We start from the raw sequence: 72,089 nt of genomic DNA on the forward strand, positions 1-72,089 counted from the left end.
GGTCAGAAGAAGCAATACAAGGACACTCGAGGTCTCTCTCAATAACTTTGGATTTGATTATATGACATGGGAGACACTAGCACAGGACCACTCAGCATGTTGTGCCCACATCAGAAAGGGTGCTGTGCTCTGTGAGCAAAGCAGGATTGAGACAGCACAAAAGAAACATAGGATGTGCAAATTTAGAGTACCCCAAATGTTCACACAGACTATCTGTGTCCAATCTATGGTAGAACATTCTGACCTCATATCCGTCTGATCAACCATAGTCCCACATAGTGAAACTTGACTTTTTCATGTTGACGTCATTTTGATCCTCTTCAAGAAAACAGGACAACAACCAACCAACCAACCAACTGGAAAAAAGCATTTGCTTCAGTCAAACAAAACAGTGTTCCAAACACTGTCCCAGGAAGGAATGTTGTACGTGAAGGGGACCACGTTATTTGGACAAATGGAAATAATTTATTTAGCGGTACACCTTTGTAACCTTCTAGAGTTTCTATATGTTTTTATAGAGACAGTTTGCATACCAACTGACACCTTAGAACAGGATAATGCACAGTTCTGCATTAAATATCAGCATTTGTGGCTACTCTAAAATTAGCTAAGGTTGGGTGTGACCTTTGGTGCTTCCCAGGGAACCAGCTTCACTGAAAGTGGATGACTTCAAAAATGAATAGGTTTTTTATCTCAGTCTCTTGAAGGACTACTATCCATTTGTGCTCTTCTACAAGAGTGAACCATTAGGCCTGATAAGACTTTTAAAAACTTCTTTTTGTTTTTTCACTTCTGTCTTTCATATGGATAAAGCTTAACAAGATGGTAAACAACAAAACTTTCCTTTACCTCTTCCCCACGAATTACAAAGCACCATATCTGGAAACTGTTAACAGTTGTCTTGGAATAGAAAAAGAAATGGAAGATGCATGTCCTCATCCATATAATTATAGAGTAGAGTTCCTTTCTGACCATTTCTACTTCTTTATCTTTTTCTGAACTCAATTCAGAGTCCAGGAACTTGAGAGTTGACTTTCCTGACCCAATATATGGCAGCCAAGTAGACAATCTTAAAATAAACTGGAGGATCACATAAAAACTAGTTGTGTTCCCCCACTGTGGCCCCAGGGAAGCAGCATAAACAATATATTATTATTTCTGAATTCTCAATAGATGAGAATAGCTGACTAGGCCATGGGAATCAGAGTCTCTCCTTTCTGCTATATAAGGAATATTTCTTTGGCCATCCTAAACTTAGGAGTTATCTTTTTGACTTCATTAATTTGACAGTCTGGAAAGAGGAGATGAGTTCCTTAGCAGCAAGATTTGTGGAGAAAGAAGAGGATCATTTACATGGCAGCCATTGAACTAATGAATCTTGCATCAGTTGTTTACTAGTTATTCAATCATAGACAAATCACTTAAGCTCTCACTGTCTCACTTTTCGCACTGTAAAAAGGTAATGATAGTGCCTACCTTACAGAATTATGTGGATCAAGTGAGACAGGGTATATGAAATACTTGACAAATTTTAAAGTACAGTGTGAATACTGCCTACTATTGTTCATGATTCTTTTTTCTTTGCATCTAGAGGATCAGTAAAAGTGAAAATGAATATAAGGTAGATCAGGAAACAATGAAAATCTGAGGAGAAGAAGGATATGTGATCTTGTCTTCTAGGGATACTCCATACGAGGTAGGTCTATGAATCTACAGGGTAAGAGGAACAAAGGACATCATATGACGGAGAGATTTAGCAGAATATCAGTAGATTGTTTCACCAGCAAACCAATGTTCATTGCTTCTTTGAGAGTATTCTTAAAAACAAATTTGGAGAAACAGAGCCAAGATGGCAGAGTAACACACAGACTTTCTACAGCCCTCTCCCCAAGGCCAGTCAAATACCTGCAAAAATGACTCTAAAGAAATTCTGGAGATGCAGAATCCACAGAATGGCAGAGTGAAGTGAATCTCCATCCCAAGACAGCCTTGAGGATAACTGGGAAATGTCGATGACATTTGTGGGTCACACAAATGTGTGTGACCTGAGCAGGCTTTAGGAGAACTGAGTCTCTCATACCTGTGGTGGTTTCCAGACTTCATGACCCAAAACACTTAGAACAGATTGGAAGGTCAGTGGAAAAACCCTGTGGATACTGTGTGAGAAAGTAGAGTGGTCTGGCTCCAACCCCAATGTGGCAGAAGGTGGAGGGGAAGGAAGAACCTGCAGCAGCCACAACAGCAGCAGGGGCAACTACAGCCACTGTTTCTGGAGCTCTATACCCACAGATTGTGGAGACTGAGCAGCTGACAGTACACCATTACCCTCAATGGAAGCAGAGAACAAGCTTGGCAAAGAGCTCAAAAGTCAAGTAAATGGCTAAGAAAATGAGCAAAAACCAGAAAAAGAATCAGATGACAGAATCTTACTTTGGTGACAGAGTAGACCAAAACATGAAAACAGAAGACAACAAAGACAAAGCTCTTTCATCAAAATCCTCCAAGGAACATGTGAATTTGTCTCAGACAATGGATGAGTTCCAAAAGGTTTTCAAAATCAAGTAAGAGAAGTAGACCAAAAATGGGGAAGAGAAATGAAAATGATGCAAGAAAATCATGAAAAATGAGTCAACTGCTTGCTAAAGGAGACCCAAAAAAATGCTGAAGAAAAATACCACTTTAAAAAATAGACTAGCCCAATTGACAAAAGACATATGAACAGTCAGTGAGGAGAAGAATGTCTTTAAAAGCAGAATTGGTGAAATGGAAAAGGAGATACAAAAGCTCACTGAAGAAAATAAATCCTCAAAGATTAGAAAGTAGCAGAAGGAAGTCAATGGCTTTATGAAAAATCAAGAAATTATAAAACAAGAAAAAAGGAATGAAACAATAGCAGACAATGTGAAATATCTCATTGGGAAAACAAATGATCTGTAAAATAGATACAGGAGAGAATTTAAAAATTACGGGACTACCTGAAAGACATGATAAAGAAAAGAGCCTAGATATCATCTTTCATGAAATTATCAAGGAAAACTGCCCTGATATTTTAGAACCAGAGGGTAAAATAAATATTGAAAGAATCCTCAATTTGCCTCCTGAAAGACATCCCAAAAGGAAAACTCCTAGGAATATTGCAGTCAAATTCCAGAGCTCCCAGGTCAAGGACAAAATATTGCCAGCAGTCAGAAAGAAGCAATTAAAGAACTGTGGAAATACAATAAGGATAACACAAGATCTAGCAACTTCTGCCTTAAAGAATCACAGGACTTGGAATATGATATTCCAAAGGGCATGGGAGCTATGATTAAAAGCAAGAATTATCTACCCAGAAAAACTGAGTACAATACTTGAGGGGGAAAATGGTAATTCAGTGAAACAGAAGACTTTCAGCATTCTTGATGAAAAGAACTGAGCTGACTAGAAAATTTGACTTTCAAACACAGGAATCATGAAAAGCATGAAAAAGTAAACAGGAAAGAGAAATCATAAGGGACTTACTAAAGTTGAACTATTTGCATTTCTGCATGGAAAGATAATATTTGTAATTCTTGAGACTTTTGTTAGTATAAGGGTACTTAGAAGGATTATGTACATATAGACAAAGGCCACAGGGTGAGTGGAATAGAAAGGGATGATATCTTAAAAATAAAATGAAGTGGTGAGAGAGGAATATATTGGGAAGAGAAAGTGAGAAATACAATGGGGTAAGTTTTCTCACATAAAAGAGCCAAGAAAAAGCTTTTTCAACGTAGAGGAAGAGTTAGGAGGTGAGAAGGAAAGAGGTAAACTTACTCTCATCACATTTGGCTTAAGGAGCAAATAACATGCATACTCAATTGGCTATGAAAATCTATCTTCCACTAAAAGAAAATAGGGGAGAAGGGGATAAGCAGAACGTGGTGTGGATTATAAGAGGGAGGAGAAAGGGGACAATGCAATGTAAATGCTTTTGAAGAGGGTTAGGGTCAAAAGAAAGAATAGAGTAAATAGGGGTAAGGATAGGATGGAGGTAAATATACTCTTTCACAACATGACATTTATGGAAGTATTTTCCATTACTACACATTTATAACATATATTGAATTGCTTCCCTTGAGGAATTGCTTCCTCTTGAGAGGGAGGAGGGAGGAAGGAAAAGAAAATGGAGCTCACAATCTAAAAAAAGAATTTTAAAAATTGTTTTTACATACAACTTGAAAATAAGATATGCAGGCAATGGGATATTGAAATCTATCTTGCTGTACAAGGAATCAAAGGAGATGGGTGTAAAGGAAAGTAGGGGTGTTATGGAAGGGAGGGTAGATTGGAGGAAAGGGTAATCAAAATGCATGCTGTCTTGGGGCTGTTGCAGGGGAGAGATGTGGAGAAAATTTGTAACTCCATCTTGTGGAAATGAATGCTGAAAACTAAAAATTAATAAATTAAAAAAAAAAACAAGGCTGGAAGGAATTTCTTACCCTCTTTGAAGAGTAGAAATCTGTAGAGAGGTAGATTATGATCACTGCTTTGCTTCTCATCAAACTTCTTTTGTGAAGTCCCCTATGAGGTGTAGTGGATAGAGCATGAGCCCTGGAGTCAGAAGGACCTCAGTTGAAATCTGGACTCAGACACTTATTGTGTGACTCTGGGTAAGTCACTTAACACTGTTTGCCTCAGTTTCTCATCTGTAAAATGACCTGAGGAAAGAAATAGTAAAGCACAACAGAACTTTGCCAAGAAAACCCCAAATGGAGCCATAGAATTGAAAAGAACTAAACTTATTCAACAAAAAAATATTCTTTAGGTGAATTTGTGGTCCAATTGAAGTCCTTTACATCTTTGATCTTTTATGGAGGCTAATGTAAAGGTTTTGTTTGCTTTTAGTTTTTACTTCATTACTGAATTTTATTTTACAGCATTATTAACTTTTATTTTAACTTATTTTAACTTTGTTTTTATTTCAAGTTTTCAAAGTATTTATTAGCAGTTTTTTTTAATTGAGTTTCAAATTCTTTACTTCCCTTGTACCTCCTCCCACAATCACTGAAAAGGCAAATAATATGATATCATTCATGTGAAATTTGGCAAAACGTATTTACATATTAGCCATATTTCAAAAAAAAGAAATAAAAAGTAAGAAAAGTGTGCTTTAATTTACACTCAGTTCATCACTGTTGTCTCTAGAAGTGAATAGTATTTTTTCATCACAAATATTTTGGAACTTTCTTAGATCATTGCCCTTATCAGAGTAGCCAAGTCTTTCACAGCTGATCATTATTACAACATTGCTGTTACTATGTGCAATGATCTCCTTTTTCTTCTCACTTTGCTTTACATCACTTCACATATGTCTTGACATATTTTTCTGAAACCACCCTATCTTCATTTTCCCCAGCATAATGATCCCCCATTACAATATCATATATCATAACTTATTCAGCTATTCTGCAATTGATGAGCATCCCCTCACTTTCCAATTCTTTGCCACCTTAGAAAGACTAGCTACAATTTTTTTATTATTATTATAGGTCCATTTCCTTTTTCTTTGGTCATTTTGTTATACAAACCTAAAAGTGATATTACTGAGTCAAAGGGTATGCACAGTTTTAGAGCCATTTTGGCCTTCTTCCATATTGTTCTCCAGAATGGTTGGATTAGTTCACTACTCTACTATTAGTTCATTAATTAACCTATTTTTACTTATTCCCTCTAGCATTTGTCTTTTCTGATACTTGTGATGTGGTACCTCAGAAGTATATGAATTTGCTTCTGTCTAATTAATAGAAATTTGGAACATTTTTTTTGGTCTATGGATAACTTTGCTTCTTTCTTTCCACTTAATAAAGAAGATTTCTTTATCCTTGCATCACAAAAGGCACATATGCAGTGAACATGTACGGGTTGGAAATTGGCATATACAATTGGCCAATAACAGTGTGGCATTTTAAAAAGGTTCGAGAGATATAATTTCTGGCTTACTTAATCATTTTATCAATAATGCCAGAACTTTAGTAAAAGGACAGTCGTAGGTTAATCTCTCTCAGACCAAAGACAATCATGGTGGTGACCTCACAACTTATATGCCCATTGGAAAAGCAGTGTTCCTGAGGGGTCAATCAACTCTGGTGAACAATTAAAGAGAGATGGGCTTTACAAAGACAATTGAGCTTAATCCAGTGAAGGGCTGAGGGTGGCATCTTATCACTCTTGTACAGAGACCATCTCTACACTGGACTACCCCCAGCCTCAGGCAATCTACACAAAATTATCTATCTCCACCTAAGCTTGATTGAAGGAAATTCACCTTAGACTAGAGATTCTTTGTTAGATCAGGTTGGATTGCATTGAGGAAAAGGTTAACTTGATCTTTGGAGATTGGAGGATAAAAGGAAAAGGGGGAAATCTGAATTTCCAAAAACATTGGTTATAAACAATGATTTCCCTCATCAGCAACTTCAGTAGCCAGTATATTAATTTTCATGGCATACACATCATAATAGTTCCACCTCAAACACATTACCAATGCTTACTTTTTTAAATACTTAATAGAAGTCCTAGCATAATTTCCATCCTAGTTTAATGATAAAATGAGTCAGACGAGGGTCCAAATAAAAATTTAGGTTTAGAATGAGCTTATACCCTCCTTTTCTGATGTTATGTTTCTTCAAAATTAACTTAACAACCGCTTCTGTCATCCATATAAGGAAGAAATCTCCAAGGTATCCTGGGACCATTTTTTTTTATCATACTTGGAGTCCCAGGTATAAAGCTGAGACATTAATTGTCCTTCCCCAGTCCCATACCATGGCCAAGATGATGAGATCACAAAGGCAAGAAATGCATTCCATTGAGGTTAATGAGAGCCCTTAGTCCCATAAGACTCTTTCTTCTACTTTGAGAAATCTATTGCTGAGTAATTTGCTACCATATAAAAATATGAAAAAAATTCCAAGCACAAAAAAAGAGACCATTTTCAGTCCCTTAAGATTAAAGATGATAAAGTTCCAGTAGCAGAAAAAGGTTAGTTCCCTAATCTTTGAAGTATTTCTCTTAGGGACAAGACAGAATGCTCATTGATCTATTTCAGAAGTTCCCAGTGACTTCTCTGCTTGAATATCCCACAGATTCTCATGTGACATTATTTTCTGGACTTCAAGGTGAGGAGAAATGATAGCTCTATTCATTCAAGGCACCACAGCAAGATTAGTTTGCAAATTAAGTAAGGAATCTGATCTAATTCTCATACTTCTCAGAATTTATTCTTTTCTTATTTATTAAGAATTAGTCTAGAGAAAATAGAGTATAATGACATTTTTTTCATTGCATATTTCTTCCCAAATGGTGAAGGGGATGGGATTAACTGACAAAAAGATTGTAAGAGATCATAAACTAGAGCAACAAGATGTGGTGGTCAGAGAGCAAGTTTTGTGGTCTGAATTACCTGGGTTCAAATCCCTGACATACTGGCTGGTGGCGCCTGAGCAGGTCATTTAATCTCTTAACACCTGAGGCAATTCTTGAAAACTCTAAAGTCCAGTAGGTTTGCAGATTTGCATTAGTGAAGGCATTCATCATCATCTGTTCCCAAAACTAATGAATCACGCTCAGAAAAAAGCACTTGAAGGAATGTTTCTTTCTTATGTGGGCATAACTTAAGGTAATTAAAACCATAAATATTAGATAGAGAAATGTCAGATACAATTCTAACATTTTTAATTCAAAATTTAAATTTTGTCACCAGAAAGCAGTGAAACCCTGGCTCCATAATGTAAACAATCCAGATATAATATTCTTTAAAGCAATAACATTTGAAAATCAGATTATGTAGACCGGAGCTAAAGGGGCTCCAGTGGCCTTTAGTCCTAGCTCCTACATTTTAAGAGTGAGGATTCTAAGGAATTACAGACAGTAGAAAAGAGTGAACTGAGACAATGGATCAATCCCCCCACCCCAGCTCAACCATCCTTATGAAAAGAAAATTGATTGATTGGTTCAATCAACCCTTTTAAAGTTAAAATAGAATAAAAATCTACACCTGGAAGGGATCTTAGAGGCTAATGACTCCATCTTCATATTGTAGATAAGGAAATTGAGACCCAAAGAGGCAAAATGAGCTCATAGAGGTAGTAAATATCAGAGATTAATTCTGATCTAAGTACTCTGGTTCCAAACAATTGAAACTCTTCTCATTTCACCATATTTCCCACAACAAGGAAAATGTTCATACTATGCCTATAACTGTTACTCTTAGTACTATTAAGTTGTGTACTAATAATAAACATTCCTGGTAATTTGTTTTTTCTTTACATTTCATTGATATATATTTTTATTTTTCATGTCTCTAAATGAAGATATTTCCAAATATAGCCCTTCTCTCTCCCTTTCCTTGAGAGCTATCTCTTGATACAAAGAAGGAAGAAGGAAGTGGGGAGGTAGCTAGAGAAAAGTTTGGGAGGAGACCAGTCTGCAAAAAAGTCAAATATCAATGTATTCTAGAACTGCAGGAAATGGTTCACATCCATCCATCTCACCTCTGCAAAGAGAGGAAGGTGTATTTTCTCCTACATTCTCTAGCCCCAAGGTTGATTTTTCCAGTTATAATATTCCTATTTTTTGTTACCATTCTTTCCATTTACATTATTGTAATGAATCAAGATGCATATTTTTTTTTCCAGAGGTGTACTGTCTGGGTCTGCTAAAAATGTCTCTTGGGAGGCATTTGGGGAATTTTCAGTGTGAGCCTTACCACCCTGGAAATCAGCAAATACCACAAACCAGGGCTTGGTCCATGGTTTTGTAATAAATATTCATTGACGAATTGAGTGCAACTTTCAAAGAACTGGAGAAAATCCTAATAACGCAAATTAAGCTTTCAAGTTTGTCATGAGTACTTTTTTTTCCAGAGGGGCAGTTTTGTTTTTTGTTTTTTTGTTTTTTTAACTAGCACATCCTGCTCTTTTTTTGGTTCTGCTTACATTACTTGTATCTTTTCATATAAGTCTTCCCATCAGTCATAGTCATCATTTCTTACAGCATTAACTGGTGCAATCCATTCATGTGCCATCATCAGTTCAAACACTCCCAATGCTGATGGGCATCTACAATATCTTTACTTCTTTGTTGCAACAGAAAAATGCTGTCCACAGTATTTTCTTGTTGATTGAACCTTTCTGCTTCTTACTGACCTCCTTTGAGATCTATACCTAGCAGGAGGAACTCATGGTCAGAGGGGATATCTACTAATTGCAAATTGCTTCCTGGAAGGTCAGGAATGCTTCACCCAGCTTTCTGAAATGAACTATTCTCATCTTTTTGAACTTTGCTATTTTCATGAGTATGTGGTAAACCTAAACATAATTTCCATGTAATTTTTAATGATGTGGAACAATATTCCTTCCTAAAGATTTTGCAATTCTTTTGTGATCTGTTAATGTCCTTTGACCATGCAACATTCATAAAGACTTCATGGTCTACTATATTTAAAGTTTAAAAAACACTTTCCATGCATTATCTCATTTGAATAGTATTTTCTGATATTATTATTTTCATGTGATGAATGGGGAAATGGAGGCTCAGAAAGATTATGTGCCTTTCTCTACATCAGGCAGCTATTGAGTGTCTGAGGCTAATTTGAAATTTGACTCTTCCTTCGTCTAAGTCAATGCTCAATCTATTAAGCAACAGTGCCTCTGTCATCTGACCTTTTCAGCACAAAGTTATGAAAATAAATATTTAGTAATGATGCTGGGGCATGCTTAAACTCAGCCTTGAGTCAAGTATATATGTCTCTGGGTCCTCTGAATGTCCATCTTGGTAAAATAATTATGACTGCAGTAACAAACAATTAATAACAGCTAGCATTTCTATAGCACTTGAGTTCCAAAACACATCACAGGCAATATCTCATTTAACCCTCACAACAACACTGGGAGCTAAATGCTAATATTGTCCCAATTTTTTGGATGAGGTGACTGAGACTGAGAGGGAGTAAATGACTTGCCAAGGGTTGCACAGCTAAACACACACACACACACACACACACACACACACACACACATACACACACTCTATGTACGTGTCATAGCTTGAACTCAAGTCATCCTTATTCTCATTACCCTTTATGCCAAGGTTTGTGAGGATTGGAAGCTCAATTCCGTGTGGACGGTCTCGGGCGGGTAAAAGTGGGACTTCTAAATCTTAGAGTCTTACGAGGCCCTCCATGAACAGCGGGGATTCGAGAAGGTCAGACTGAGCTAGCTCGGCTAGCTCGGGTATTTCCGCCTCTCCCCGGGAGATACGTGATGGGTGGAGTCTCCCTGCCCTCGAGGTCGTCCCGGATCTGGGCACACTATTGTTATCTAACAGCACGGTTTTTAGATGCAAACTGTGCGGCTGAAGGTTAAGTAGGATTGAGGAAGCCTGAAAGCTCTCTTAGCACATGAGGAGCCAAGAGGACAGTAGGCTCCGTTTCTCTTCTCTTCTCTCTCCCCTCCCCCTCTCTCCCCGCTTGTACTTCTACTTCCAATCCCTTAAGCTCAGCCTCCTTAGGAAATCTCCCCCTCTTCCTCCTAAGGAAGACCTCCCCCCTGCACTTGTAACTAGACCCTGTAATAAAGCTCAACCCTTGTTCGACTCTGGAACGTCCTTTCTCTCATATGTGCATCCGGCGTGGCCAGCCGAAGACCTCGGGAGGTGAAGTAAGAAAGACTCGGGTAGCCCACACAGGCCTCTAGGCCCTGCAGTTGGCGCCCAAACAGGGACTGGGAGCGCAGATAATCCTGGGTGCTGTTGGGGTACACCCGGAAGGGGCTGTGAAAGAAGCGAGTCCCGAATCCTAGATTCAGAAGGAGAGAAAGTGGAGAGAAGCTTCCCAAACCCCTGGGAAAAGGGCGGAGATGGGGAATCTATTGCCAGTAATAAAGCCAGAGGAACAGGAGGTCTGGGCTGAGAAACTTCACAGGGAATGCAGGAAGGCGGGGGTCACAATAGAGTTAGATGACCTCCGAGAATTTTGTAAAAGGATTTGGAAAGTTTCTCCTTGGCTCAAGCAGGCAGGAATATCAAGAGAAAAATGGGGAGCAGTCGGAGAGCAAATGACTGCTTATGAGCAAGAATACCCTGGGGAGCTGGAGGATTTAGATTTCCTGATATTCGGTGTAATTAAAAGCCTGCTGGAAGGGCCGGAGAGGCCAGGGCGGGATTGGAATGAGAGTGGAAGCGGAGAGAGGGGAGGGGAGAACACGGGAGGGACGGAGAGTCCAGGCAAGCAGAAAGTTAAGCGGAAAGTTAAGGAGCGTAAAGAAAAAATAGACTCGGAGCTCCATCTAGCGGATGGAAAAGGCGAGGCAGGGGAGAATACGCCGTGCCTTCCCTCCGCGCCTCCTTATAACCTGCTCCATTGGTCAGACAGTTCAGGGCCACAGTCCAGTTTGGAAAAAGGAATAAGAAAGGCTATAGAGAATGGAGAAGATGTAGGGACATTTCCTGTGCTAGAAATAGCGGACCCCAGTGTCCCCGGTGGCGTTCGAAGGAGCCACATACCCATAGAGTGGAAGAGAGTGGCGACTCTTAAAGAGGCTTGTAACAAGCATGGCACTAATTCACCCTTTGTCATAGCCGTGCTTGAAACTCTCAGTGGTCAGTTCGTTCTGACTCCTAATGAGTGGAAGAGCTTAGCTAGAGCCTGCCTTACCCCTGGGCAGAATGTGATTTGGGTATCAGAATTTTCTCAGAGGGTAAAGAGCACTACCGGTGGGCTAGGGGCTCAGGCCCCCCAGGCTTATCAGCAATTTACAGGAACAGGGCAGTTTGAGGCTACAGGAAATCAATTACAGTACTCAGCCTCCGATTATGTTTTGATTGCCAGAATGGCTATTAGCCGCCTCTGGATGAGGTTATCAAATTTTTAGTAAGGGCCATTGCTGTTGCTCTGGAGTCCCCACCCTTGAATTGGAAGTCAGACACCCCGATTTGGGTGGAGCAATGGTCCCTGACTCCAGAAAAACTCCAGGCATTACAAATACCGGTTAAGGAGCAATTAGCACCCTGGAATGCTCCTGTGTTTGTTATAAAGAAAAAATCCGGGAAATTCAGGTTCCTTACAGATGTTAATCAAGCATTTGTAAGTACCTGGCAGCAGCTATACCAAAATAAACAGCCACTATGCATTCTTATCAATCTTACCTTAAAGGCGATCCTCGCTAAACAAAGAAGGGGAAAAGGTCGCCTAATACAATCAGAGCTAAGTTCAAGAGGCCTAATACAATCAGAGCTTGATACAGCTATCTCAAAAAGCGCACATACTGCTCCAGCTATAAGACATTTTAAGATACTAATAGGGGGTCCAGGGTATGTTTGTGTCTCCACAGGAAAAGGTGATGCGTGGATTCCCATTAGAAGGATCCGTAGGTGGGAACCGAGGTCGGAGACGGTGGAGATGCAGGAGGCGGAGACCCTGGAGAGCCCGGAGACCCCGGAGAAGGATCATACACCACCTGAGCCTGCTGCTGACAGCTTTAACCTTGCTGCCCAGAGAGGAGGCAGCACTCATCACAACCGAAGACACTGCTGCTGACAGCTTCCCATCTAGGCATCTCTTTCCACAGGCTGAAGGAGGACTTTGATATCACAGACTCAGACACTTGGGGGGGGAGGAGGTGACCAGTTTTCCACCTGTATAGATCCATTTGCAAGATTAAGGGGGGTTGTGATGTGTAAGGCGCCAAAACCAGCTGCTCCTCTTAAAATATGCTTTGGGATTAGTTGATTGCACTTCCCCTGTTGTAACTCAGCCATTTAGTTTCATCTTTGTTTTATTTGATGCCTCCCTTTGTCAGTTGTGCTAGCTGCAGATTTCTGTGTGAATGAAGTCTTGTTGTAGGGTACTCATATGCTAAAGGCCTTCCTAATCCACTCAGCCTCCAGCCACTGTTTGCTCTAGAGCCAGGTGCGCTCCGCGCAAAACAAAGAAGGGGAATGTGAGGATTGGAAGCTCAATTCCGTGTGGACGGTCTCGGGCGGGTAAAAGTGGGACTTCTAAATCTTAGAGTCTTACGAGGCCCTCCATGAACAGCGGGGATTCGAGAAGGTCAGACTGAGCTAGCTCAGCTAGCTCGGGTATTTCCGCCTCTCCCCGGGAGATACATGATGGGTGGAGTCTCCCTGCCCTCGAGGTCGTCCCGGATCTGGGCACACTATTGTTATCTAACAGCACGGCATTTAGATGCAAACTGTGCGGCTGAAGATTAAGTAGGATTGAGGAAGCCTGAAAGCTCTCTTAGCACGTGAGGAGCCAAGAGGACAGTAGGCTCCGTTTCTCTTCTCTTCTCTCTCCCCTCCCCCTCTCTCCCCGCTTGTACTTCTACTTCCAATCCCTTAAGCTCAGCCTCCTTAGGAAATCTCCCCCTCTTCCTCCTAAGGAAGACCTCCCCCCTGCACTTGTAACTAGACCCTGTAATAAAGCTCAACCCTTGTTCGACTCTGGAACGTCCTTTCTCTCATATGTGCATCCGGCGTGGCCAGCCGAAGACCTCGGGAGGTGAAGTAAGAAAGACTCGGGTAGCCCACACAGGCCTCTAGGCCTGGCAAAGGTTCAGACTCAGTTGTCTCAAGTTAGCAGAGTAACAGGGAAAATGGGCATGATTTGTGGAAAATAATCCCTACTCCACCAATTCCTTCAAAGGACCAGATTCTATGACTATTTAATCTTTTGCTTTTCTTTTCATTTTTTTTTTTAATCCATAGACTTAATCTTTCTATGCATGTCTTAGACTCCTTGTGCAATCTGGCAAAACCTTTGGAGCTCTTCTTGCAATAATGTTTTTAAATTATTGAAGGAGATGTTAAATTTCTGTTAGAGGCTAGTGAAAATAAAGGTGTATATTTTTTCCTGTCTAAATTTGCGGACCCCATGACATAAATCAGTCATTCCTTTGAAGGTCCATGGGCCTTGGGTAAGAATCCTTGGCTTAATCATTGCTCATTTGAAGGAGCTGGGGATTTTAATCTTGGAGAAGAGAAGAGCTAGAGTGTGGCAGCAGAGGGAGACTGGAAATTAAATCAATGTTGAAATACTTGAAGGCATCTTAAGTTTATGAAGAATCAGACTTGTTCTCTTTGGTGCCAGAGGACAGAATGAAGAACAGTGAGGGACATTGCAAACAGACCCATGTCAGGAAGAAATTTCTAATAATCCAAACTCCCCAAAGTAGAGCATAGTGGTTCTAGAGATGTTGAGCATCCCCTCCATGGAGGCCTCCAAACAGAGTCTGGACAGCCACTTACGCGTTATGTTATGGTAGGAAGTCCTTTGGTGCATGTGTTGGACTGGATGAATGCTGAAGTTCCTTCCCACTCTCACATTCTGTGCTTTTGATTCTTCAGATAGGTTCCTATCAAATATATATGTTGATAGTTTTAACAGATTAAGTGGGTAAAACCTACACTTGAATTTGTTCAGCAAATTGGGTTTCTCTGTGGAACAAGGAACAAAGGAATTATAAAGGGGTGGACACCTAGGGGAAGAGGCTGTTGGATGGTGATTGGGCTGGAGGGAAGGTTCAGAAAGTGGATTTGGAGATCACCCTCCCTACATGATTCAGAATTCCGGAAAATCAGAACTGCATTAAGACTAAATGTCTTAGGGGACGTTTAACCAAGAATTCGTTTTCACCATGTCCCTAACAAGTGAGTATCCAGCCTAGCTTTGCTTGGAATCTTCTACTGAGGGAGAATCTGTGACAGCCTGAGCAAGCCCATTATATCTGTACGCAGCTCCATGTGATTAGTACAGAGATTTTGTTGGTGGTGCAGTGGCCATTGTGTGTTTTTTCTTTTATCAGGCCTAAACCTGCATCTTTCTAACTCCCACCTATTGTCCCTGGCTCTTCCAGTGAGGATGGAGAGGAATGAAAACAATCTTTCCAGTATAACATAACTGTGCAAGTACTTGAAGATGGTTAACGTCCTCTTCCTTCAACATGTCCCTGCCCCTCCCCAGGCTAAACTTGTCCAGCTGTTTCAGTTTTTCCTCCCATGAGCCCCCTCTGGATGCTCTCCATGTGATTATTATGCATTATTTCATGTTATTTTCAGAAGAGCCCTCCCCTGTGAGAGTGCTCCCTCCAAAGCAGAATATGGCAAGACAGTCCACTTGATGACCCAGTTGGTTCCCCTTGGGGAGGAAGTCATTGCGATGGCTTGTCCTTGCAGGGCCCAGGCCCATTCGAGAGCTATTTTATTAGTTGATGGATTTTTTAGCCTCACAATTGCTTGATAAAATTTTGTTTTCCATTGTTCCACTATATTATATTTTCCAGTTGCAGAAATATGTTGCATATTTCTTTCCATAGAAGTGAATTTGAGGAACAAAATAATGTTTATTGTGCTGTAAGGAAGTCATAGAGTTAACTACTCCCTCAACTGTCAAATATATCCCTTATAACCCATCCACACTGATTTAAAGCAAGTCAATGTTCTGTGATAGGCATGGTTTGTTTCCTTCCTGATGACTTCATCAGAACTTTTCTTTGTACTTGTGTGAACCTCTTCCTCACTCCTCTATTTTGTCTCTGCATTTTTTAAATAGGATAGCATCAGTACAAAAGTGTTTTGTTGATTAATGTGATATAGTACCTGGTATCCTTGCCCAAATAATAAGAGGAGAATCACTTGACAAGCATTTCTTAATCATTCTCACCTTTAACTGATAAATTAAATATAAAACCATTTCTTGACCCCTCCTTCCTTTCAAATAGCTAATGAATTGTTATGTATCTATGATTACTCTACCAAGTTACAGAATTTAATGTAAACTGAATCACTCCTTTTACAGCAGGAGTGAGTTCTTTTTTTTCTCCACTATAAGATTGATTCAAGTTCAGTTCAATTAAAGATAAATGAATTCAAGCATTAGAATCACATTAACAGAAATAAAATGTAATAATTATAGCAGTATAATATAAATTACAAGAGACTTCACAAACTCTGCTGTTGCATCTCTTCTGGAATTAGAATTATTCTTTCCATCACCCAGTCTCTAAATGAACCCCTTTAGGGAGGGGTCTTAGTCAGTACCTTCTGGGCTGCCATGTTGGACAGTTATTTACAATATAAAAATTCTCTGGGCTCTACTCTCAATATAATCAATGGTGGTGTTTTACATGCTAGAGGAGAGTTTTAATGGGCTCCCATACAGAGAATAGACCACTCTGCTGAAACAGAAATCACTAGTCACTGTGATTTGGCTTCTAGGTTCTTTCTTCCATGACATCCTCTATCCTGGTAAGACCACATCTGGACCTTCAGGTCCATTCCTGGGTACTCAAGTTTTAGAAAGAGATTAATTAACTGGAGAATTTACAAAGGAGTGAAATAAGGATGATAAAGGACTGAGTCAAAACCATAAGAAGATCAGTTGAAGAAATCAGTCTGGAGCAATATTATGTGAGATTTTCCTCTGATAAGTTTACTTGGGTTGGCATTTGGAAGGATATTACTTGCTCTTTTTTCTTTCACAGTGGAAAACTAGAAATAATGGGGTAGGGGAGGATTCAAAGGGTCACTTGACACCACAAAAAAAGTTTCTGAAAGTTAAAGCTATACAAAAGTGGAATAAGCTGCCCCTGGAGGTAGCAGGTTTCCCTTCAGTAGAATTGCTTAGATAGTTACTAGGTGACTTGGGTGATTTGGATTGGATATCTCCTGTTGTCCTTTCCAATTGTGAAATCCTATTATTTCTGTGAGTACTGGGCTTAGATTAAGATCAACCTGAATCCAAATCTTCTCTCTTACATTTTTTATCGATGTGAGTATGTGTGTAGCATAGTATAGTATGTAGTATGAGTATGTAGCTATGTGACTATGGGTAAGTCAATTAATTATGATGAGTCTCACTCCTCATCGGAATAGTGTCCATACCTAAATGTCCCTAAGTTGCCCATGGTAGTTTTTGAAGATAAAATGAGGTACTTTATAAAATGGCCTTCCCACACCCAGGGGCTTCCCAACCCTCAGTGAACTGGTCAGTCAGGAAGCCTGGGATGATTACTCATCTTGCTTTCACATTCCAGGAACACTAAAATATAATTCTTCTAGTGCAATGGAGGATCAGTGGGCCAAGCCATGGTTCCTGTCCCTGTGTCCTCTGCAAGCACCACCATCTTACCAGCTAATAATTCCTAAGGACTCCTATATCTTTGCCATTGGCTTCACTGTTGCACTCTTAGAATTTTCAGAACTTTCCTTTTGGCCTGAAGTAGAATTGTGCTCTATGAATGATCTCTCTCCTGGTTACTCTAGAAGGAACGAACTTCTTGAGATCAGGGACTGTATTGGTTTTTTTTATATTTATAATACTTAACTTTTAGTAGTGCTTAGAACAGAGTAAAAACCTGAGGCAGTGGGTGGTAACTGGGTCTGAAATCAGGAAGATCTGAATTTCAATTTGGCTTCAGTCACTTATCACCTTTGGGATGCTGACAAGTCACTTATATGCTATTTTTATCAGTATAGTCAATTGTAAAATGGTGAGAATATTTCCTAATTCTCAGAGTGATTCTAAGGAAGAAACAGTATTTGTAAAAAAAAAAAAAAAAAAAGGAGGGAGGAGAGAGAGACAGAGAGAGAAGGGGGTGGAGAGAGGGAGGAAGTGGGGGAAGGGAGGGGGAAGGGAGGGGGGAGGGAGAGGTCTGGGGAAGATGGAGAGGGAAATAGAGAGTGAGAGAGTGAGGAAGGAAAGAAGGAAGGAAGGAAGGAAGGAAGGAAGGAAGGAAGGAAGGAAGGAAGGAAGGAAGGAAGGAAGGGAGGAAGGAAGGAAGGAAGGAAGGAAAGAAGGAAGAAGGAAAGAAAGAAAGAAAGAAGAAAGATGTAAGAAAGAAAGAAAAAGAAAGTAAAACACTTTGTACAATACCTGTCACGTAATAGGCGCAATAGAAATGCTTATTCCTGTCCCTTAATATCTTCTCTTCCATTTATTCTACTTTCTAAATTTTAAAGTGCTATTTAAATTTCTATGTTTACTTACAAAGTAATTTTGAATTCATAGTAGTCTATCCCTAAGTACCCTCCAGTTTTCTCTAGCCTTTCTTATACAGTATTGTGCTGCTCATAGCTGAACAATATGCCGTGGAGGTGAACTCTTATCAAGATTGAAAATCTTTTTTTGGACACAGTATTCTTACTTGTGAGTCGTAATAATCTACAGAAATGTCCCATATTCTCCGGTATACAACATCTCTGCTATTCCATTCTCTTTCTTTTCCAGTAAAGATCTGACCTGACTGGCCCTTTGAATTACTCTCTGCAGCAATTCGCCATTTTACTTATTGCTCTCTTCTGCAAAGGGCATCTGACATGAGACTGACCTGGGCTGAGAGGAATGAGGCATGGCCACTCCAACACTGACTTGTAGTGGGCAGTACACATCTTCAGCTAGGGGTTGATTCAGAAGGTGATTGATTCCTGCAGGCAAAGAGAAGCTCATAAGAATGCAAAATGTCATCAAAGATGACCCAGGAGGGTGTTCTCCCTTCCAGTGCTTTGCATTAAAAAAGAAATTGCATGATTCCCATAGTACACAGAGTTATGTCTCAATATCTCCCTGATCCTTTCCTATTTTTGTTTCTGTCCCTAGGAAGGCAATGGACAATCACACAGTCATCACCAACTTCCTCCTCATGAGCCTCTCTGATGTCTGGGAGCTGCAGATCTTACATGCTGTGCTTTTCTCCTTGATTTATCTGGCAGCACTGATGGGAAATCTACTTGTTATCCTTGTCACTACTGTTGACCACCGACTTCAAACTCCCATGTACTTTTTCCTGAGGCATTTGTCTCTCATAGACCTTTGCTACATTTCTGTCACAGTACCTAAGTCCATCCTCATCTCTGTGACCCACAACAACTCCATCTCTATTCCTGAATGTGCTACCCAGACTTATTGTATTGTTTTGTTTGCCTGTGTTGAACTGATTCTGCTGACAGTGATGTCCTATGATCGATATGCAGCCATTTGCCACCCCCTGTACTATGAGAAACTCATGAGCAGAGGAGCCTGTGTGCAGATGGCAGCAACTTCTTGGGTCAGTGGGAGTCTCTCAGGAATCATGCACACAATCAGCACTTTCTCTGCACCCTTCTGTAAAGCCAATGTGCTTGGCCAGTTCTTCTGTGAAATCCCTCATTTGCTCAGACTCTCCTGTTCACAGCCAAATGTTGCTGAAATTGGAACCACTATTACAACTACAATTTTAGGACTTGGCTGTTTTTTCTATATCCTTATCTCCTATGTCTACATTTTTTCCACTGTTCTAAGGATGCCATCCACAGAAGTCAGGTCCAAGGCATTCTTCACATGCCTGCCCCACCTTATTGTGACCACTGTATTTTTTACAACTGCTTTTGTGGCTCATGTAAAACCCACCTCTGTTACCCCTCTGTGCTTGACCTGTTGGTGTCTGTCTTCTATGTTGTGGTGCCCCCTACTCTAAACCCTGCCATCTACAGTTTGAGGAACAAGGACATGAAGGGAGCTCTGGCTAGGTTGGTGAGGCAGGAGCTTTCTTGTTTATAGAAAATTTCTTCATCATAAAGCTCATTTTTTTTCTTTCTTTTTATCTCATTTTCCAATTTGTTATGGTGAAGATCAAATGAGATAACTGGCAAAGTACTTGACAATAGAGGTCAATTAATTGTTCACTGGGATATTCTCCATATTGTCCACTTGAACAGCATCAAGGCAACAACAATTTGCTAAATATTTAACACATACAACATACTGGGCCAAGCATCGGGAATACAAAAAATGAAAAAGAACTACTGCGTGCCCTCAGTAAGCTTACATTGTAATGGGAAAAGACAACACACCAATGGGAGCTACAAAGTTTACGTAGGATTGAAGGTATCCATTTAGGGTCATCGTTCAAAGTTTGGAAGGTTAGAAGCAAATTCGGGAGTTGAATAAATGGAGTCATAAGATTCCACTTGCTCAAATGCAAGCTTTAGGGAATTGTACCCCATACCTCTCCCAAATCATCCTGTTCTGGCAATTTTTTTTTTTCTATTTGGTGTTTTATTTGCTCCAATTACATTTGAAAACAATTTTCAACATTCACTTTAAAAACGGAGTTCCAAATTCTCTCCTTCCTTTCCCCCCACCTCATTGTGAAGACAAACAATTTGATATAGCCTATATATGTGTGGTCATGCAAAATATATTTCTAAGTTAGTCATGTTGTCAAAGAAAACAGAGCAAAATTTAAAAAAAATAAACAAAGCTAAAAATCAGTGTGCTTCATTGTGTATTCAGACCCCTCCGTTCTTTCTCTGATGATGGATAGGATTTCTCATCATAAGTCCTTTAGAGTTGGCTTGGATCATTGTATTGCTGAGAATTGCTGAGTCATTCACAAATGATCATCTTACAATATTACTTTTACTGAGCATAATTATCTCTTGGTTCTACTCATTTCACTTTGCGTCATTTCACGTAAGTCTTCTCAGGTTTTTTCTGAGAACTCATAATTTCTTATAGCACAATAGTATTCCCTCACAATCATATGCCCCAACTTGTTCAAGCATTCCCTAGTTAATTGACATTCCCTCAGTTTCCAATTCCCTGCCACCAGAAAAGAGCTGTTATCATTAGTTTTATACATATAGGTCCTTTACTTTTTTGTTTGTTTTTTAATCTCTTTTTTCACTTGGACATAGTAGTGGTATTGCTAGGTAAAAGGGTATTCCTGGTTTTAAATTCCTTTGAGTATAATCCAATTGCTCTACATAATGCTTGAATTATTTCACAAATGAACAGTGCATGTTCCCACATGACCTTCAGCATTTGTCATTTTACTTTTCTATCCTATTAGTCAATCTCGTAGTTGTGAGGTAGTACCTCAAATTGTTTTAACTTGCATTTCACCAATCAAAGGTGATTTTGAACATTTTATCAGGTACCATGAAAAGTTTTGATTACTTCATCTGAAAACCATTCTTATTTTCTGATCATTTATCAATTAAGAAATGGTTCATATTCCTATAGGTCTGACTCAGTTCTCTACATGTTTGAGGAATGAAGAGAAACTTATTTCAAATATATTATTCATGGTTATGATAGTTGTCTGTATTTCTCTTCATCCTATTTTTCTTCTATTTATTCTGTGTTTTGCTTCTGATTACTGACTCCCCCAATCCCTTCTATGAGTATATTCACTCCCTTTCTCTTACCTTCTTCCACTCCTACTTTTCCATAAGGTAATAAACATATTTCTATACCCAATTGAGTCTGTATATAATACCCTCTTTGTGTGATTTCCACTGCCAGTAAGGTTCTAGCATTCCCTGTCACTTCCCCCAACTACCCCTCCACTGAAAAAGTCCTTTTATGTCTCTTTTAAGTTAGATAATTTACCAGATTCTATTTCTCCCTTTCATTTTCTCCAAATGCATTCCACTTCTAACTCCTTTTTTTCAGATATCATCCCTTCACATTTAATTCATATTTTTACCGTTTGTCTATATGTACTCCTAACTGCCCTAATAGTTGGAAACCTTTTGTAAGAAATAAGTATCATCTTACCATGTAGGAATGGTTTAAACTTATTAAGTCTTGTATGGTTTTCCTTTCCAATTTGCCTTTTTATGCTTCTTTGTTATCTTTCATTTGAAAATAAAATTTTCTATCCAGGTCTTGTTTTTTCAAATTTATTTAGTTTCATTAAATATCCATACTTTCCCTGAAGAATTATACTCAGTTTTGAAGAGTAGGTGAATCTTTATTGTAATTCTATCTTGTTTGCCTTGCAGAATATCACATTCTAAGTTCTCTGATCGTTTAATGCAGAAGCTGCTAAATCTTATGTTATCCTGTGTCTCCAAGATACTTGAATATTTTCTTTCTCGCTGCTGGCAATATTTTCTCCTTAACCTAGAAGCTCTGGAATTTGGCTATAATATTCCTGGGAGTTTTCATTTGGGGATCTCTTCCAGTAGGTCATTGGTGGACTCTTTCAATTTCTATTTTACCTTCTGCTTCTTGAATATGAGGGAATTTTTTCTGTGATAATTTCTTGAAACGTAATATCTAGGCTTTGTTTTTGATAGTGGCTTTCAGGAACTCCCCAAATTTTTAAGTCATCTCTCCTGATATACTTTTCAGGTCAGTTTTTTTCCCATTGAAATAATTCACATTGTCTTCTAGTTTTTTTTAATTCTCTAGGTTTTGTTTTATTGTTTATTGATATTCTGGAATATAGTTAGCTTCCATTTGTTCGCATCTAATTTTTAAGGAATTATTATCTTCAGTGAGCTTGTATACCTCGTTATCCATTTGGCCAATTCTGCTTGTCAAAGTATTCTTCTCTTCATTGCATTTCTGTACCTTCTTTCCCCATTTGGTCTATTCTGTTTTTAAGGTGTCTTCTTTTTATTTTTAGAATTATTTGTGCTTCTTTAACAAGCTGTTGACTATGTTCACAATGTTCTTGTGTCACTCTTGTTTCTCTACCCATTTTTTACTTTACCTCTCCTATTTGATTTTTAAAATCATTTTTGAGCTCTTCCGAGGCCTGAAACTAATACATCTTTCTTTATTCGAGGCTTTAAATGAAGGAGTTTTGACTTGGATATCTTATTCTGAGTATGTGTTTTGTTGTTTTATCACCATGGAAGCTTTTTATAATCAGAATATTCTGTTGCTTGCTCATTTTTAAAGTCTATTTCTTGATTTTTAACTCATTGCTAAATTGGGGCTCTGCTTCCAACTGCACACTGTCCCAAGCTTCAGGGGTTTTATGCAGCTATTTTCAGAGATAATCCAAGGCAAAAGTAAATTTTCTCTTCTTCCAATGTAGTATGATTAATTGTTCATGAGTGGATAGGGACAACATAATAAAAATGACAATTTTGCATAAACAAATTAATATATTCAGTCCCATCCCAATTAAATTACCCAAATATTATTTTACTGAATTAAAATAATAACAACATTCATCTGGTAGAACAAAAAATCAAGAATAACAAGGGAACTAATAAAAAAAAAGATGTAAAGAAAGGAGATTTAGCAGTACCAGATCTGAAACTATATTACAAGTCAGTAAGAATTGAAATTATGTGAAACCAGCTAAGAAATAGAAAAGTATATCAATGGAACAGAATAAGTATGAAATTTGCAACAGCAAATAAATACTATAAACCCACATTTTACAAGTGAAAAGACTTAAGATTTGGAGATTAGAAATCTCTATTTGGTAAAAAAAGAAAAATGTAGGGAAAACCGGAAAAGAATCTGGTATAAATTGGGCATAGACCAATTCCAAACAGTATTTACCAAGATAAAATCAAAATTAATATATGACCTAGGTCTAGGGAGAGATATTACATGAAATTTTGAAGAACATTGAACATATTACTTATCAGAATTCTGTATATTCAAACAATGTATGAATAAACAAGAGACAGAGAAGAGAGTGATGTATAAAATTGGTAATTTTGATTACATTAAATTAAAAAGGATTTGTACACATAAAGCAAATATAGTCAAGGTCAGAAGGAAAGCAGAATTTTTTTGAGGGGGAGAGGGGGACTTATAGCCATTTTTTTTAGCAGAAAAAGGTCTAATATCTCAAATATATAAAGAATTTTGTGAAATCTATGAGTATGAGTCATTCCCCAATTGATAAACGGTCAAAGTATATATAGAATGATTTTTACGTATACGTAGACATGTACATATTTTTTTGTGTGTCTAATGGTAGCCATCTCTAGGGCAGGTAGAATGGGAAAAAAAGAGAAAACTAATAAATTTATGTGACAATGTTATTATGCAATTAAAATGAAATAAATTGTAAATAACAGATTTGCAGTTTCATGCGGAATAATCTTTTTTGTTATACTATTGTACTATATTATCTAAACAATTGTTTTTTTTCTATAAATTAAAAATAAACATGAATTGAAATAAATTAAAGAATAAAGTAACATGATAACTTAAATTAAAGAAATTAATTAAAATAGTTAAAATAAACTAACTAAATAAAAATACGTAGTTAAATAGATAAAATATAAAATAAAATAAAAAACAAAAAAGAAAGAAAAAAAATTACCCAGTATCAGATAAATTGAAAAGTGAATTCCACAAAATATCTGAAGAATAATTGATTCTATCTAATATTATATAAACTTTTTGAAAAATGAAAAAAGAATCCCCCCAAATGTGTTCTATGGCACAAATGTAGTGTTGATTTCTAAGCCAGGAAAAACAGAGAAAGAAAGCTATGCAGACCCATTTCTTTAACGAATATTGATGCGAAAATGAAATTTGACAAAATGCTAGCAAGGAGATTGTAATAGTTTATCATAAAGATTATATACTATTCTCTTTCAACAAAGAACTGCAATACTAGCTGTAATTATTCTTGTGTTCATTATTTTTATAAGGCTTCATTCCAGCAAGGAATATAGGATATGTATTAAGTTATATACTTTGGCTAAAGGGCTATCCACCTACATCATACAGCCCAGGCTAAAATAACGCTGTGTAAAATGTTTGTGGTGAAGGGAATCCTTCCCAAAATCATTATTAAATTCATAGTTTCTTTCCAGTATGAATTCTCTGGTTGTGAGTAAGCTTTATTTTCAGTCAAAAAGCATTTCTATACTCGTTACATTCATAACATGTCTCTCCAGTATCATTTTTTTTCCGTCAAGTACAGTGTGTGCTCAAATAGAAGGCATTCCCACATTCATTACACTCAGAAGGTGCCTCTCCAGTATGAATTCTCTGATGCATTTTAAGCTCTCAAATGTGACGAAAGTCTTTTGAACACTTATTACATTCAAAAGTTTCTGACTCATATTAATTCTATGATGTTGAGTAAGCTCTTTCCTCTGGTTGAAGGATTTCTCATAAATATCTCATTCTTTAGCTTTTTCACCAGTACTAGTTCTTTCATGTCAATTCAATCCAATCTTATCGTGGAAAGCTTTTTTACATTCATGTAGTTCATATGGTTTGTCACCACTATCAGTTGTCTGATGTTCAGTATGAGCAATTCTCTGTTGAAAGGCTTTCCCACATTTATTGCATTCATAAGATTTCTTTCTTATATGTGTTAGATGTTGTTGAGTAAGGCTTGATCTTTCACTCAAGGCTTTTCCACAGTCATTACACTCATAAGGTTTTTCACCAATATGAATTCTCTGATGAACCATTAAGTCCCATTCTCCAGCAGAAGACCTTACTATATTCATTATATTTAAAATGTTTCTCTCCACTATGAACTGCCTGATATTAAATAAGTTCCTACTTACAGTGAAAGACCTTTTTACATGTATCGCATTTGTAGTATCTTCCTCCTCTGTGAATTATCTGATGTGGAGTACATCCTGACCTCTGACTGAAGCTCTTTTCACATATATCACATTCACAAGTTTGGTTTTTTTTTTTTTCTCCCCGGTATGAGTTTTGTGATGTTGAGGAATGCAAGCCTGGTTCAATATTAGGGGAACTATCAGCATGATTTATCATATCATTATCCATAATATCAAAAATTATATAATGATACCAATAGATGGCTAAAAAACCTTTATCTAATAAAACACTAATTCCCAATGGAAACACTTGAAACATAAGAATCAATGGAATCTTTCTTAAAATAATAAGTACTATCTATCTAAATCCAAGAGCAAGCATTATCTATCATAGTGATAAACTCGGTGTCTTCCCAATGAGATCAGGAGTGAAGCATGGATTTCCATTTTAGCAAGTATTATTGAATTTTGTACTAAAAATGAAAACTGTACCAATAAGAAAAGAAGAAAATGAAGAGATAAAAGTAGGCAATGAGGAAACAAAGCTATAACTTTTTGCAGATCATATGATGGTATGTATACTTAGAAAACCCTAGAGAATCAGTTAACAGACTAGTTGAAACAATTAACAATTCAGCAAAATTCCAGGATAGAAAATAAACTCACATAAATCATCCACATTTCTGTATATTACCAATCAAAGCCAGGAGGAAGAGACAGAAAGAGAAATTTCATTTTAAATAACTGCAGTCAACATAAAATACTTGGGAGTCCTCTTGCCAAGTCAGATCCAGGGATTATGTAAAAACAATTACAAAGCATTTTTCACAAAGATCTAAACAAATGGAGAAATATTCTTTTCTCCTTGGGAGGCCAAGACAATATAATAAAAATGATGATTCTACCTAAGTTAATTTATTTATTCAGTGCCATTTCAAGGAAAGAATTTAGAATTCATTTTTTCCATCAACTGCTAATAAGTTAATAATTTGAAATATTAAAATAAAAGTTGGTAATGAAGTAAAATAAAAGTTAATAATGAAGTAGAAGGTAAAGTTTCTTCGTCTGTAAAATGAGCTGGAGAAGGAAATGTCAAACCACTCCAGCGTCTTTGCCAAGAAAACAACAACAGCAACAACAGAAACAACAACAGCAACAACAGAAACAACAACAGCAACAACAGAAACAACAACAGCAGCAGCACCAACAGCAACAGCAACAACAACAAATTCTTTCGAGGATAAAATAAAATAATGCTTAAAGGGTGATTTTCAAGCCTCAAAGTGCTCTGGAAATGTTGTGCATTGTTTTTAGTCTATACATGCTCACAATTTAAGAGGAAAGTTATAAGGAGCATATCAATTTAATGAAATCAACATTATTCACTTTGTCCTTTCATAACGTTCTCTCTCTTGTTTGGTCATAAATCCTTCCATTCTCGATATATCTGGCAGATAAACTGTTTGTTACTCCCCTAATTTGTTTATTGCATCAGTCTTTATATCTAAATTGTGTACCCACTTGGATTTTATTTTGGTATATATTGTCAGACGTTGATCCATGCCCAATTTATGCCACTGTGTGTGCTTTTTTCAAGTGTGTCTCCTGTAAACACGTCAGTAGATTCTAGTGTCTAATTCTTTCCACCATCTGCTTCAGTTTTATGAGTAAGCTCATCCATTTCCATTCACAATGATGGTTACTACCTAGGTATTTCCTTCCATCCTATTTTCTTCTCTTCCTCTCTCTCTTTCTCAGTTTTTACTCCACTGTAAGAGTTCTTTGGTATCTCTTTTCTGTGAGATAATTTACCCAATTCTACCTTTCACTTTCCCCTCCTTCCACTATGCTCTACTATAGTACAAATGAGGAGTTATGCAAATAAAATGGTATAGATGATGTCGTCAGAGATTCATATGATTAGAAAATACTTGGACTCATCATATCTGAGACATGAGTTTAAATACAGTCTTACTCACTTCATACCTGTGTAATCCTCTACATGCAACTCAACCTGTTTGCCTTCTTTTTCTCAATTGAAAAATTAGTATAATAAAAGCACCTGCCCCATGGGGTTGTTGTGGGAACAAAATGAGATAATATTCATAAAAAGTGCTCAGCAAAGTGTTTGGAACATTGTAGATATTATATAAATTCTTGTTTGCTGCATTCCCATTCCTTACAGACAATGTAATTCAGATCAATTGTCAAATGATTTTATTAGATAAATCTACAAATTAAAAAAGAAATTCTTTAGGAGGAAAAATTCTCAAGCCTCTTGTATGTATGAATTAAGCAGGAAGAAGGGTAAATTAGTTTTACAAGTTTTCAAGTAATATGATAGTAATTATTCAAAGAAAAAAACACCTGCTACTGGTCAACAATGGAAAATTGGTTGATTGGTGCAGATACAATGAATAAAACTAATGCTTAATAAAGCCAACACAAAGTCTTGGGGAAGAGATTATATTTTAGTCAAACAAGCATTGCTGAGAAAATTAGGAATCACTTTGGAAGAAATTAGGTTGAGGCCAGAATCTAATGCCATATACCACTATAAATTCCTTGTTAGTAAATGATCCAAACTAAATATAATAAGTTATGATATACTGTTGGTCAGTTGTTTCTGTCATGTCCGACTCTGTGACATTATTTGGGGTTTTCTTGGCAGAGAAACGGGAGTCATTCTCCATTTCCTTCCCCAGTTCACTTTATAGATGAGGAATTGAGGCAAACATGGTTAAGTGATTTGGCCAGCGTCAAGAAGTTGGCAAGTGTCTGAAGTGGGATTTGAACTCAGAAAGATGAATCTTTCTGATTCCAAGCCCAGTACATTATCCACTGAACCACTTAGCTGCTTCTAAATTACCGCGCGCGCGCACACACACACACACACACACACACACACACACACACACAGTCAATTATATAGTAATGGATATATAATGTTTCTATATGCACTGCTATGTGTATGTGCAATGTCTCTCTTGTGTAAAAGAAGAAAGACAAGCTCAACTATTGTCATTAAGAAATCAATAAGAAGTAACCAATACGGTTATTTTTGCCAGACAATCACGGGCCACAGCTGAATAAAATGAAAGTCTTTTCATCAAACAACATCTCCAATAAAATGAACAGAAATATTGTACCACTCTTATAGCAGGCAAAATCTCCCACAGGATACCACAATAAAAGTGGGGGAGACCACACACATGAGAAGGAAAAACACGTAGAGGATATACATGTTGGACAATCCTGTGTGACTTGAGATTCCTTATTCAAGACCATGTCAGAATCCATGTTGTCCAGGAACGTGAATGAAAGAGCATGCAAAGACATTTCTACCTAGAATACATGAGTGCTTTGGACAATTTATGTTGATACTCTATAACTGCTGCTGTTTATAATTGGAATTGGAATTCTCTTGCTCTCTGGGACTCCTTTCTGGGTGTCTCAACATCAATTTCTGTCCATGTGTTGCTACTGAGTGCCTCTGCTGATCTTGGTCAGTCAGCTGCATTCTACTACCATATGAGGGACCTCAGCTATTTATTCTCCCCAAGAATATTTGCTGTACCTTCTGACATTATATACGAAGATATGGTGTCTCAAAAACCTGTCCTAGCAAGGATATTGTCATACAAAGACCAGTGGAAGCTATTTTAAAGTGCTATAAACGAGTGACCTAAATTCACCACAAGGGATAAAAGAAAGTTTACTCAAGTTTTAAGGATAGTTTTAAGTTGTCAAACATAGGGCAAAAATGTACTTCTATTTCCCTGCTCTGTTCTGATTTTATTATTTTCTGTTTTGGTGAGCTCTCTTCTTCTTCTTTTGCCACTGCTCACAATCATGACAGTAGAAGTTCATACAAAATGGAGGATCAATTATGTCTGATAAAGATTGGGAGGACAGTGATCCTCCTTGAATATATTAGACATTTTTATTTCTTTGTGGCATTACCAATAAGGTCTAATGTCTTTCATTTTCCTTAAAACTAAGAAATCATGGGGATTCAGGTGCTTTTGTGACAGGGACATTGTTCAAAAGTTAACTCTAATGCTCTTTAATTTTTATTTTCAGTTCCAAAATCTCTCCATCCCTTCAGCCCTTTCCTCATCCACTGATAAGGCAAGAAATATGATTCCATTAAAGACATGAAGTCATGCCAAACGTATTTCCATATTAAACATGTTGCAGAAAAGCAAGAAAAATAAAGTGAAATACAATATGCTACAATCTGCACTCAAACTCCGTCAATCCTTTCCTTAGATATAGATAGTATTTCCCATTATGAGTCTTCTGAAATTCTCTAGATCATTATATTTATCAGAGTAAGTAAGTCTTCACAGTGGAAAATCTTTACAATATTGCTGTTACTGTTGTCAGTGTTCTCCTGGTTTTGCTCACTTCACTTTGCATTAGTTCATACAATATTTCCTGGGTTTTTCTGAAACTATCCCCTTCATCTTTTCCTAAAGCACATTATTATTTCATCACAGTCCTATAGCATAATTTGTTTGGTCATTTTTCAAATGTTGGGCATCACAAATGGGTCCTTTTTCTTTGATTTCTTTTGGCAAAAAATCTAGTGGTGGTACTTCTGGGTCAAAGGATATGCAGGATTTTATGGTCTTTTTATCATAGTTTCAAATTATTCCCCAGAATTATTGAACCAGTTAACAATTCCATCAACAAGGCATTAGTGTCCCAATTGTCCCACACCCCCTCCAGTGTTTCTCATTTTCCTTTTCTGTCATATTGACCAATGTGGTAGGTGTGAGGTGGGTGGTAGCTCAGGCAAACTCAAACCCTCTTCTGGCTTTATGCCATCTTCCACAGTCTAAGATCTTCTCTCTTAAGATTCCATCTGTTCTACAGGTCCCGCTACTTGTCTGATCATAATGCACCATATATCTATAGCTCTTTAGTGTATAATCAAAGACAGACAATCAATAAAATCCAATTGAGTTCCTTAGGCCAAGATTAAATCTACTTACTTGACATTAATTTTCTGGTGCCAAGTATAGAGGTCCTTGGTTCCAGACAACAATCTGACATGGGATTGGGAAATTCTCTCTAAGTTCTGTTAAATATCAAATTTTGAATCTATATTCCCAAATCCATCTTATGGCTTTCCCAAACCGTCTCCCACTACAAATCATAATCATTGGACTGAAGTGCATGTCTCTCTGAGATTCTCAAATCCTTTTTGATTCATATATACACATTAAATATAGAAGAAAGATAAAAAGACTAAAGGAAGCATACGAGACCATTAACCTCTGCCTTTGTATTGATCAGAATTGGTCAAGGGAGTTTTTTTTTTTTTTAGTAGAGAAATTGACCAGTTACCCACTACAATGAGTTATAAAACTTATAAAATCTTCATGTGTATGAAGCTCCATCTTAGACTCCAGGAGATCTTTACCCCCAAAACTCTATCAGTGTAAAACAGGAAACGTCTGGCATTCAGACAGTCAGCCTTTTTTTGATCTCATGGCCATAAATCTCTTACGTGTTTTTGACTGATAACAATAACTATTATTTATTATTAAGCACTTTAAAGTTTACAAAACATTTTACAAGTATTATCTCATATTTCCCATCACAACAACCCACGAATGTAGGTGCTCTTATTATTTACAAGGAAAAATGAGGCAGACAAAGATGAAATGATTTCCTTAGGATCACACAGCTAGTAAGTGTTGGACCCAGGTATTCCTGATTCCAGGTCTAGTATCCTATCTACTTCAGTACATAACTCCCTTAAATGTCACATTTAATATTTAAGTAAAGCAAGTTACTGTCTAGGGGGACTATTGTGTATGACAGGTGCTAGGAAAGATTCAATGAGGTGAGATTTGACTGTTATCCTCCCTTCCGTATATCAGAAACAGCTTCAATTTGATCAATAGAATGTTGTTTTTTTATCCCTAATGAAGACGCAAAACTATCCAGCACATGTTATGGGTTAATCTGACTTCAGTAATCTTCACCTTAATTTGCATGCCATTTCACTGACAGATAATGAAGAGATCTTCCTGGGGAAAGGGTGTGAAAGAGCACGAATATATTAAATGCTAAGAGCTAGAGGGATAGAGAAAGTCATGGGGATCAAAGGATTGACTTGAAATGGATCTAACAGTGACTGAACTGTTTCCTAATTGTGATGGTGACTGGTCATGCTTATAACTTCACACAGATATTATCCTGGGTACTTGAAATAAACTATCTGGGCAGATTGCCAGTCTCATCTTAGATCCAAAGGACATCTGGCTGGGGTCCAAATAGGAATCTGAACATTCTGTTCATTCCTTTTATGTTACTGGGTTTTCTTATAGTTCTCCTATTCATCATTGCCATCATCCCTATCAGTGACACTTGGTCAGGATATCCTGGGACCACACCTGGCTTGTGCTCTGGGTCCCAGGTGAAGCTAAGAAGTGATTGTAAGGGTAAGAACTGCAGTCTACTGAGGCTAATCCGAACACTAGTCCCCAAAGGCTCTTTAATTGCTTTAAGAAGCATTTTTCTTAATAATTTCCTACAATAAAAAGAAAGCTATTTCCCCAGTAAGAGGCCATTTTTAGTATCCAGGGGATACAGATAGTCAAGATCTAGTGACCCTACCTTCGGAGTATTTCTGTCTTGAGTGAAGGAGAGAGAAGGCACATTTCCTTACCTCAGAACTTTGTTGTTGTTTCTTCTTTGGGTTTTCTTCAAATTCTTTATGCTACCATCTTCTTTTCTGGACATGAAAGGTAAGGGGGGGGGGATAGCAGCTGTGTTTACCCAGGGAGTTATAGTAACATCAGAGTGATCAGGGTGCCTTTAAATTATTCCATTACTGAGAAACCTAAGCCAAATTCAATAGGTCAGATATTTTTTCTTAAAAAATAAGCTGGAAAAAGAGAAGTATATTATCAAAAAAAACTTAATGATTATATATCTGTAGTAGTTGAATTTTCTCCCTAACAAAGGATACATTATTAGTTGAAGAAAACAATTTAATGCTTCTTAAACTATAATTTAATATAGATTTTCATGTATATTGAACTTATTCAGGATTTAGCTCAGTAAAGGATATTAAAGATAGAAACATATCATTCTTAAATATCTAAATGAAATTGTCAAGTCACTGTAGAAAACAAACAAAGGTATTCATGCTTAAGATAGTCCTGTTTATGTCCAATCCCTCACATACTTTACAGATGAAGAAACAAAGGCCTAAAACAGATAACTAGCTTGTCTATGGTACCATAGATCGCCAGTAACGGAGCTGGGATTCAAGGAGGTCCATTGACTTACAAATCCAACCCTCTTTCCTCAGCACCATGCTGCTACTATGGTTAATGATGGTGGTAGCGGTGATGTTAATAATAATATCTAACTTTTATGTAGTGCTTTCAAATCTGAGGAGTTTCACATACATTATCCACTTGATGCTTACAACAAACTTGTGAAGGATGTGTTATTATTATCCCCATTTTATAGATGAGGAAATTAAGGCTGAGAGAAGCAAAATGGCTTACACAGATTCTGCTGACTACAAGTGATATTCTATGCACAGTAACGCCTTGCCTGAGTACCTATGTGAAACAAGTCTTCCTAGTTATGAGGAGAAGCTTTTGATGATAGTGACACTGGGAGTATCTAAGCCTATGGGAGGAGGGATCATTTTCATTTTTTGTGGGAAAAGTCAGGTGCCAATGAGATCAAATTTAAGGAAAGTTCCCCACACATATTACTTATGCCATCAGATGCCACCATGTCACCATTTTCACTATTAGAGATTCATTTTTTTGTGTGTTAAGCACTGATGCTTCAGGAACCCAAGTTTTTCTCCAAAAAATGCAAGTTCTGAGAAAGGTGAGACAGTGTCACAAAAAATGGTAGACATTTGTGAAATAGATTTTTCTTTTGTGAAAAGAGAGGCAGAGGAAGTTTAAAACATAATCACCTAGTGGGGTGGTAGATTTGGGCCAAAGAAGGGAACAGTTAGAAAGCTCTGAAGGGAGGGATGAAGAGAACTTATCACCCTTTACTTAGAATTCCAGAAAGTCAGAATTGAAAGAAATGGATGTCTGAGACCATGTAACCTTAACGCTCCCAGTATAAGAATGATTGTATTTACATCATCCCCAATAGCTGGCCATCTAGCCAAGGGAAGTAGAATTCACCACTTCCTGACTCACCCTGTTCAACATTTGGACAACTCTAACCAAGCTGACATCAAGCAACAATGGGCTTCTCCCTCACTTCTGCCTATTGCTCCTGGTTCTTCCCTCTGGAGTCAAGCCAAAAGAGATGAATCTATTTTATTTATGATAGTTCTTCAAGTGCTTAAAGACAATACTTACCTTCTCTCCCCATTTACCAGTCAATGACTACTGAGACCCTGTGAGTCTTCTCTTCCTAAGACTAAAGATGCCCAGTTCAGGTCCTCTGCTCTCCTAGTTACCCTTCTCTGCCTACTTTCCATTTCTACTTTCCATTTATTATGTTACTTCCTAAATTGTAGTACCTAGAATTGAACATAATAGCACAGAGAAGACAAGAGGAGAGCAGAAGACCACAGGAATATTCCTTCTATTTATGTCGAAAGAGTTTCCCCAGTGGGAAGGAAGTACTTAAACTGTTTTGTTTTTATAGGTCATGAGGATATTTTTGTGGGCTACTTCTACCAGTTCGTAGATTTTTCAGTATCTCCACAATCTGACATAGCTTTGTTTACCATTAGTTAGCTATCTTAGATGATAGTCTCAGCAACTTTGAGAATATGGCTGTCCTTTGTTCCTGAAGAGGACCAAAATGATATCGCTATGTTAGAGTCAAGTTTCAATGTGTCCGACTGTGGCTGATCAGATCAACACAAGCTCAGAATGTTCTACCACAGGTTGGGCACAAATATACCATATGAACTTTTGGGGTGGATTCTCTAAATTCGCACATCTCACATTTCTTTGAGCTACTTTGACTCTACTTTGTTCATAGAATATAGCACCTTTTCTGATGAGGGCACACCATGCTTGATGATCCTGTGCCGGTGTCTGCAACCAATTCCAAGGTTCTTCGGAGACACTTTGAGAGTGCCCTTGTATCCCTTTTCCAAACCACCATGTAAGCACTTGTTCTGTGTAAGTTCTCCATAAAAGATTTTTTTAGGCAAGTATATATTTGGCATTTGAACAATGTGGCCAGTCCATTGGAGCTGCATTCTGTGCAGTAGAGTTTGCAAGTTTGGCAGTTTAGTCAAAAAAGGACCTCTACCCTGTCAGGTGATCTTCAGAAAAACCACAGTTCTCTCTCTCTCTCTCTCTCTCTCTCTCTCTCTGTCTCTCTCTCTCTCTCTCTCTCTCTCTCTCTCTCTCTCTCTCTCTCTCTCTCTCTCTCTCTGTCAATATGCCTGAAAGTCAGTGTAAGCATTGCCACACTGCGTCTGTAGGTGTTGAATTCATAGCTAGGTGATGAATAATTCTCAGATTTTCTGTTTCTGGAATAATGTTCTTCACCTCTCCACAACTGAAGCAATGTTCATTATTATATCTGGTGTTGACATTCCCTCCTTGACAATTAAAAAAAAGGAAATTTACATTATTACCCTGCTGTATATTTAAAAGGAATAGCAAGCTGTACATAATGAATTCGCTATTTCATGTGGAATCATCTTTTTATTGTACTTTTATGGAAACATTTATTTTATTCCATAACTTTAAAAAATAATCAATTTTTGAAAGACAGTATTTTATTCTCCAATAATTTGAGAGATGTCAATAGCAACAGAAAAGAAGCCTCACTTCATTATAATGATCCAAATCATGCTAACTTTGCCTTAGGAAAGGATATAATTCATTCACAATTAAGTGCCCTTTGATTTTTTCCTCTCAGTCTTTGAGAGATGTAAAAGCAAAGTGCCAGAAAGAATGATGATATCAGTATTGACTAGATGCCTGAATGACTTCCCTAATCATATGACAAATTGTAGTTTAAGGGTATTCTACCTCAGGTTTTCAAATATCATGACCCAGATCCCCAGGCTAGATTTTGAAGTGATATTTCTTCCTCTATGGGCATCTATGTGGCACAGTGGGCAGAGCACCAGGCATGGAGTCAAGGAGACCTGAGTTCTAATCCAGTCTGATTCATTTGCTAGCTATGTCATATTAGGCAAGTTATTTACTCCTATTTGACTCAATTTCCTACTATGCAAAATGATCAAACCACTCCAGTGTCTTTGCCAAGAAAATTCCAAATACAGTCAAAATACAATTGAAATGACAGAGCAAAAAAATTGTTCCTTTCTGACTTGTAAATGATCTATGAGTTATTATGAATCAAATTTCTCTGAAATCCGGATTTTTTTTATTTTAAATTGAACCTATTTTATGACTGACACTGGGAATTCAATATGAGGAAAATCCCTTTACTAGTGGAGATTGGCTTCTATGTGGGAAGTTAAAACCTTGGAGACACTGAGAAGTGAGTTTTGCTTGTCCATGGTCCTAAATCCAGCATATGTCAAAGGCTTAACTGAAATCTATGTTTTCCTGACTAAAGGCCAGTTTTGTATCCACGATGCTATCTTAACTCTGAGTAAACAATATAAATTTAATTACTCTTATAGCAGGGTCAAAAAGCTATTTTTTCTCCTCCATCATAAAGTGAGTACAAGTTTTCTTGAGGAGGTTATACAAAAGAAAATGTTTTTAAGCTATAGCATGAATGAATCAGAAAATAAGATAACATAACTGTTGCCAGAGACTTCAAAAAGTATGCCATCTGTCTCCTTGCTTAATTGACGATGCTTTTTATAACATCCAGTTCTCGTTTAAAGACTTCCAGTGAGGTGGAACCCAGCAACCTCTGCAGTCTATCAACACATTTAGCCTGGGCACAGCTCCACTTCTCAGGAATTCTTCCCAATGATTGAGTCAAACCCTGCCTCTATAGCTTCCACAACTGACCTCAACTCTCCTCCCCAGAGTCTCTTTGTCCACTGCCCCAAAAAACTCTCATGGACATGAAGCAGTTGGGATACTGGAAACACTTCTAACATTTTCCCAGCATATTCTGTTCTTGAAGCCTGTGTGATTTAGTTTGACAAGGCAATCTTTAAAAAAAAAATTGGAATGACTACTACAAGTTGAGGGATATGTTTGGGGAAGAGAATAAATATTTATATAATACCTACTATGAGCCAGGTACTGTGTTAACCTCTTTACAGATGTTATTCTATTTGATTTTTATAACTACACTGTGATAGTGATGCTATTATTATTCCCAGTTTTGCATTCCCATTATTCCCAGTTGAGAAAACTAAGGTAGATAGATAATTGACTTGCCCAGGATCACACACCTGATAATTATCTGAGGCTACATTGGGACACAGGTCTTTCTATATCCAGACCATGCATTCTATCCTCATCACCACTAGCTACCTGTATCTGCCTCTCATTTGTTTTATCTGAATTTCCCTGATCATATGTGGAGTGCTATGCTCTAGACACCACCAATTAGGGAGGACATTGCTAAGCTGTAGAGTGTCTAAAGGAGGATGACAGGCATGGAGAAAGATCCTGAGTGTATGATACATTGCTGTATGTCAGAAGGAACTGAACTGGGCATATTGAGGGTCAGGAAGAGAAGTCTGGAAGGAGGAAGATGAAAGGCAATATTCATATATTTAAAGAACTGTTGTGTGGAAGGGTGATTAAAAGAGTTTCCTTCTTGGACACAGAGGGTAACACCAGGAAAAATGAAGGGAAGAGAAACAGTGAAAGATTTAGGCTGAATCTGGGAAAACAAAAAAACAAAACCCAATACTCTTTTAGAATTATACTCAAGTAGATTGAGAAGTCTTGGAAGTCTTGGGAAGTTGTTACTCATCCAGTGTCTTCAAATAAATGCTAGATGACCATTTGTCAGCTGAAGTGAATTGCACATTCGCTGTGAGGGATGGTTTAACTATCCAGCCCCTAAGATTCCTTTCACTCTGAACTCTGTGATTCTTTCAGGGATGGTCCTGGAATCAGAAAGACCCGAACTCACATTCCACCTCTGCCACTTATTAGCAGTGCAACCATAGGTAAGTCACATAGCTGCTCTGAACCTCTTTCTTTTCATCTATAAAATTGACATAATATTTTTAAGCATAGTTCTGTGGATCAATTAGGACAACGTATGAACAGATTCAAAACTGTAAATATCTAGACAGAGACATCGGCTATGATTATATGACTTGATTTTCAGTTTTCATTACCATCATTTTGGTTTTGCTTTGGGTATATCCCAGATTTCAAATGGCCTTTCTATATTTTATTGCTTTAGAACTAAACACAATATTCCAGATGGCTCCTCACAAAGAGTGAGCATCTTTGCTTTTGCCACTATTTCTGAAGTAATGGGCCTTAATAGAATAGATAGATCAATGTTGTGCTCTAGTTAAAAACACATTCCTTATATTCCAGTTGTTGTATTTCCTTTAAGGACCTGACTCAAAGACTCTTTGAAGTAATAGCTAAAAACTATGCTAGGTTTTTTTCATTTTGTGAATTGCTTCCATGGGTCAAGTCCATTTGCGCTGAATGTCACGTTGGGCTGGGAAGAGTGGAGAATGATTCCCCAAACACTGCCTCCTAGTGGCCACTCCAAACCTTCAGCCTTTCTGCTGGGACTTGGCTCCAGAATCATTGACCCCTACTATTCAATCCAATAAATCCAATACACTAAACATTTTTTTAAAGTAAGCCTACTATGTGTCAGGCACTGCATTAAGTGCTGGGGATACAATTAGTAATAAAAAGACAGGTTTTGCCCTCAAGGAGCTTATGATCTAAAGAGAGTGAATACACAGAAAGGTGAACAGAAAGTTTGGGGTGGAACAGGACAATCAGGGCTACTCAGTAAGGGGTGGGGCGGTAATATTTTTCCATGGAGTTGAAACCGGGTAGGACAATAGATGCCAAGGACAGTGGGATAAAAGTCCACTTCCTGCCTTCTATAAAGGAAGGCATTGGGAAGATTTTGGTAAGCTACCTTCCAGCCCTCCATTAAGAGGGGAGAGGGGGCAGCTAGGTGGTGCAGTGGATAGAGCATCACTGCAAGAGTCAGGAGGACCTGAGTTGAAATCTCACCTCAGACACTTGATGCTCACTAGCTGTGTGACCTTGGGTAGGTCACTTAACCCCAATTGCCTCATCCTGGGTCATCTCTAGTCATCCTCATGAATATTTGGTCACTGGATTCAGATGGCTGTAGAGGAGAAGTAAGGATGGCGACCTGCACAGCTCTCCCTCACTCAAAACAAAGTTAAGTGCAAGTCATGTCATTATTTCTCTGATGGCATGGTCTTTTTTGGCAACAAAGGATGAACATACACAAGAGGAGAGAGAAGGAGATGACAATCAAGAACTAGAAGAATGGTGGTGAGATTAGGAGTGATGAGTTGAACCTGGGAGGGGAATCTTCTTCCTTTTGGAGTTGGAACTAGGCAGGGTAGCAGTCAAAAATAGGGTTGATGCCAAATAAACACAGGTAGGGAAAAGGTTTGCAGAGGTGACCTAACATTATTCTCCTTTTCAGTGCTATGAATTGAAAAAGAAAACCCATGATCTCCAAAGTCCACAGAGCTATACCTCAATGTCTCCCTGATCCTTTCCTATTTTTTGTTTCTGTTTCTAGGAAGGCAATGGCAAATCACACAACCATCAGCAACTTCCTCCTCATGAGCTTCTCTAATGTCTGGGAGCTACAGATCTTACATGCGGTGCTTTTCTCCCTGGTATATCTGGCAGCCCTGATGGGGAATATTCTCATTATCCTTGTCACTACCACTGACCAGCACCTTCATACTCCCATGTACTTCTTTCTGAGACATTTGTCTTTCATAGATGTCTGCTACATCTCCGTTACAGTACCTAAGTCCATCCTCATCTCTCTGACCCACAACAACTCCATTTCTATCCCTGAATGTGCTATCCAGGTATGCTTTGTTCTTTTGTTTGTCTGTGCTGAGCTGGCTCTGCTCACAGTGATGTCCTATGACAGATATGCAGCCATTTGCCACCCCTTACACTATGAGACCCTCATGAGCAGAGGAGCCTGTACACAGATGGCAGCTGCTTCTTGGGTCAGTGGGACTGTCTCAGGAATCATGCACACAGTAAGCACTTTCTCTGCACCCTTTTGTATAGCTAATGAGCTTGGCCAGTTCTTCTGTGAGATCCCTCATTTGCTCAGACTCTCCTGTTCACAGCCAAATGTTGCTGAAATTGGAACCACTGTTACAACTACAATTTTGGGTCTTGGATGTTTTTTCTATATTGTTATCTCCTATGTCTACATCTTTTCCACCGTTGTAAGGATGCCATCCACAGAAGGCAGGTCCAAGGCATTCTTCACATGCCTGCCTCACCTCATTGTGACTACTGTATTTTTCACAACTGCTTTTGTGGCTCATGTAAAACCCACCTCTGAAGCACCTTCAGTGCTTGACCTGTTGGTGTCTGTCTTCTATGTTGTGGTTCCCCCCACCCTAAACCCTGCTATCTACAGTTTGAGGAACAAGAACATGAAGGCAGCTTTGTTGAGGTTGATGAAGCAAGGATATCCTTGTTTGTGATGTATTTATCACAACAATCTCCTTCCCTCCCATTTCTTTCTTTTATTTTTCTTTTCAAGTACGATGGCATAGGCAAAAGACATCATCGTGCTAGACTATATATCTGAGTTATTTTCCTAGTTTTGATATTATCTAACCATGTTATATTAAGTGTCACTTTCTTTTCTCAGTTTTAGGTTTCTTCTAAAAACAATGAAGGGGCTGGCCCAGTGATTTTTCTACCTTTAACTTTTTCATGACACATTCTCTCCTCTTTTCGTCCTTGTTTGTGCTTTTATTTTTCTTTTCCATTTGTTGAATTATAATTACATGCATTTTCCTGAACTGGTCACAAAAATTCAGAGCTATGCTCAGACAAATATATTAACATATCGACAAATGATGGATTAAGCTCCATGATTACTACTGTATATCAATAGTTAAACAGTAAAGGGAATGAACATCTGTTACTCTGATGATTTATGTTTTCAGTATTTTTTTTTCATTTTTAATAGGAACGACTGAATCTTGTGAGGAAGATTCCTCGATTAGTACAGATTGAGATCTACTCTTTAACTTATATAATAGACATTGAAAGCTTCTTTTTTATATCTATCCCAGTAGCCAATCAAATCAAATGCCACATTTTCTTGATTTGTATGACTAACATGACAAATTTAGATGATCATTTGATTAAATTGAAATCAGGCAGAAAATCAACATAATTATAGAGTAACTCACCTAAGTGTAGTTGATCCAACACTAGTACTGGAAAAATTGTAATAGAATGGCTTTTCTTATAGGTCCTCAATTCTTCATTCTGCCCAGGTACATTGAAAGTAATTAGAACATTGAGTTTTCCCTGACTGTGTGCCTCTGCTCATATGGATGATTACCAATTGAGTCAATTGCAATTATAGTAGCATTCCTTCACTGAGTTAGTTCTCCCAGATTTTTTTTACCTTGGTCGGGTTAGTGGGAGGGATGAGAAAATGGGTATTTGTGGATCAAAAGCTGAATTATATGACATTTTAGGAGGACCAAATGTCATCAAAGGTGGCACCTTCTGCAGAGGGCATGAAAACCACCATCACCATTACTACTGTTATAATAAGCACCATCACCATTTAGATCATCACATCATCTCCATCACCACCATTGGCATTATCAAGTAGAGGTATGTGTATACCCACACGTACATATACACACATATATACATACATATATGTGTATAGATAGATGTATGCATATGTATGTATACATGTGTGTATGTGTGTTTATATACATACATATATTTAGATATTTATGTGTATGTATATATGTGTGTGTGTATTTATTTTTAAATAATAGTTTTGAGCAGATGGAAGGAGATATTTTGAACTGTACTAAAAAAGAAGCTGAGGGTTCTCCAAATAAATGGGAGGATAGAGGCTGTAACAGCCCTTTTGCAAAGGCATGTGAATGAGGGAGGGGACAACTTCTAAGGAGAAGAATAAATTGACCTATTTGACAGGAAGTAGATTATGGGAAGAACATTAATTTGACATCAGTTGGGTAAGGTAGGTTGAATTCAAAATGCGAATGCCTCTGATTGCTAAAAACAGAAGTAGTATTTTCTCTGAGAGACAATGGGATATAATCACCATTATCCTGGCCCACCATCATTGCCAATGTTATCATCATGGTCAGCAGCAGCATCATTCCCACTATTGCTACTCTCAACACTACCATTGTCACAACTATCAAATGTATCATCCCCCTCATGACCCAGTGTCATTGTCTACAATACTACCAGTGTAAGGATTAGCCAGAGCAATAGAATGTATAATTACATGCAAGTCTTCACTGATACTCAGGGTTAAAAACATAGTGAGAATACAATAGATAATAGCCAATCTATCCATTTGCCTTCTTATTTTCACTTTTTATGTTTTTTTCATATTCACTGCTTTACTAATTACTTTCTTTTAGTAGTCCATAAATGAGTGCATCCAAAAGGTTTAAAGGCCCACCAAATGTCAGACATGATAATAAACACCGAGTACACTAAGAGAGTGGGAGAGGGGGAGCAATGGATAATGCTGAACATGAGAGAAGGCAAACCACTTCAATATCTTTGCCAAGAAAACCCCAGATGGGGTCACCAAGAGTTGGACTACAATGATTAAACAAAAAAAAAAAAAATGAAAAAAAAGTCAATCCTTGCCTCAAATAACTTGCTTTCTAATAAGGGATAATAGCACTTATACTGGAGTGATGGAATGGGTAGTCACAGGGATGGTGAGTTGATCCACAGAGCAATTAATTGTTCAGTCTTTTTCCAGAGGCAAATGTAATATTGATTTATTTATTGGTACTATATCAGAGAGTGGAAAGTAGTGGGGAGGATGAGGGCAGGACCTGCAGACAGGGTAAAATGGCATATATAGACGATAATGTATGGTCTGGCTTAGGACAGGCTAGATGCACTTGGATAAATTGGCACTCAGTACTAATTAGGTTAATTCAGTAGCAGGCCAAGAGTTTCAAACATGAATGGATTCACTTTCTTAGGTACAGGAGGGATAGATTCTGGAGCTCCAATGTTGAACATCCTAGTCCAGTTGGGTAGGGATGAGACATCTTTAATAAAACCTAGGTAATGTGATCTGGTCTGGAACTTCTTAGAGTGAGTGAATTGCTTTGCACTCAGTCATCTATGAAAACAGCTCAGGCCCTGAATGAGATTTCCGAATATAAGTCAGCCTCTATCCATGATTATCTTTTTAGAACTTTCAATATATTTAAATGTGACATTTATTAAGTGCCTGTTGTGTGCTGAGTGCAGTGATATGTCCTGGGATAAAGACAAAAATAAACTAGAAATGGTTCTTGCCCTCAAAGGCAGCTAGGTGCTGGGCCTGGAGTCAAAAAGACTTGACTTCATGAGTTCAAATCTGGTCTCAGATACCTACTAACTGTGTGACCCTGGGATTCTCAATTAATCATTTTAGCCTCAGCTTACCTATTTGTAAAATGAGTTAGAGAAAGAAATGGCAAGCCACTACAGAATTTCTTGCAAGAAATCCCCAAAAAGGATCACAAAGAGTCAAAAATGACTGAACAATGACAACTTGACCTTGTGGAGCATTTAATCTGTTTGGGTATAGGATATCAACCTAAATAATTACAATGCAAAGTGGATGGATGATATGGATGATGGATGGATCAAAAGAAGGGACAATTTGTGATGTGAACTTCCAGAAAGGAAAGTCATTACAGATGAAGCAAGTCTTCCTGACAGAAATCCCAATTTGAAGTTTGACTTACATGGTGCTGAAAAATTCAACAGTGTTTCCTAAGTACCCACTATATACAAATCTTTGCGCTAGGCACTGGAGATAAAAAGACAAAAAGGGAAGAGAAAACTTCTTCCATTCTTCAGGGAACTGAAATTTATTTAAGAGATATGATAGGAACACAGTAAAGTAAACACAAGGTAATTATAGAGGGCAATACCATGAAGTAACAGCTGGGGAGGTGAGGAAAGGAAAAGGAGGGGTCTGAGTTGAGCCTTGAAGGGAATACAAGGATTTGGAAAGGAAGAGGTAGTGAAGCATGTACTGCATACCTAAGCTATGGCTTATTTGACTACACGGAAGTGAAAGTCACAGAACAGAAGCCATAGAACAGTGAGTTATCCAATTTGGCTCAAGTGAATGAAAGAGTAAGAAAGGTGAAACAAAGTTGGGATACACAGTTGGGTGCTGGGGATGGAAGCTCAATTCCAGGTGGACAGTCTCAGGCGGGTAAAGGTGGGAACTTCTAAATCTTAGAGTTCTCACGAGACCCCCCAGGAAACGACTGGGAATCGAGGTGAACCGAGCTATCTCGTGTATTTCCGCCTCTTCCCGTGAGAAACGTGATGGGAGAGAGCTCTTCCCGCCCTCGAGATTGTCCCGGATCTGGGCACACTATTGTTATCTAACAGCACGGTATTCAGATGCAAACTATGCTGCTGGAGAGTTTAAGTAGGATCAGGAAAGCCTGAAAGTTCTCTTGGGCGGAGGGGCCACGTGTGAGGACAACAAGGCTCCGCTTTTCCTCTCTCCTCTCTCCCCTCCCCCTCTCTCCCCACTTATACTTCTACTTCCAATCTCTTATTGTAAGATCTTTGCCTCCTTGGGAGATTCTTCGCTCCCTCCTAAGGAAGAATTCCCCTGCACTTGTAACTAGACCCTGAAATAAAGCTCAACCCTTGTTCGACTCTGGAACGTCCTTTCTCTCATCCGAGCATCCAGTTTGGCCAACCGAAGACCTCTGATAGAGGTAAGGGAAGACTCGGGTAGCCCACAGGCCTCTAGGCGTGGCAGTTGGGAACCAGACTATAAAGGGGTTTAGATATCAAGCAGATGGGGCTGTGATTTATTCCAGGGGTTTCACAATATAACAAAGTTGGATAGCTGGAAGGAACTTTGTTCTTGTTGTTATTGTTTAGTAGTCATACCCAACTCTTTGTGACCCCATTTGGGGTGTTCTTGGCAAAGCTACTCAACTGATATGCTGTTTCATTCTCCAGTTCATATTACAGATGAGGAAACTGAGGCAGACAGGATTAAGTGACTTGCCCATGGTCACACAGCTAGTAAGTGTCTGAGGCCAGAGTTGAACTCAGTGCTTTCTCTCTTGCACCACCTAGTCACCCCTGGGAGAAACTTTAGGGGCCTCTAAATCCAACCTATACTTGAAAAAGAATTTTCACTCCCAGCACCTTTGTGAAATAACCATCCCATTTCCTGTTCCATTAGAGACATAACACTATATAATGGATAGACCATTAATTATACTTGAAACCAGGAAGATCCAGGTTTGAATACTGTCTCAAACAAGACTAGCTGTGCAACTCTGCACAAATCACCTGACCTCTCTGTGACACAATTTCCTCACCTGCAAGCGAGGGAGGTGAACTTGTCAAACAATTGTTTCCTCTCCCTCGAAATCTATCTCTTCCATCTCCACATAAGGGGATTTCAGCACCATTTAGGGATAGTCCACTTTGAGAATGTACTTTTTAAATTGGTGTTCAGTCCTTCAGACATGCCCCACTCTTCATAACTCCAAGGATGACAGCACACCAGGTCTTTCCAGTCTCTTCTATGTCTCACACTCTGTTCAAGTTCATGTTCATTGCTTCCATGACACTATCTACTCACTTTATCTTCTGCTGTTCCCTTCTCCTTTTGCCTGGTAATTAGTTATTTGTTTTGTTTTGCTTTTTGTTTTTTTCTTTTCACTTTTTTTCTTTTTTTTATTTTTAACACAGTTTATAACAGATAAAGCAATTCAAACTTTTGGTCAGGTGATACATCTTTTTAAAGCATTTACAATATGGACCACAAAAGAATTTTTTTTAAACATAAGCCAACTGAGACACAGATAATATTTACGTTGCTAACTTCACAATCTCTTGATCTAATTGTCTCCACAGTATTACTAAGAATAAAAGGACCCTAACTTAATGTTGTTGGTCTAAAGTCCTATGCCTAATAGCTTAATTTTAGACAGCCTTGGATATTCCTCTACCCATAATCTATAATTGAATAGATCTAGTATTAAGCTTACAAACCTTTTGACCATAGGAAATTGCCACCAAGAGTAGGGACATTGCAGGGAAACAATATCTCCCCAACTTCATGTCTATTCCAGGCAGGAGTAGATTGTCCACTTGCATTCAGTCAGGCTTAAAATCTGCCAGGTGTCAGTGGGGAAATTGAGTCTGGAGAATCCCACCTCAGCGCATGCTGAACAGCCATTCTCCCACTCTTCCCTTGAGATCACCTATGCAGTTCATACCAGCATCTCATGAGCATACTGGCATCATGTAATGGAGGCTCAGATCACCTTTTTTGCTTCCCATACCTGGAGTTAGACTCAGAAGAACAGTCACTTAGTAGTCCCACAGCATCTAAAAATGGCAAGTTCCTATAACCTGGTTTAAAATATGATTATAGTTTCACTTAGGCTAAGGCACATCTTTTAGGCAAGTCTTAAGTGGCTTACATGTCTTTCTATACATGTTCTAGTTCCTGATTAAATAGTAATCATAAAGTCTAATTTATCATTAAAACCTTGACTTTTCCATCAATGCCAAATTTTATCAGAGGTTACCTTCCTCTTTGAAAGTTAGATTGAAATTCTTTTCTCCAAACTAAAGACGTCACTGATTTGTTCTCAGTAATTAATTCAGTCTATTGTTTTAATACTAATTGCTTTTACCACACTTTGTGACATGACCAATTTTTCTCCTCATCACCCCCCTCCCCCCACTTCCTAATACCTTGCATTCTGGTTGCTCTTTCCCTCAATGTACCCTCCCCTCGATCACGTCCCACCCCTGTCCTATCCCCATCTTCTCTCTTTTCTTGCAGGGCAAGATAAATTTCCATACCCCTATCCCTGTAATCCTTATTTCCTGATTATATGCAGTAAAAATTCTCAATATTCATTTCCACTACTTTGGATTCCAACTTCTCTCCCTCCACCCCTCCCTCCCTAGCCCCACTAAGAAGGGAAGCAATTCAATACAGACTAAACATGTGTTGTTTTGCAAAAGACTTCCATAGTAATCATGTTGTGTAATACTAATTACATTGCCCTCTGACCTACCCCATCCCCCTTATTCCCTCCCCTACAATTGACCTTGTCCCTTCTCAAAAGTGTTTATTTCTAGTGACTCCCTTCTCCCATTTGCCCTCCCTCTTAACATTCCCTTTGCTCCACTTGTTGCCTCCTCTCCTACTTTCCTGTGGTGTGATATAAATTTTCATATCAAATTTAGTGAGCATGTTATTCCTTCCTTCAGCCACATGTGGGGAGAGTAGCTTTATTTCCCTCCCCTTCCCTTCTCCCTTATCTCCTCCATTGAATAAGGTTTTTCTTATCTCTCTTATGAGTTATAGCCTGCCCCATTCCATTACTCCCTTTCTCTTCCCGGAATTTTCCTCCTTCACCCCTTAATTTGTATTTTATTTTATTTTAGTGTGTGTGTGTGTGTGTGTGTGTGTATGGATATCATCTCTTCTGATAAAACACACCCTGTTCTCTCTATCTGTGTGTATGTGTGTGTGTGTGTGTGTGTGTGTATACAATCTCTCCAACTACCCAAATACTGAGAAAAGATTCAAGAGTCAAAAATATTTTCTTTCCATATAGTAATGTAAACAGTTCAGCTTTAGAGAGTCTTTTACGATTTTTCTTTTTTTCTTTCTCCCTTTTACCTTTTCATGCTTCTCTTGATTCTTGTCTTGGGAAGTCACATTTTTAAATACAGATCTGGTCTTTTCCTCAACATGAAATCGTCAAATTTGTCTCTGTCATTGAATGCCCATTTTTTCCCTTCAAGTTATATTCAGATATGCTGGGTAGGTGATTCTTGGCTTCAATCCCAGTTCCTTTGACTTCTGAAATATCCTACTCCAAGCCCTTCATTCATTTAACGTTGAAGCTGCCAGATCCTGTGTTATCCTGATTGTATTTCCACAGTACTTAAATTGTTTCTTTCTAGCTGCTTGCAGTATTTTCTCCTTGATCTGGGAACTCTGAAATTTGGCCACAATATTCCTAGGAGTTTCTCTGATCGGGTTTCTTTCAGGAGGTGATCGATGAATTTTTTCAATATCCATTTTGCCCTCTGATTTTATAACATCAGGGAAGTTTTCCTTGATAATTTCATGGAAGATAGTGTCTAGGCTCTTTTTTGGATCACGACTTTCAGGTAGTCCCATAATTTTTATACTATTTCTCCTGGATCTATTTTCCAGGTCAGTTGTTTTTCCAATGAGTTCTTTTACCTCATCTTTTATTTTTTTAAAGTTTTGGTTTTGTTTACTAACTTCTTGGTTTAACTCATAGTCATTCTTTTCTCTGGACTCAATTCTCTCTTTCATGGAATTATTTTGTTCAGTGAGCTTTTGAATCTTCTCTTCCATTTAGCTAACTTTGCTTTTTAAGAACTCATTCTCCTCTTTGGCTTTTTGGACCTCTTTTTCCAATTGAGTTAGCCTCTTTTTAAAGCTGTTATTTTCCTCAGCATTTTATTGGTTCTCCTTTAGTAACCTGTTAACTTGATTTTTAAGGTCTTCTATTGCCTGAGCCAAGTTTAAGTCCCCTTTGGAGGGAGAGCCTTTGACTTCCTCTGATAGTATGCCTTGTTCTTCCTCATCCAAAGAATGGGAGGAGACACCTGTTCCCCAAGAAAGTAACTTTCTATGGTCTTATTTTTTCCCCCTTTTCTGGGCATTTTCCCAGCCGGTTACTTGACTTCTGAGTTTCCTCTCCACGCCCACCTTGCCTCCAGTTCCACCCAGCCAGCACTTGGCGTCTGAGATTCAAATGCTGCTTCCCAGGCTCAGGGCTTTTGGTGGGGTCCAGGATGCTATTCAGTGTGAAATTAAATTCAGCTGCTCAGGTAGGGACGGGGCCACCACATGGGGCTCAATTCGCTCAGGGGAGTTACGCAGAGACCTTTAATAATGGATCCTGGCTCCTGCCTGCTTAGGGAGACCCTGTCCACTGCTGCTTCTGCTGCTGTCCCCCAGGGGGGCCTGAGTTATAGGGACACCCTGCTCCCCTCTCGGCTGGCCGAAAAGACCCTCTCACTGACCTTTGGGGCCTGAGGGTGGAGGGACCTGTGCTGCCACTGGAGATTCTGTCCCTGAAGCCTGCTTGGATCTGATCCCCTCAGGGCTATGCGCCAAGTCAAGGCTGGGCTCTACTCTAGGTCCGGTGTATGACACACTTTTCCCGTCAGTTTTTCAGGCCTCTCTGGAACAGAAATCTCCTCCACTCCGTTGTTCTGTGGCTTCTGCTGCTCCAGAATTTGTTGTGAGTTCTTCTTTGCAGGTATTTTATGGGCTGTGGGTTAGGAGCTAGCATATGTGTGTCTTTCTACTCCATCATCTTGGCTCCTCTTGCCTGGCAATTAGAAAAGCAAAATACTTTCAGTGAAGATCACATGTATCTATACAATGATATTCCGTGTTTTGCTCTTGGTTTTACTTTCTGGGGCAAAGCAGTATAAACCTAACCTTTCTTCCAGTGAAATTCCTTCCAATGCTTAAAGATCTTCTGGTCTTCAGTCCTAGGCAATATTAGGTTACATGCAATGCCTCCTTTGCTCTAAGAAATATCTTTCTGAGAATTTCCCTTTGCTGTTTGGGAAACAAACGGGTTCAACTTTTTGGTATGCTTCATTCATCTAGAGGATTTTAAAAATACTTTCTTTTATATTAATTGGATTGCTTGCAATGCTTTTTTAAACTTCACAGTAAAAAAAAAAAAATTAAGGCTATTTCCTTTACCTTCTTTTCTCATTTCTCCAACTGAGATATTTTGCTTTTAAGAATTTCCATGTGGGAAAAGATTCTGGGAAGATGATGGAGTAGGTCAGAAAAATTCCAAGCTCTCCAGATTTCCTTCAGAAACAAATCAAAATAGTTCCTCAGGGTCAATGTAGAGTGGTAAACATAAACAAGAGTTGGGGCAGAACAGTGGTCCTCCAAGAATAACTGGTGAAGATCTGAAAAATGGTCCCAAGATTGATGTTTGGACTGACTGAAATGAAAACACATCCAGACTAGGTGCAGAGAAACAGCAAGCAGTAAGCCTTGGAGATAGCTGAGTTGCCAGATATCCTTGACTTAAGCCACAGTAATTTTCACCTCCTTGACAGTGTGGGGAGTCAGGTGTCAAACCAGGTGCAGGGAGAGGTTGAAAGAGCCTCTTATGACAAGATCTGCCAGGTTGAGCTGTGCTACTGAGACATGGTGCTGGGTGAGAAGGAACCAGCACATGCTGAGTTAGTGCAGAAACAGTGGGGCAGGGGTGCAGCTGGCTGTGGCCACTTACAGGAGGGTGGAGTTCTAGGTGTCCTTTCTAGACCAGGTCATTGTCACTGGAGTGTTCTCAGGGAGCAAGAACATTTCCAGTATACTGTACCAGGGGTCATGTAACTGGCTACCACTTGAAGCAGGGAAAGAGTGCAGAGTTTGAATCCAAGAAATTATTAACAATAGCAATTAAAAGGACCTTGGGACAGAGACACTATCCTACACACAGAATTAGATATGATTAATATAATATATTGTAATATAATACAGTATAAGATAATAAAATATAATATAACATAACATAACATTAGTATAGTATAGTGTTATACAGTACAGTACAATAAAATACAATAGTTAACATAACAACTTAAAATGACCTAACTTAAGCTAATATCATATAATATCAATATAATATAACATAATATGTCATGATATGATATGATATAAATGGCTATAATATAACATAAATGAAATATAATATAACATAACATAAGGTAACATAACATAACATAACATAGTGTGATATAATGCAACATGGCATAACATAATGTAACATAACTTAATATAATATATTATAATACAATACAATGTAATACAATATAGCATAGCATAGCATTGTATAGTATAACATAGCATAATATAGCATAATTTAGTATCATGCAATACAGTATAATATATTAAGCCGCTAAAAAAAATCGAAGATCAAGCAAAGGAAAAAGAACCAAACTGTAGATAATAGTCTATGGGAATGAGAAAACCATGGTTCATCTTCAGAGGAAGACAATGAAACAAAAAAAGTCTCTCCTACAACAAAAATAGTATCAAATGGTGATCTGTCTTAAAGAAATTCACAGAAGAATTCAAGAAAGACCTCAAAAAATCAAATGAGAAAGAGTGAAGAAAATGATTTTTAAAGTAAGAACAATTCAAGAAAAAGCAGAAAATTATGAAAACAAAGTCAACCAACTGGAAAAGGGGATTCAGAAACTTAAGGAAGAAAATGACTCCTTGAAAACTAGAGTTGGGCAATGGGAAGTAAGTGAAGTTGTAAGAGACCAAGAAATAATAAAACAATATACGAAGAATGAAAAAATAGAGAATGTAAAATAATTTATTCAAAATAAATGATCTACAGGACAATCAAAAATAGAAAACATGACAATGATCAGGCTACTTGAAAGCTATCTCTAAAAAAATCTTGATAAAATAATATAAGAAATCATTAAAGAAAATTGTCCTGAAGTATTAAAATGAGAAGAGAAAGTAAAAACAGAAAAAACCCATTGATTACCACTGGAAAATGATCCTCAAAGGAAAACCTACTAGAAAATCATAGACAAATTTCAAAACTGCCAGGTAAAAGAGAAAATAATATTAGCAACAAGAAAAACAAAACAATTCAAATTTGGCAGAGCCACAGTTAGAATGACACAAGACCTAGTAGCAGCTACATTAAAAGACCACAAGTCTTAGAATACTATATATCAAAAAGCAAAAGAACAGGAGTTACACATAACCATCATACCCAGCAAAATTGAGTATAATCTGAATGGAAAATAAAAATTGGGCATTCAATGAACTGACAGATTTTCACGTTTTGATTATAAATAATCCAGAGCTAAACACAAATTTGACACATAAGATTCAATAAAAAAATAAAGAAAACAGCAAAGACTAAGTACAAGGGATTCAATAAAGCAAATTGTTTCTTTTTTAAACTTGGAAATGCAAACTGTATGCCTAAAATTGTAATTTGTAATCAGGTAGTTCAAAAGAAAGAGTGAAATAGAGCTAAATATAATGTAATTCTTAAAAGCAAAATGGTCTAAGAAAAGGTAAAAAATAGTACAGAGGAATTAGATGGGAGAGGAGAGTGAGTAATTCTGAAATTCTACTCTCATCAGAAATGTGTTACAGAGAGAACAACACACATATATCAAGAAGAGTATACAAGTCTTCTAAATTCAGAAAGAAATAAGAGGACAGGGGTATAGGGAGGAGGAAGGACATAAGGGACGGATTGGAAATAGGATAAGATGGGTTATAGAAGGGTGTATAGAATAATAGGAAAGGGATAAAAAGAGAAGAGCATATATATGTTTAGAAGAGTAAAAGATCTTCTAAATTCAGATTATGAGAGATTAAATTAAGATATGAGAGTAAGGGGATGGGGTAGAGGGAGAGGATAAGAGAGGAATTATTGCAAAGGGTAGGTTAAGGATCAGGAGGCCAAGGTAGCAAATAGAAGTAAATGGGGAATAAGGATAGAGTGAGAAGAATAGTGAGGAAATTAGGAAGGAGGAAACTATGCAAGAAATTAGAGTGTGTAATGTAAGGGGGATGAAATTACCCATAAAACGAAAACTGACAGCAGATCAAAAATTTGAATTATAAATATATTGTTTTTAGGAAATTCTAAAAAAATGAAAGATACACAAACAAAATAAAGGTCAGGTGTAGAATTTATTGTGTGAAAAACAGGGATAGTAATCATGATCACAGACAAAGCCAAAGTTAAAATCAGATTTAATCAAAACATGAAAAATAAGAAACCTATAATATGTCAGCTACATTAATCTATAGTTATATGCCATATATATTTATACCATATAAAATGAATTGACAGTATATACCCACACATTTGCACACACACAAATATGCTTGCATGTATATACATACATGTATGCATACATATACGCACACATGTATACATATATACATATACACACGTGTGTGTGTGTGTGTGTGTGTGTGTGTGTGTATATATATATGGTCGGGTAGATCTAAAAAAATTATGGAAAGATTTGGAGATAGGAAGAAAGATGCTATCCACCTATGGAGAAACAGAGGACAAATGGAAATAAGCATAATATGGTCTTACATATTTGTATTGGAGTGCATATGTGTATATATGTGCATGTTTATGGATATCTATATCTTTATAGGTATATTTGTGTATATACATGTATACATATGTGTGTGAGTGAATGTATTTATGGGTGTATGTATATCCACATTTAATTGCAGCCTTCTTGGGGAGAAGAAGAAAGGAGAAAAATAAAGTTAAAAGTGTACTGCAGAGGGTAAAAGAAAACATACAAGGAAGCAAAAAAAAAGACAATTTTGAAAATAATGTGTGGTATTTATTATATAAGTTTTCTTAAAATGGAAGTTCATTGCTTTATATTGAATCTTCTCATCTTCTATTCTGTACATTCCAATGTTTTTTTTTCTTTTCTCATTTTGCATTTAAGTTTAAAATAAATTTAATAAAACTAATTAAAATATAATTTCTATCTAGCCATAATTCTTATGCTATGATTAAATATGCTTTTCTAAAATCTAATTGAGATCACTGGTTGACAATCAATTGGAAGCACACTGGTGGGGGCTCACAAGATAAATTCTAGCAGCACCAACAACTGACGTCGTGTATTCTATTACTTAATCCTTTCTTGGCTTTTGCTTTCTATCTGTTTCCTCTTCCTTAGTGCAAATACATATGCAGCATTAGCCTCCTATTTCAGCTTTCCTTTTGGTGATACTTGTTCTTCTGAGTTCTGACATATCTACCCTTCCTATTCGGGAACCAGTTACTTTAGTATATTTTAAATTTTAAATCATTATCCAGTAATCAAAATTCCTTTCTCAGAGACAGAAATGAACAAGGAGTTTGTTGGGAAGAAGGGGTTGCCTTTAATAGATATAGTAGCAATAGAGGGCTAAATTCCTAAAGCAAAGAGGCTTATAATCATGGAGCTCAAGGCTAAATGGTGAAGAGGATAAAGCAAAGTAAAAAAAAAAAAAGCTAATATATCAATCAGTATCATATATGTGTGTGTGCATAGCAAACACATACAAACACACACACACATCATATTATCTCCCAGCTCCTGTTATATCTTCAAAGAAGACGAAGATTATTTTTATCTCTTCTTTAGAGACAAGTTTGCGTTTTGTACACAATAGTCAGTTATTTAGGTTTTGGAAACTTCCATCAACCTTGTTATAGTCATTGTGTATATTATTTTCCAGGCTCTGTTTAAATCCAGTCTAAGACACTTATCAGGTCTAGGACTCTGGGCAAATCACTTTGCCTCTACCTATCTCAGGTTCCTCATAAATAAAACAGGAATAGTAATAATACTTACCTTCACAGATTCTTGAGGCAGCTAGATGGAGCAGTGAATGGAGTATCAGTATTGAAAGCAGGAAAACTAAGCTTCTGGAGTTGAAATCTGACTTCATCAGCTTACTAACTGTGTGACCCTAGGCAAGGTACTTCACCCTGTTTATCTCAGTTTCTTCATCTGTAAAATGATCTGGAGAAGGAAATGCCAAATCCCTCTAATATTTTTGCCAGGGAAATCCCCCTCGGGTTCACAAAGAATGCGACCTGACTGAACAACAATAAATTCTTTTGAGGATAAAACAAAACAATGTTTAAGGAGTGATTTGCAAAGCTTAAAGTGATACATGTGTTACATATTTAAAAGATAAATTATATGGAACAGAGGTCCAAATACAAGAAAGCACAATTAACCTCATGGGTATCACTAAGAATTCATTTAATAAATCCTATGAATGATGAATGTCTAGAATGCCATGCAATTAACCCTATGACTGGAAATAAGGATACACACACCTGATTTAAAAGAAATGGGATGCATAAAGAGTAGGGGTACAAGGATTACGTGGTATATTGAGATAACATACTTATATTAGATAAATCAGCAACCAAATTTAGGAGACACAGTGGAGCAAATTTGGGTGTAGATCTATGTAAGAGGAAAAAAAGCATCTTTGTACTTGCAGTATAGTAAATGACATGTGGACTGACATAGGATATGAAGAAGCAGGATAACAGATTGTAATCCAGAAAAAAGAGGCATGATATATTAGTGAAAGGAAGGGCTTCAATTGCCTGGATAGGTACTGGAGTGTTCTCTCCTCCCCAAACAGGAAAGATAATGACTTTTTGACTTAGCTGAAAGATAATTTCATTTTTAAAAACAAAGGAATCAAATGTAGACATTCTAATCCTGATTCAATTTTCTCAGCCAAGGAGCATTACTGGAATGGGGAAGAGGAGATATGATGGCCTCCCTGAGAGGAGAAGAAACCACTAGCTCTAAAGTTTTCTGAAAAAATAGCCAGCTATGGATCATTATGCACTATTTTGTTAGGGGGAGAAAATGTCAAAGACTGCAGGAGAAGGATAAGCAAAATCATTGTCCATACTTTACATTCTATTGAGTCACATTCTGATAGTGGAGAAGACAGACAAAGGACTACTTACAAGTAATATATAGACAGATTAATGGGGAACAATCAAATAGAAATCACTAGTAGTGAAGGAGGTGAAGAGGAAAGGCCTCCTGGAGAAAATAGGATTTATACTTCCCCTTGGAGGAAATTAGGGAAGGCAGAAGGCAGAGAAAAGGAGAAGGGGCATTCCAAGTATCAAAATAGTGAATGGACATGCCCATAGTTAAGGGATGGACTATTGTGTGGGAGGAACAGCAAAAATGTACTGTTACTGGATCACAATACATATGGAGGGAAAAGTGGAAAAAGTGTAAGTATACAATTAATGTGCAAGAAGACTGGAAAAGTTGAAGAGATCATCAATAGTTTTTCTTACCTTCTAGGAAAAAAATATTTCTCTTTACCACTGTTTTCACAGCCTCCTTTATCTGTTTGTTCCTTAGACTGTATATGATGGGGTTCAAAAAGGGTGTTGTTACAGAGTAGAACACAGAAATTATCATGTCTTTAATGGATGCAGAAACTGAAGATGGCTGAAGGTACACATAAACAGCTGAAATCAGAAACACCAATACAATGATGATGTGGGGGATGCATGTAGAAAAGGCTTTTCTTTGATCTTCTTTCTTTGGAAACTTTAGTAGAGTGGAAAATATTCGAACGTAAGAAGCAATGATGAAGGTAAAGCAGCCACCACAAACCACCAGGCTAGAAGCAACTATAGTCATTTCATTACTGAAGGTCTCAGAGCAAGATAGTTTGAGTAAAGAGGGGATGTCACAAAAGAACTGATGGATTACATTTGATTGGCAGAAAGACAAACGGAATGTGTAACCAGTGTGGAAAACTGCATATAGGAGACCAGTGAGCCAGCATGTTAAAGACATCTGCACACAGACTCGGGGACATATGATTCTTGTGGAGTGCAGTGGGTGGCATATGGCAACAAAGCGATCACGGGCCATGATGATGAGGCAGGTCAACTCCAAGTAGAAGAAGAAAACCACAAGGAAGACTTGGACCACACACTCATTCTTTGAGATAGCCCTGCCGTTCAACAAGGAGTTCATGGATGCCCTAGGTAGAATGACTGTTACGTAGCAGGCATCCACGGTAGACAGATTCCTCAGGAAAAAGTACATGGGATTGTGAAGACGCCTGTCAACAGTGGTAACCATGACAATAAGCAGGTTCCCCAACAGCATAGCCAAGAAAATCAGTAAGAAAAGCAAAGAATAGAGGATCTGCAGCTCTTATCCAGGGACCTAAAGAGCAAGGGATTAATATATTTTAAAAAACAGAAGGTATTGTAGTTTGTATTATTCTTGGCACATAATACTTTTTGAATAAAGTGTTGGTTCCTTCAGGAGGCCAGGTTGGTTATCCATAGTCCTTTATTAACTTCTGTTTGATACATAATGGTCTGAGACTTCTCTCCTTGCTTTGGACAATCCTTTACTTGCCCAGATCTGAGCTTGGGCATGATGTAGGAAAACTTAATTCCTCTTTGAGCTTTGATGTAAATGGATATTTCGCTGCCATGTAGCTAACTTTGTGAAAGCCTTTACTAATTGCATCACACTGGTTTTCAGTCAACAGATATGTAGCCCATCTCTGACCCCATACTCCAAGTCTTTCTGAGTTGTGCCTGATAGTAACATATTTGAGTATCCATGTTCACCTTCATTCCATGATGAGCCAGTGGAGTTAGATTTTAATGGTCTTCAGGTGATATAATGGATAGAACAATGGGCCTGAAGTCAGGAAATTCTGAGTTCAAATGCAGTCTCAGACACTTTTCAGAAGTGGGACTTGGAGTAAGTCACTTAATCACTTTTTGCCTCAGTGTTCCCAACAGTTAAATGGGAATAATAATAGCATCTACCTCCCATGGTTGTTGAAAGGATCCAATGAATTAATGTTTGTAAAACACTTAGTATAGTGACATGTAATAGCCACCATATAATTTCTACCTAGTATTACTGCTTTGCTCCTGTAAGAGTTTACCAGTAAACACATTCTGATAGGTCCGAGTCTCCAACCTTCACACAAGGTTTTGTATTGATAATGCATTTTTGCTTATTATTAATACACTTTTGCTTTGTACTAGGAAAATCTTCCCCACGCGATAGTGTGTCTGGGAAGATTTGTAGGAAGCCCCACACCTATTGTTAATGAGGCACTGGTTACTAAAGGTTGTCATGTCCTTTGGCTCTGAAAAATGTATAAGTATTCTGAGGAGAGATTTTACTTTCATTGGAAGTGTTTGGCCAAATGAGATGCTGGGAAAGCGCTAAGCAGCCCCTGGGCTTTGAAAAGTCAGATGCTGGTGCTTCTCTCTCTAGTAACTATTTATATATGGTCAGAAAGTTATATCTATTCATCTGGCATATGTCTGGCATCTGGAAGCACTGTCTTGATCTGTATTTCTCTGTATGTTTTCTGAAGTTCAGGGTGCTGCCTATTTCCCCTGTACTATATGAATGTTATACATATGCTTGATTAAAGTGATTGTTGACCACTCAAAAGTTGCTTTCCTTTTAGAAAAGTAGATAAAAAATCTGTGATAGCAGGTCCTCCTTTGTATGTTAGGGTGCTTACTCTTACATATGCCAAGATGACATAAAATTTGATACAAATCTCCTCCTATGCTCAAGAAGGTTGCAGGACTCAACTCTTGCCTTTTCAAAGTTTAAATTCAATTCAATTTTGCCCATACTTTCAGATTCCCTAGACTTCTCAACATATCCCTAAACTCCTTCTTTCCTTTGAAACATTCTTTTTAATGAATACTTATAAAAAATATATTGAGGAAGTCTGGCATTTTTTGAAAAGTACTATCCCCACAATCCTTTCCCATTGCAACAAAGATTTGAAGAAAGTATTTGTCTCTTCTCATTTTAAGATCAAGCTTAGCAGTCACTTCCCTGCATTCAGTTTGGATACATTTTTTATAGTTCTTTCCTTTATCATAGTTGTTGTCATTGCACATATTTTTCCTTGCTTGTACTCATTTAACAACTTTTCCATCAGATTATATGACTTCTTTCCGTTATGTTTTCTTCATATTCATCATTTAGAAAACAGTAATATGTCATTATATTTGTATACTACAATTTCTTTAGTCATTCCCCAGTTAGTTCATAAGTGATGGATAATCTAGTTTTTTTTTTTTCCTACAACCAAAAGTGCTGCTATAAGTTTTATGTGTCTATAGGTTATCATTGCCTGCTTTGTGGAATATATCTACCAGTGAGACTTCTTTGTCAAAGGATACAGAAGAATAATCCCAAATTATTTTTCAGGATGGTTGGGTCAATTCAAAGCTCTGTTCAGTGTGTTAGTGAAGCTACTGGATATGAGAATTTTCTGCTGTGGTAAATATTTTGGAGATAAATTGTTTAACACAGATTAAGTGAAATTCAGTTATCAGGAACAATTTCAGCTAAAATCATCCCCATCAGGATCTATGCACTAAATATGGTATTTCTTGGAATGAATGCCTGTGATTCTCTTTCCCCCTCTCTCTCTTTCCCCCCCTCTCTTTCTGTCTTTTTCTTTATCTTTCTGTCTAAATTCCAGTGACTTTATTTTTTATGTATGTTTATTCCATTGTATCTAACCATTAGCATTCTGGATTTCCTAGACTTATCATCACTTTCCAACATCTGTCATAGCCATTGGCTTCCTTTTACTCCCATGCCCACTAAGCCAGTTCAAGTTCTCATCATCTCATGTTGGAAACTGTGGTCACATCCCTGCTGGTCTTAGGGGCCTCACAGTAGCTCCCTCATCCAGTGCAACCTCTCTATAACTGCCAGTGATTTCCTGAAAATCCGTATCTGTCCAGTTGACTTCCCAGTTTCAAAATCTTTAGTATAGCCTCTAGGGGAAAATGAAAATCACTCCGCTAGACACTTAAAGCCTTTCAAAATCTGTCTTCTTGCTGCCTTCTGGCATTACACATTTCTTTTAAGCTAGCCTTTATTTCTTGGACAGAGAATTACTTTCCACCATGGCCCACTCCTACCTTCTGCACTTTTGTAAGAGCTGTGTCCCATGCCAGAAATTGCCTCCCTTCTCACTTCTGTTTCATAGTATGTCTCAGTTTAGATGCCACCTCTTACATGAGGCCCTTCTAGATTCTCATCCCCCATTTTCTAACCCTTTCTCCCCACTAGAGAACAGACTTTACATTTGTTTGGTATGTATTTGCCTTCAATTCTCTGTTCCTTCATTTCTTCCTACGTTCCTTCCTTCCTTTCATTTTTATTCCCTTCCTCCCTCCCTTCTTTCTTTCCTTTTCTATACCTTTCTCCCCTTGCCTTTCTCCCTCAGTCCCTCTTTCTTCTGCTGCTGCTGCCTCTCTCTGTTTTTCTCTCCCCTTCTCCTTCAATTTAGTTCTGTCTCTACTTCTTTCTGTCACTCTCTGTCCCTTTTCTTTCTCCCTCTTCCTCTCCATTTCTTTCCTCTTTCTCTATATCCTCTTTCCCTCTACATCTGCTTCTCTCTCTGTCTCTCTGTGTTTCTCTGTCTCTGTCTCTCTGTGTGTCTTTGTCTCTGTCTCTGTCTGTCTGTCTGTATGTCTCTCTCTCTCTCTCTCTCTCTCTCTCTCTCTCTCTCTCTCTCTCTCTCTCTCTCTGTCTCTCTCTCTCTGCCCCTCGACTTCTCCCCAAGTTAGAAGTGTAGCAGCCACTCATGGGCTCAATCTCAACACAAGATCAGTGTAGAAGCTCAATATGCTATTAACAGAAATTGTGTGGACACTAGATCAGCTTTATCACTCTGTAGTTCAGAATTCCTGTAATCACATTTATACTCCTACCTTGACTTTCCCAGTTCCCAGTTCTGGGGGTCTCCCAGAAGAGAACCTCCAAACCTGATACATTTATTATATGTAATACCTTCATCTTCTTTTCACCTCTCACATGACACTCCAGTTTCCCCAGTGTGGTATTCTTGAGGGCAAAGAATGTTTGATTTTTGACTTATGATACCCAACACAGGAGTTGGCCAGGTGGCAGAGTGACTAGAGAACTGGATTGGGAATAAGGAAGACTCCTCATCATGATTTCAAACGTAGGTTTAACCACTTACTAGCTCTGTGATCTTGAAAAAATCACTTTACCTGGTTTGGCTCACTTTCTTCATCAAAGAAACGAGCTGAATAAGGAAATGGAAAACCACTGCAGTATCATTGCCAAGAAAATCCCAAATGGGATCACAAAGAGTAGTCTTCCTGACTCCAGACCTCTGACAGATTAATTGAGTGTGACCCCAGGCAATCCCTTACCCTCTTCTACTCAGGGAAACTGTCTAAGCAGAGAATTTGTAGAGCAGGTGCTGATCTGCATAAGCAGAGGGAGCTCTTCACTGCAGGAATGTATTGCTGTAAGATCATAGATCTAGTGACCTCCTGCCAGGAGAAAAAAAGTATGTTTGTGAGAGGCAAAAGAAAGAAAAAGGGAGAAGAAAAGATAAGAAGAGCAGAGAGGAACAAAAAGAAGAGGAGCAGAGAGGAACAGAAAGGAGAGGAGAGGAATAGAAAGGAGAGAAGAAGAGAGGAGGGGAAAGGGGAAAGAATCACTCTATGGATATTCACTTGTTCTTTACCCACATAAATTAAGAGGTATCTTTGCTCTAAACTTTTCTCATGACTCCTAGTTTTCCAAACTGATGAACAGCCACTTTTTGCTTTAGGAACAATGGTTCAGGAATTTCTCAGGAGGTTCAGGAGATTCTAAGAGCTTGTATACTATCTCACAACAATCATGATATTCTGATTTGGCTAGAAGACAGCTCCTGGAATCCTGCCCATTATAACCTTGGAATGGCCTTCAAGGACAATATCCCTGGTGTCCAGCTACACTTAGAAAACTCAGAAATATTTTAATGAGGCAATTGTCTCTGGAAGGAAAGAAACAAAACTAATTCATGTCATGGGACTTGACTTTGGATCTATAGAAATATAAAGGTCCAGTCTTTTCAGTCATGTACAACGATTAACGACCTCATTAAGGTTTTCTTAAAAAAAAGATTGGAATTGTTTGTTGTTTTCTTGTCCAGCTGATTTTACAGATAAGGAAACTGAGGCAAAGTGGTCAAAGTGCCTTGCCTAAAGTCACATAACCAATAAGAGGTGGAGGCTAGATTTGAACTCAGAAAAATGAATCACTTTAAATTCAGGTAAAACACTCCACACACTACACCACCTAACTACCCATTAATGCATACTAGCAGATAATAATGATTATGATTCTTGAATCCTAATCTCTCAGTTATATTTTAAAAAGACTTAAAGTGAGTGATGGCGGTCATTATGCTAATCATAGTAGCTAACATTTATGTACTGCTTTAAAATCTGAAGAAATTGAATGATAGTGACAAAGCGAGTATAAAAGCCTATGGGCTTTTATATAAAGACTATTTTCAGTTTTTTGCAAGAAAAGTCAGGTGCCAATGAAATCTAATTTAAGGAAAATTGCTCAGACATTTGTTCATACCCTCAGATTCCATTGTGTCACCATTATCATTATTATAAATTTATGGGGAGCAGAGCCAAGATGGCAGAGTAGAAAGATGAACATACTCTAGCTCTTCCCCATAAAATACCTGTAAAGAAAGACTCTCAACATAATCTAGAGCAGCAGAAGCCACAGAACATTGCAGTGGAGGAGATTCCTAGCCCAGGGTGACCTGGAAGGCTGATGGGAAAGGTCTGTCCCACTGAATGTGGAGCAAAGCACAGCCCAGCCTTGGCTGCAAGGCACTGGGAGGAGCAGAACTGGAGCAGGTCTCGGGGGTGGAATCCCCAGCAGCAGCTGAGGTTTGCAGATCCCTCAACCCACAAGTGGCAAAGACATTTCAAAAGACAATGGGAGAGCTTTTTTCACTTCCATGACAAAGGAGCATGGTCCTCCTCTAGCCTTGGCACCAGGTGGTGGTGGTGGCCAACAGGTAGCAACCTGCCTCCATAATTAACGGGCTCAGCTTAAAGTCCCCAGGGGAATTGAGAAGATGATCTAAATCTCAGCCATGAGCCAGGTACTGGGGCTTGGAGGAGCTGGAGGCCCCTGAGGAGTAAACTTCTATCCCTTGATTGTGCCACCTTGGAGGATATCCTACTCTTGACAAAGAACCTAAAAGTCAAGTAAAGGGTTGGCAAAATGCCCAAAAAAGATAGAAAATAAGACTATAGAAGATTACTTTCTTGGTGAACAGGTATTATCTCCCATCCTTTCAGATCAGGAAGAACACTGTTTACCATCAGGAGAAGACATAAAAGTCAAGGTTTTTGAATTCAAAGTCTCCAAAATAAATATGCAATGGTCCCAGGCCATAGAAGAGCTCCAAAACGATTTTGAAAATCTTATAAGAGAGGTGGAGGAAAAATTGGGAAGAGAAATGAGAGCATTGCAAGAAAATCATGAAATGCAAGTTAATTGTTTGCTAAAGGAGACCCCAAAAATGCTGAAGAAAATAAAACCTTTAAAAATAGAGTAACTCAACTGGCAAAAGAGGTTCAAAAAGTCATTGAGGAGAATGCTTTAAAAAGTAGAATTAACCAAGTGGAAAAGGAGGTTCAAAAGCTCACTAAAGAAAATAGTTCTTTAAAAATTAGAATGGCCCCACACAATGTCCCAGCAAGACACAACCTTGTTTTCTCCTGCCTTGAGGACACAAATCACCCTTTCTGGTATGCTCTATAGGCAATCCCCAAAGTAGAGCCAATATTCTGGCAGTAGGACAGTAATCATAATATGAATTTATAGACTTTTTCTGGGGTTTTCCTCAAGAGGAGATGAGGACCTTTCTTGGACAACCTCATTGAACTTCATAACACCCATGTGAGGCAGGAAAGCAAGGTATATTGTCTCTTTTCTGCAACTGGGGAAACTGAGATACAAAAACATTCGAATAACTTCATATTGGCCAAGGTAAGGATCCACCCCCCAGCCTCAAGTTTTGACTGCCAGCCTGACCTGGAATCTTAGATGGAAAGAAGTTTGAATCCTGACATCTCTAACCAAAAATGGTCCTCCTTAGAACTCTCATACTTTCTTGACTGGAAAATAATCTCTCTCTCTCTCTCTCATACAGAAAGAGAGAGAGAGACAGAGAGACAGAGAGAGAGACAGAGAGACAGAGAGAGAGACAGAGAGAGAGAGAGACAGAGAGAGAGAGACAGAGAGAGAGACAGAGAGAGAGAGAGACAGAGAGAGACAGAGAGCACAGAATGAGTTGAATAGGAAGGGATCATATCTAAAAAATAAAATTAAGGGGTGAGAGAGGAATATGTTGGGAGTAGAAAGGGAGAAATGGAATGGGGTAAATTATCTCTCCTAGAAGAGGAAAGAAAAGGCTTTTCCAATGGAGGGGAAAAGGGGGGATGTGAGAGGGAAAAAGTGAAGTTTACTCTCATCAAATTTGGCTCAAGGAAGGAATAACATGAACTCAACTTAGTATGAAAATCTATTTTACACTACACGAAAGTAGACGAGAAGGGGATAAGTAGGGTGAAGGGGATGATGAAAGGGAGGGCAAATGGGAGAAGGAAACAATTAGAAGTAAACACTCTTGGGAAGGGACAAGGTCAAAAGAGAGAATAGAAGAAATGGAGGACAGGATAAGATGGAGGGAAATATAATTAGTCTTATATAACATGACTATTATGGAAGTCATTTGCAAAACTACACATATATAGCCTATCTTGAATTGATTGCCTTCTCAATGGCGATGGGTGGGGAAGGAGGAAGGAAGAGAAGTCGGAACGCAAATTTTTAGGAAAAAATGTTGAGAACTGCTTTTGCATACAACTGGGAAATAAGAAACACAGGCAACAGGGTGCAGAGATTTATCTTGCCCTACAGGACAAGAAAGAAGATGGGGATAAGGGAAGGTTTAGAAGGAAGGGCATGCTGGTGGAAGGGGCAATCAGAATGCACAGCATTTTAGGGGGAGGGGAGAGGTAGGGAGGACATTTGGAACTCAAAATTTTGTGGAAATGAATGTTGAAAACTTAAACAAATAAATAAATTTTTAAAAGAAAAAAATAAATTCATTCTTTTTTTTTTGCTAATATCTTGACACTGAGGTCCAGGCTAGATTTTGAAGCAACCTTTGTTTCCCTCTGGAGCAGCTAGGTGGCACAGTGGATAGAGTACCAAACCTGGAGTCAGAAAGACCTGAATTCTAATCCAGTCTCAGAAATTTATTTGCTGTGTGATCCTGGACAAGTCATTTAACCCTACTAGGCCCAGATTCTTCCTATTTGAAATGAGCAAATCAACCTAGTATCTTTGTGAAAGAATTCCAGAATGAGTCACAAAAAATCAAATACAATTCTAATGACAGAGCAAAAATAATGTTTGTCTCTGACTTCTAAATGGTTTATGAGTTGTATGAATCAACTTTTTTTCCTTTTAAATTGGACCTATTTTATGGCTGACAGAGGAAATTTGCTGTGAGAACTTTCTCCTCTTGGAGAATGACTTCTGTTCTGCAACTAAAAACCTTGGAGACACTGAGATGTGAGTCATATTCTGTCCATGGTCCTAAAGTTAGCATGTGTCAAAGAATAAACTGAAATCCAAATTAAAAGTCAATTTTGTATCCATAGTGCCATCTTGCCTCCGAAGAAACAATACAAATTTCATCACTCTTATACCAGGGTGAAAAACTTGTTCTTTACTTTTCTGTCATAAAGTGAGTACTAGTTAGCTTGAGGGGGTTATGCAGAAGAAAATGTTGATAAGCTTTAGGTTGACTGAATCAGAAAATAATGTAATATGCCTGTTTCCAGGAACGTCATAAAGTATGCCATCTCTCTCATTCCTTAGTTGGCAATTTTCTTTATAACATCCAGGTTTTTCCTGAAGACCTCCAGAGAGATGGAATTCAGCAAACTCCGGATTCCATCACCTCATTTACTCTGGGCAAAATGCCACTTGTCAGGAACTCTTCCCATTGATCAAGTCTAATCCTGCCTCTATATCTTCCAACAGCTGACTTCAACTCTCCTCTCAAGAGTACTCCTTTTCCACCATCCCCAAAACACTCATGGACATGAAGCACTTAGGATTCTAGAAACACTTCTCACATTTTACCAGTGTTTTCTGTTCTCTAAGTCTGCGTGTTCTAGTTAAATAAGGCACTGCTTAAAAAACAGAACTACTGCTATTACTACTAGCTAGGATGTTAGTTAGGGGGAAGAGAATAAACATTTATATAACACCTACTATGAACCACGTACTGTATTAAACATTTTTACAAATATTATCCAATTTTATCTTCATGACTACCCTGGGATAGAGATGAGATCATTATTCCTGTTTTTGCAGATGAGAGAAGCGATCACATACCTAGTACTTGTCTAAGGCTGGATTTCAACACAGGTCTTCCTACATTCAGGCCCAGCATTCTATCCACATCACCACTACCTACCTCTACTGTCTCTCATTTATATTATCTGAGTTTTCCTTTGACTTGCTTAGATTGCATCTAGAGTGCTATGCTCCAGACGTCCAATAGGAAGGACATTGATAAGCTGGAGAGTCTCTAAAGGAGGGTGACAAGCATTAGGAAGGATCTTGGGTACATGATACATTGGGGTATTTGTAATCCTAATTATGGCACCACACCTGAGGACTGCTGCTGTGAAGAATTTCAAGGGTCTAATCGCATAGTATGATGAACTATTTTATTCAGCAATAAACTAAAAATGTTAAAACAAAGCACAACATTCATAGTAAAATCCTTAAGCAAAAGATATCACTATATATATGTGTGTGTGTGTGTGTGTGTATGTGTGTGTGCATGTGTGTATACATATGTCATAAAACTCGGTATGTCATATAACACATAGCAGATATCATTTGTCCCCAAAGTCAAAGAGTGCCAGGATAGGGTCTTCCCTAGAACAATGCATCCTTAAGGGGTAGTAGAAAATAACACACCGCCCACCCTTATTTCACTGTAAGAACATTTTCCTTATTCAATACACATAGTCTAAATAAAGTCTTCTCTCATGGTGCCTGGAGACTGATTTCTAAACCCCACAGCACCTCCTCCAGTGAACTCCTCTTCTATGGGCTGACTGCTATCAGCTCTTGCATGGGTTCCCACTCAGACAGCTCTCTCCTTTTGCTCCTTGTCTTAGCTCATGTGACTATTCCACTCCAAACTCCTCCTGCATCTGCCTCATAGCAGACTCTAGTGGCTCCTGCCCACAGCTTCAATTTCTAGTAAAACAAAACTTAACAGGGCTTGTAGCACCAATGCAAAATTCAGAGTGCCTACGGTGGCCATGAATATCCCTGTGCAACTCTGAATCACAAAATATGACAGACTCTCCACATGGAAGGCAGAACCAAAACATCCACCCAGACACTAGAAAGTCAAATCCATCATAACAACACAAATGTACACACAACAACAATGCAGAGAATAACACCATCCCCAAAACCTCCAGCTACTAGCCCTCCCACATATCAACTCCATCAAACAAATCACAAACAAGCTCTTTCACTCACACTAGTCAGCCACCTGCATCCTTCCTAACTTTGATTGCTCTCAAGACTATCTTCCTCTCGGCTCTGATCTATCTCCACCTCTTCCTGTTCCACTCATTCAGCAAACTCTTTCCACCACAGGCTCCATGAGATTCAGGCTTCCCTGTGACCCGTGGAGGTCACCTGGGCCCATTAATGAATATAAAAGATCTCTCCAATTTAAATTACCATTACATGGGGCTCCAAGATCTTTCATATTCATTACATAGTTTGGTGAGACAACTGGTATCAAGAGGCCTGTGTTGTTACCCCTGGGATAACAGAAATAACAGAAAATAATCATATAAAGCAATATCTTAGAGAGAGACTTGAATATAAGTATGCTATCATTTGTCCCTCCAACAAATGGGGTCCGCAGTCCTGGGGTAGGTGGAAAGGTCTCTTCTTCCATAGTTTGTCATATTTGTTTTCTGCAGGTCTAGTACCCTCTTCCTATAAATGCCTGATTGCTTAAGTTGGATGTCACTCCCTACCCCTGAAAATCTCTAGTTCCCCTCCTAAAGGACAGTTTGAACTGAAAGATAATAAACTCCTGTAGACCAGCCAACTGTCTAACCATCTGAGGCTTTTCCTCCAGTAGTTTGTTTCTGCTTTTACTTATAATTCCATAGCTTGCTAACAAGGAACAGCCTCTCTTACCCACACCTGCCATTTATTTCCCTGGCTCTATTGTTATTTCCTGCAAACATTTTTCCTACGTCTCTGGGTTCTCCATTCTGTAGCCTCAGTTGGCAATTTTCATAAAGACCTGTGCCTTTAGCCCATTCTGTTGCAGGGAGGTATGTGGGATGGCAAGACCTCTACTTAAACTGACTACTCAGAGGTATCTCAAAGTACAAGCAAAAAGTCCTTTATCCAGTTCTTGCAAGAAGGGGCATTATACTCCCCCATAAAGTTTAGAGGAGGTGAGGCTCCATACAGAAGCAGATGCATGGTTATACAGCTAAAAACCACAACCCTCCCCCCCCCCCAACTTAACCTTTAACTCTACTGGTTAATATTTTGAGCAAGCAGCTTATTCTCAGAAATTTGCCCCAAATACAAAGAATCAAGAAAGAAAATGAACAAATATATCTCTTGTTCTACAATCAATGTCTTGATTGTACAATATGATAAGAAAATGGGTTAAGCAAACAAGGGCAGAGGGGTTGCAGGTGGTTTTACACCTTTAAGTTTTCTCACATCATATGATTTCCAAGAAATTGAAACTCAGGCCTAATGTCTGCTCTGCTTTAGATGAATGTGTCTCCTGAGAAGTCTTCACTTTATGCCACTCAGAGGGACAAAGGAAATCATCCCACCCTGGGAGATCCATTTCTTCCTTTGTCTACTCTGACTTTCTGTCTCCAAATAGAGGTCTGATATTTCATGATCCTATCCCCATTGCCTCTTAAACAAAATCACCAACAACTCTTTCACTCACGCTAGCCATCCATCTGCATCCTTTCTAGCTCTGACTGTTATCAAGACAAACTTCCTCTCCACTCTACTCTAGCCCCGTCTTTTCTTGTTCCACACATTCAGCAAACTCCTCCACCCACAGGCTCCATGGTACTCAGGCTTCCATGAAATTGAAGCAGGCCACATTGATGAGGGCTGGAGAGAGGGTGAGACCCCCACAAATACCAGGGTACCAGGTAGCAGCGGCAGGTTGCCTGATAGGAATTCACAGACTCAAGCATTGTTGAGGTCAAAGTAAAGCTGTATTACTCTTTTCAGCAGGCAAGAGTTCTCAGGGAACCTGCAACCTTACAGGGGTACAGGTGACGTTTATATGGGATGTTCTATAGGAAACATGTGGCAAATATGCTAACTAGGTGTTTTGGGGTGGGATTAGGGAGTGGTTAGTTCTTAAAGGAACATGCACTTTTGGTATCTACTGTGCAGCTCTTTTGCCCAGAGTTCATCAGGAAATAGCCCAAGGGGTGCTACATGAAGGTGTGGTTTTAGGCCTGAAATATCACTAAGTCAACTAACAGTCAAGGTTGACTCAGAAATACCAGGTTGCTCTTGTCAATGTCTTGTTCGACAAGATAAATGTAAGGGAGTATATGTACGTCTAAGTCTAGGATACACATGATTGGTTAGTGAGTAGTAAACGTCATTATGACCCAGTGCACTTGTTCAACCAGCACACAGCTGGTTCAGGCGAATAAGTTCTATAGGTGCAGCTGGCTCCTGTATCAGGAATGGAGATAATGGCTATTGTTGGGCAGGCTCTGTCCTTGGGCTGGGGAGGACCTGAGAACTGTGATTTTAGAATTGGGGCTCAAGCACATGCACCCAAGCATCCCATCAATATGGGATTATTAATGAATATGAACAATCTCCCTGTTTTAAATTATCATTTTAGGGCTATAACAATATTTACAAATATTACCAGCACCATCATCTCAATTTACTTTAATAGCTCTTAAAAGAGGTTAAACTAAGCCTCTGTTCCATGTGCAAATCTCTGCGCTTCAGGTCAACTCATTCCTAAAGACAAACAGACAGGGCTACTGTGTCTGAGAAATCAACACAGACCAATGGACAGCCCTTCTGTCTGAGATATCAACACTGAAAAACAGACAGGGTTTCTGTCTGTGAAATCAACAGTGATCAACAGAGGGAATGCCTACATCACAAACATTCTTTCTGTTAGGCCTGCCCACAAGCAAGTTCCCCCATCCTGTTAATCTTCCCTTCTCTCTCTTAGCTCTGTTTCCCTGTCTACTTTTCCTCTCCTTCCAAGTAATGCAATATTTATATACTCTTTCCAATCAAAGATTTTTGATTCAGTCAAAAGTTCTTGATTCAATCAAAGGCAAGACACAATCAAAGGCACCTGATTGGCTAAAAATTCATCCAAAACAAAACAGCAAAAAATCCTACTTTCCTTGCCATTACAATATGTTAGACAGTACATTGGGGTTCAGGAAGAGAAGCCTAGAAGAGGGAAGATGAAAGGCACTATTCATATATTGAAAGGACATTTGTGTGGAAGGGTGATTAAAACAGTGTCCTTCTTGATTGAAGAGGGCAGCACCAGGAAAAATGGAGGGAAATGACAAAGTGCAGATTTAAACTGGATTTGGGGAAAAACAAAATCCAATACTTGTTTAGCATTATGCCCAAGTAAATTGGAAAACCTTGGAAGTCTTGGAAGTTCCTACTCATTGAGTGTCTTCAAGCAGATTGTGGACGACCATTTGTGGACTAACCAGCCACTGAGGTCTATTTTACTCTGAAATTCTATGAATCTTTCAGGACTTGTCCTGGAATCTGAAAAACCTGAATTCACATTCCACCTTTCTCAATTACCAGCTATGCAACCAAGGATGAGCCACATAAATGATCCAAGTCTAGCTCTTTTCATCTATAAAATAGATTGAGAGTACATTTAAGCCTGGTTCTAGGATTCAATTAAAATAATGTGTGAACAGAGACTCAAAATTGTAAATTTCTAGACAGATATTGCCTATGGTTATATGACAGGATTTTCAGTTCCCATCACTGTCACAGTGGTTTTGCTTTGGGCAAAATCTGCGTTTGAAATGGCCTTCCTGTATGTATTGCTCTAGAACTAAACACAAAACTCTAGATGGGTTTTTAGAAGGATTGAGCATCTTCTTTGCTCTGGCCACTATTTCTATATTAATGGGCCCTAACACAATAGAAAAATCAAAGTTAAAAACATTCCTACTATTCCAGTCTTACTATTTCTTTTAAGCATCTGACCTCAAAGCCTCATTGAAATAATTGCTGGTATGTATACTATATTTCTCCATTTTATGAATTGTTTCCAGGGGCTGAGTTCATCTGCACTGAATGCTAGGTTGGGCTGGGAAGAGTGGATAGCAGCTCTCCAAACACTGCCTCCTGGTGGGCACTCCAAATTTTCAGCCTTGCTGCTGAAACGACTCCAGGTAAACCAACAACCAGATTCAGGAATCACAGTGGAGCAAATTTGGGAGAAGATCGATATAATGGAAAAACAAAAGAAACCTTGCCCTTGGGTAAAATAAGTGACAACTGCACTAAAAGAGGAGATGAAGAAGCAGGAACACTAATGATAATCCTGACAAAAAAGCATGTCAAATTAGTGAAAGAAAGGGTTTCAATTAACCAGCACATACTGGATTGTTTTTTCCTCCCTAAACTAAAATAGTAACAGCTCTTTGACTTAGCTTGAAGGTAATTTCATACTTTTTAAGGAATCAAAGGTAGAAGACCTGGTCCCAAGTCAATCTTGTTAACCAGACATCATTTCTGGAGTTGAGAAGAGGAGAGATGATGGCATCCCTGAGGAGGGAGGCAATCACTCACTCTAGAGCACTTATGAAAAGCCAGTCCTGGGTCAGTATGGACCAGGATGTTGGGAAGAGAAAATTTCAAAGTGTTTAGTGGGAGAATAAGCAAAATCGTTGTCCCTGTCTCTACATTCTAATGGGTCACGTTCTGATCATAGAGAAAACATGTAAATGTCTATTTACAAATATGGTATAGACAGCTTAATGGGGTAGTATCAAAGAGAAGTAACTAAAAAGGCCTCCTGTACAAAACGGGATTTGTACTTTCTCTTGGAGGAAGCCAGGGAAAACAGGAGGCAGAGGAAAGGAGAAAAGGCATCCCAGGAATTGAGACACTCAATGGAAATGCTCATATCCAAGGGATGGAGTTTTGTATGGAGGGAACAACAAAAAGCACTGTCACTGGACCACAGAATATATGGAGTAGGAAGTGGAAGTATACACCTAAAGTGGAAGAAGACTGGAAAACTTTCCTCTAGGAAAAAATATTTCTCTTTACCACTCTTTTCACAGCCTCCTTTATCTGTTTGTTCCTTAGACTATATATAATGGGGTTCAGGAAGGGTGGTATTACAGAATAGAACACAGAAAGTATCATGTCCTCAACGGATGCAGAAACTGAAGGTGGTCGAAGGTATACATAAAAGCCTGAAATCAGAAACACCAAAACAACGATGATGTGGGGGATGCAGGTAGAAAAGGCTCTTCTTTGGTTTTCTTTCACTGGAAACTTCAGTACTGTGGAAAATATTTGAACATAAGAAGCAGTGATGAAGGTAAAGCAGCCACCCCGAACGGCCAGGCCAGAGGCAACTATAATTATTTCATTACTGAAAGTCTCAGAGCAAGATAGTTTGAGTAAAGAGGGGATGTCACAAAAGAACTGATGGATCACATTGGATTGGCAGAAAGACAAATGAAATGTGTAACCAGTGTGGAACCCTGCATATAGCAGACCAGTAAGCAAGCATGTTAAAGTCATCCACGTACAGACTTGGGGACTCATGACCACTGTGTAGTGGAGTGGGTGGCATATGGCAACATAGCGATCACGGGCCATGATGGCAAGACAGGTCAACTCCAAGTAGAAGAAGAAAACCACTAGGAAGATCTGGGCCATACACTCACTCTTTGAGATGACCCTGCTGTTCAACAGGGAGTTAGTGGATGCTCTAGGGAGAATGATTGTTATGTAGCAGGCATC

General features: G+C 38.4%; 2 protein-coding genes and 1 pseudogene across 2 annotated transcripts in view; 1 reads left to right on the top strand and 2 right to left on the bottom strand.

Moving 5' to 3' along the window:
• The first annotated feature begins 34,315 nt into the window (after positions 1–34,315).
• LOC140507360 (olfactory receptor 14A16-like) lies at positions 34,316–39,910 on the top strand. The gene is made up of 2 exons (XM_072615470.1): positions 34,316–34,410; positions 38,971–39,910. Exons 1-2 carry the CDS (start codon positions 34,316–34,318, stop codon positions 39,908–39,910), a joined length of 1,035 nt encoding a protein of 344 aa, XP_072471571.1.
• Positions 39,911–55,430: 15,520 nt separating this feature from the next.
• LOC140507361 (olfactory receptor 14C36-like) lies at positions 55,431–59,084 on the bottom strand (annotated as a pseudogene).
• Positions 59,085–71,360: 12,276 nt separating this feature from the next.
• Positions 71,361–72,089, bottom strand: part of LOC140508491 (olfactory receptor 14C36-like) — a 930-nt gene continuing 201 nt past the window's right edge. Inside the window, exon 1 of the mRNA XM_072616448.1 lies at positions 71,361–72,089. This exon is cut by the window's right edge and continues 201 nt beyond it. Within this exon, the coding sequence (XP_072472549.1) occupies positions 71,361–72,089 (729 nt within the window).

The sequence above is a fragment of the Notamacropus eugenii genome, chromosome 5, assembly GCF_028372415.1.
Source record: "Notamacropus eugenii isolate mMacEug1 chromosome 5, mMacEug1.pri_v2, whole genome shotgun sequence".
NCBI lineage: Eukaryota > Metazoa > Chordata > Mammalia > Diprotodontia > Macropodidae > Notamacropus > Notamacropus eugenii.

What these genes read in the sequence shown, in the direction of transcription:
- LOC140507360 (XM_072615470.1), top strand. Translation starts at nt 34,316, where the DNA reads ATGCTTGATGATCCTGTGCCGGTGTCTGCAACCAATTCCAAGGTTCTT. An exon ending in TCCCTTTTCCAAACCACCAT is followed by an intron (nt 34,411 to 38,970) that starts GTAAGCACTTGT and finishes TTCTGTTTCTAG; the next exon opens with GAAGGCAATGGCAAATCACA.